Source organism: Zea mays, chromosome 8 (genome assembly GCF_902167145.1).
Source record: "Zea mays cultivar B73 chromosome 8, Zm-B73-REFERENCE-NAM-5.0, whole genome shotgun sequence".
Classification (NCBI taxonomy): domain Eukaryota; kingdom Viridiplantae; phylum Streptophyta; class Magnoliopsida; order Poales; family Poaceae; genus Zea; species Zea mays.
The window spans coordinates 158,057,902-158,129,741 of record NC_050103.1 but is presented as its reverse complement, the minus strand read 5'-3'; the positions used below and the strand labels follow the sequence as shown (position 1 = coordinate 158,129,741).

General features: G+C 47.1%; 2 protein-coding genes across 4 annotated transcripts in view; one reads left to right on the top strand and one right to left on the bottom strand.

Moving 5' to 3' along the window:
- Positions 1-44,849: 44,849 nt before the first annotated feature.
- Positions 44,850-52,235, bottom strand: LOC100192626 (uncharacterized). 3 transcript variants are annotated; one of them, XM_008656081.3, is made up of 6 exons: positions 51,740-52,235; positions 51,569-51,627; positions 51,172-51,360; positions 49,543-49,713; positions 46,475-46,639; positions 44,850-45,182 (listed from the first exon to the last, which is right to left on the bottom strand). In XM_008656081.3, the coding sequence occupies exons 1-5, from the start codon at positions 51,831-51,833 to the stop codon at positions 46,487-46,489; spliced, it is 666 nt and encodes a 221-aa protein (XP_008654303.1). In that variant the 5' UTR covers positions 51,834-52,235; the 3' UTR covers positions 44,850-45,182; positions 46,475-46,486. The 3 variants fall into 3 exon arrangements, with proteins under 3 accessions (XP_008654303.1, NP_001131312.1, XP_008654302.1); NM_001137840.1 differs by lacking the exon at positions 44,850-45,182 and having other exon boundaries at positions 46,173-46,639; positions 51,740-52,152; XM_008656080.3 differs by lacking the exons at positions 44,850-45,182; positions 46,475-46,639 and adding an exon at positions 47,264-47,844.
- A 13,753-nt stretch (positions 52,236-65,988) lies between these two features.
- Positions 65,989-71,840, top strand: part of LOC100285766 (IAA-amino acid hydrolase ILR1-like 4) — a 6,420-nt gene continuing 568 nt past the window's right edge. Inside the window, exons 1-3 of the mRNA NM_001413757.1 lie at positions 65,989-66,575; positions 67,078-67,203; positions 70,712-71,840. The exon at positions 70,712-71,840 is cut by the window's right edge and continues 568 nt beyond it. Coding sequence (NP_001400686.1) covers positions 66,228-66,575; positions 67,078-67,203; positions 70,712-71,569 — 1,332 coding nt within the window. The 5' untranslated portion in view covers positions 65,989-66,227 and the 3' untranslated portion in view covers positions 71,570-71,840. The remainder of the gene's footprint in view (positions 66,576-67,077; positions 67,204-70,711) is intronic.

Genomic DNA, 71,840 nt, shown 5'->3' with positions numbered 1-71,840 from the left:
GAGTTTGGATGGAGGAGTTTTGGATTTTATAATCATAGGGAGAAAAAGAAAAGGAAAGGAATATTCTTGGAATATTCTAGAATTTGAATATTTAGAGATATTTGGAAAATCAAAAATACAAATGTATTTTTGAGCGGGGTGCGAGGAATTATTTTTGGGCCTTTCTTGGGCAGAGGTTTATGTTGGTGAAAACTGTTTCTACCTACTGTGTCACATCAGACAACAGTGAGGCGGGACCCAAATAGCTGGAATGCTGTGGTATTCTGGTCCGAGTGGGCTGTGGTATCTTGGGCCAGGTTTTAAAGGATTGAAGACGTATCCATACAAACATGGTTCGCCTTTCTTTTTGGAAGTCTGGCTTGAAAGAATCCCAAATTTAAGCGTGCTTAACTTGGAGAAATCTGAGATGGGTGACCAGATGGGAAGTTCCCTACTGGAATGAAAATCATAGTCACCGGAGTTCGTATGACTGGAATATGGGTCTGGCTGGTCTTAGGTGGACTGGACAGCATGATGGATGAGTAGTCGAAATTTGGGGTGATCGGATGATCGATGAATAGTAACAATGAATAGTAACGGTGAATAGTTCGTATGAACGAACGATGAACGGTGAATAGTGACGATGAACGAACAATGAACGATGAATAGGAACTATGAACGAACGATGAACGATGGATAGAAACTATGAACGAACGATGAACGATCGAATGATCGAACGAACGAACGATCGAAATTTTGGCAGCATAACAGCAGGAAAAAGATTATTTGGACGAACGAACGGATGAACGATCGAAAGATCGGACGAACGGACGAACGAACCATGAACGATCGGACGAACGAACAAACAAACTAAGAACAAGGGGACGAACGATCGAAGAACGACCGAACGATCCTTGTGCTAGTGGGTGCTTGTGTGGGAGGTGGAGTGGGAGTGGGCGTGTGGGGGGGGGGAGGGAGTTGCCATGAAATGGCTTGGGGTGGGATGAGAGAAGGCCCTTGCCCCTCTATTTATAGCCATGGTGGGGGGATTAGGGGGAGGGATGAGAGGGTTAGTGGGAGGATGAGAGGATTAGTGGGAGATTAGCATGGATTGTTCTTATATGAGTGTAATTAGCTTGTAGAGCTCACCGTATGACACCGGAGGCATACATATACTTGGAGACGTATCAGTGGAATATTTGGGCAGTATTTCTGAAAGAGTTTGAGGGTGATCACCGGGGAAATATTTGTAGGATATTTTGAGGAGGATTTTAGAGAGAATATAGACCACTATATTTTACTTGTTGATATCAACTTGCAAACAAACATTTTGAAACAAAATTTGAAATTCATTTTGAATTTATAGCGAGTTTGAGAAAATTTCAAGATTTGAATTTTTGGGATGCTACACCGGTTCAATCGCAAATCACATGTTCAACTGCGAACTTAAAAGAAACCGCTTGGATCTATAATTAATAAATGCAGCAAAATAATTGAATTAAAATCAACTAGATAGATCACAGATCTAATATGGTGATGAAAAAATCACATCAACAAGAAAGCACACAAGACACACGATTTTTACCGAGGTTCGATCACACCACCAAGGTGAGCTACTCCTCATTGAGGTGCCCACAAAGGGCTAGGTCTTTCTCAACCCTGTTCCTCGATACCAACCACACAGGTCAAGGTGATCCCTTACTCAATTTTGCCCATAAAGAGCCGGTGATACAAAGCGTTCTTGGGGTCGTCCACAAATTTGGAGACTCCAAGGCAAGATCACAAGCACACAAGGAACAACACATTCCAAGAACAAATATCTCGCAAGTAAGAACGATTTGCACCAACAAGATAGAGAGTGATTGAAGAACTTGAATCAAAACACATGTTGGAATTTAGAACTTATCTGACACCGAATAATCTTTGCACCAATCAAAGGGGGGAGGACTTGGGGCGCGAGATCGAAGTCAAAACGCTTTGAATCAGAGGAGAGCAGCCGTCGTAGGGTGTAGGTTCGAGAGTCTTAGGGTTTAGAAGTGGGGAGGAAAGGTTTTCATAGCCTCCACAAATCAGATCTAGTTGATTCTGTGCGGCTGCGTAATTCCCGGTTAAACCAGCCCTGATCTCGGTCGAACCAACATTTCATTAGGAACTCTCTGTAATTTCTCGGTTCAATTGGGAATTGAAATTCTAGTTGAACCTAAAATTTCTAGAGAAAACCTTGATGAATTTCGGTTGAACCGGCATAGGAACCGGTTGAACCAGTATGCACAAGAAAAAGAACTTTTGAAGTAAATGGGAAAGTGTACAAATGGTGGCTGTGTAACTTTTCAAAACAAGGATTTTGAAGTTTATAAACTTAGTTGGTGCATACCATCCTTACCTTGTGAAAAGATTAAGCATGTGAATATCCCTATTACTAAGATAGAACAGTAAAATAGCTTGGGAATCTTCGCTAGAAACCATATGCAGATCTTTATTTTTCACCTCTTGGTTTCGTGTTAGCTAATTGATTTTATGCATGTGCATCCTTTCATGATTTAAAACTAACATACACAAGGAGCAAACTCATTAGTACATATTTATTTGTTTTGTCCATTAATCACCAAAACCCTCAAGAGGTTGATTGCACTTACAATAAGTCCAACCATCCCAATTCTAAGTCAACTGTCCATAATACCATAGATTATTCTAGATAGGAGAAGCTTTTTGGAGAATTCACCTGTACGCGGACCGTCCGGGCCCTTCCGGCGCACCGTCCGCAACACCTTAGTGAGCCTCGAACAGGAACTATGCAAAACTCACATTTCTACTACGGACTGTCCGAAGGAGAGAAGAATACCGTCCAGGACCAAGCTCGAACTGTCTAGCCTCAGACGCGGACGTCCGCTCTTTGGAAATCGAAAAAAAAATCGAAGGTGCCAAGTTCGGTAAAAAGGAATTCTAGTGTCCTCGTGGATCGTCCGGGGTGCACGGCCGGACCATCCGTGACTGCTTTATCTGACATCTGACAACACATTTAATGCACTTATAGCCGTTGATATAGTCGTTACTGTTAACCGTTGCGATTTCAGTCGTTGATGTGCAGGGGTGGACCGTCCGGGCCAGGAGCATGGACGGTCTGCAATTGTTAGAAAGTGGGCAACGACTAGGAAGTAGTTGGTGGCTATAAATACAACCTCAACCACCTTCATTCACTTCATCCAAGCGTCATATTCATTCTCATTCAATAGAAGAGCAAGCACTTCATCCCAAGACGCATTTAAAGCTTCCAAGCTCCTCCAAGTGCCATAATTGTGACGAGTGATCATTAGAGATTAGTGCTTTGGAAAATCTAGAGAGAGTGTGATCTTGTAATATTCTTGTTGCTCTTATTGCTTAGCTTTCTTAATTGTGCTTTCTTCATCTCCTTCTAAACTCTCAAGTGACTTTTCAAGCTAGCAAGAGACACCTAATTGTGTGGTTATCCTTGTAGGGTCTAAGTGACCCTTGAGATTAAGAAGAAGCACTCAACCGATCTAAGTGATCGTTTGAGAGAGAGAGAAAGGGTTGAAAGAGACCTGGCCTACGTAGCCTCCTTAATGGGGAATAAGTTCTTTGGAACCGAACCTCGGGTGTGCTAATCTTGTTTTGTGATTTGATTCATCCTCTCCTCTCTCTAAAGTTCTCTTGCTTGCAATCTCTTTGAGTTAGCTCCCAAAGTTATCCGCATTGATTGAGCAACTCATAATAAGAACTCTATTCCGCACTTTGATTCATTATTACTCATTCTAACTCTAACCTCGGGAAAAGTTCGTGTTCAAACTTTATAATTTTCAGGTTTCACCTATCCACCCCCCTCTAGGCGGCTTTCAGCCGGTGCCCACTTCACCGACTCCTTCGCTGACTTGGGGGGCTGGGCTGGTGCCTGCCTCGCCAACTTCTTCGTCGACTTAGAGGCAGCTCCGTAGCCACGTCGCCATGCCAACATGTCAACTACTCAAGGGTTATGCCACCGCTGAGTCTCGTCGACTCCTTCACCGACTCAAGGGCTGAGCTGCTACTCGCCTCGCCGACTCCTTCAATGACTCCTTCGTCGACTCAGGGGACTAGACTGCTGCTCGCGACGTTGACATGTTTCTTCATCGACTCGGGGGCTAAGATGTTGCTCGCCTCGCTGACTCCTTCATCGACTTAAGGCACCGGGTTGCTGCCTGCCTCACCTACTTCTCTATCGACTTAGAAGCAGCTCCACAGTCGTGTTGCCTAGGCGACTCGTTGACTGCTTAAAGGCTACACCACCGCTGAGTCTCGCTGACTCCTTCGCTGACTTGGGAGGGGGGCTAAGTTGCTGCTCGCCTCGCCAACTCCTTTGCCAATTCGGGGGGCTAGGTTGCTGCCTACCTTACCGACCCGCTTCTTCATCAACTCGGGGGCTAGGCTACTGCTCGCCTCGTCGACTCCTTCGCCGATTTAGGGGGTTGGCCAACTCCTACGTAGACTCGAGGGCTGGGCTGGTGCACACCACACCAACTCCTTCGCTGACTTGGGGGCTAGGTTGTTGCCCGCCTCGCCCACTTCTTTGTCAACTTGGAGGAAGCTCTGTTGCCTGCCGCCTTGCCAACTCGTCGACTACTCAAGGGCTGCGTCACCGATGAGTCTCGTTGACTCAGGGGGTTGAGTCATTGCTCACCTCACCGACTCCTTCGCCGACTCGGGGGTTGGGCTGCTACATGCCTTGCCGACTTGCTTCTTCATCGACTCGGGGGTTGATCTCCTGTTCACCTCGCTAACTCCATCGACTCAAGGCATTGGGCTGCTGTCAACCTCACCTACTTCTCCACCAACTTAGAGGCAGCTCCGAAGCTGCGTCGCCTTGCTGACTCGTTGACTGCATAGAGGCTACGCCATCGCTGAGTCTCGCTGACTCCTTCGCCGACTCGGGGTGGGGTTGAGCTGCTTTTTGCCTCGCCAACTCCTTTGCCGACTCGGGGAGCTGGGTTGCTACCCGCCTTGCTGACTCGCTTCTTCATCGACTCGAGGGCTTGGTTGCTTCTCGCCTCGCCGACTCCTTCACTGATTTGGGGGGCTAGGGTGCTGCCTTCCTTGCCTTGCGGACTCCTACGTCGACTTGAGGGCTGGGATGCTGCTCGCCTTGCCCGACTCCTTTGCCGACTCGGGGGCTGGACCGCTGCTTGCCTCGCTGACCACTTTGTTGCCTTGCCAACTACTACATTGATTTGTGGGGCTACATCTCTCAGAACTTATGAGGACTGCTCAGATTATTTGGCTACTTGACCCTCAACCTGATTATGCTAACCAGCTTGAGGCTCGAGGGCTATAGGGTGGATACTAGTGAAATTTTGACTTCAACAAACAAAGATTCTATTGGACCTTCGAGTCGATTGCTACTCAAGTCAACTCGAAGCTCGGAGGCTATGGAAGAAGGACATCAAAGAAAGCTTTATTCTAGAGTCTCAAGTTGATTACCTTCAGATTAACTCGAGCCTCGTGGGCTTGTGGGGGATAGATATCCCCTAGGGCCTCACGTCGTGGATTCAACACATGGGCTAGTGGTGGGCCCAATCCAAGGCTAGCCGAATGACTCAGACCCAACAACGGCACATCAACTTAGCACGCAAGAAAAGGGCTCTTACTTGTAACCCTAAACTCGTCGTACTATATAAGGGTTAGGGATCCTTTCGTCTCAGATATCATATAGACTATGCCCCTCAGATCCAATCTCCTATGTGTTCCTCGTAACCTAGATAACTCAAAGCAATACCAACCGCCACACACAGGACATAGGGTTTTACACGATTTGGCGGCCCGAACCTGTATAAATTGTGTTCTTTGTCATGTTCTACGCGAACCTGTATAAAAAGCAACTCGTGGTATATCCATGGTGCATTGTTGACACTTAACACCGATAGTCAAAGAGGAAGAAGGCTATGTCTTCTTCCTCTCAGTATAGAGAGTACCTATCCAAAATACATGAGTTACAAATTGCATGCATAAGGCAAAATGAAGACAAGATAGAAAAAAAGGAAGCCCATTACGAGTTTTTCAAAGACCTCGAAATAAAGAAGTTAGAAGTTCGAAAACAGGAATCGGTTGAACGGCAATCCAAACTCATGTTTCAAGAAACAAAGGAAAAACAAGAAGAGTTACAGGAAGTACTTGCAACAAAATTTGAACAAATTCTAGATGACCTGAGGCTTGTTTTCATTGCCAAGAGGAAAGCACTTGTCGACTACTTCCTTAACAATCCATAGTGTGTGTGGACGTTATTGTTGCATTTTAGTTTTTCAAATCGTTCTGGTTTTGTAATAATCAACATTATTGTGTCGTTTCTGTTTGGTTGAAGAGGACATGTTCTTTTTCTAAGTATGTAGTCTGTCAAACTGGGAACCATGAATCATAGGAACCATGAATCATATGATGTAGTTGACGATTGGACAAGAAACTTGCATTGTATTGAACTACATCTATTGTTTCATTGTGTTCCATATTACTTTGCATTGCTCGTGCCTCCAATGAAACCCGACTCACAAGCTTTTTTATTCAATGCTACCAAAGCATGTTTACAAACATTCACGACTCTTACTTGACAAGGAAAAGACAATGAACCAGTTAAAATAAGATGCGATAACCTGACACGAAACATAACTTAGCTGTCGACTATCATGCCATTGAATCACGCCTTGCCCATAGATGTTCAACAAGATTATGCTGCAAAAACAAGTACGTCTCCCTACTAGTATTGTCTGCCTAGGTATGAACACATGTATCCATGTCTAGTTGGTTATTGAGCCATTCATTACGGATCTCGGGAACTACAATAGACAGATCGGTAGGAACACCAACATCAACGAAATCAACATTCGATGTTCCATCCCCTTCATCCTTGGCTATCATGTTATGCATGATGATGCATGCAGTCATCGTTTCGATAAGGTGATTGTGATCCCACCCATAAGTTGGACCTCTTAGAACTGCCTACCTCGCTTGGAGTATACTAAAGGCCCTCTTGATATCTTTACGACAACTCTCTTGGATCCAGTGTACTTTTTTTCCTCCCATGGGTGTCGAATAGCTTTAACAAAACTTGGCCAGTCTAGATAAATGCCATCAGCTAAGTTGTATCTGAAATTGAATGTGGTACCATTAACAGTGTATTGCACTGGTGGCATAGTACCATTTCGTAATGGGTCAAAAATAGGCGACCTATGTGAATCGTTGATGTCGTTACTTCCCAACATTATGAAAAGGCATGTCAAATCCATAGGTCGTACGACACGATAACCTCTAATATCATGTTAGGTCTAGAGTTCTGTCCACAAAACTAACCCTTAAGCAGTCGGACAGTTCCGCCATTCCCAATGCATACTATCGATGGAACCAAGCATGCCCGAAAACCCCTCTCTGCGTTCACACGTAGTAACCGAGATATGCTGTCATTGTTAGGGATACGGAGGAACCATTGGCTAGCTAGAGATCATTGTGCGGCAAAAACATATGAGGCACACCCTCGTCATAGTCTGGCTAATTTGGATGTACTCATCGACCGCATTAGTAGGCCACCCGTACGTAAGGACACGCAAAGCAACACATACTTTTTGTAATGGACTTAGGCCCGTTAACCTAGTAGCATCACAATGTATTGTGAAAAAACTCGTCTTGTTGCTGCACGACTCAAAGAATACGCAAGAACAAAGGGCGATGCATCCAAAACCTATAATTTGTAGGGAAATTAAAACTAATAAAGAACCTCTAACTAAACAATAGACTAATAAATAATAAATGTGCCTTCAACGGAAGACATGGACGGGATACACAAGGTTTGGACTGAAGTAGTGTTGCTTGATGAGATTTGGGTTTAGGGTTTGGACCATGGTCCCTATGGATCACTCATCGAGGCAAGGTTGAGCGCCTACGCCTCCGACTCGAACCTTCCATAGTTATTTGCTCGAGGGCACTTAAAATGAATGCGCTATTGAGCTCGTCATCCGAGTTGTCAGAGGACAAATCGATAAACTCATTGAAATAATCCATAACTAACTGAGGTTGGTGGTTTTGCTTGAGAAGAGAAAGGGAGGATGTGAGTATGCCTTGTCCCCTTGGTTGATTTTATATGTGGCTAGGATGGAGTAGCGTGTTGAGAAAGTCAGATGTGTCTTATAGGAGAAGCCACTATCTTTTCTCATCTATTTAAATTCGTTGTGGTAGAACTCCCAAGTTATTGGGCCCACATGCAGATGTCCTCGTCTTAAAGACCTCAGACGACTATGCATGTGCACCAGACAACTTAACAGGATCCGTCAGAGTACCCCAGAGGACCTCAGATAAACCACTCACAACCAAGATCGCAAGATTAAGTAAACACAAATCACAAACTAAGATTTTTGCAGCAAAATCTTGATTACAAAGTTGACAAGTTTCAATAAGATTACAAAGTACATTATTAGAGTTGATTGCAAAAGTAAATCAAAAGTATTACATTTTGAATGGTTTAAAATCTTTAAAGGTTTGAAATACATGATAGCTCAAGTGACAATCCTCATAAAAGAAACTATTGACGGGGTATACTTATATAAGAAGGTCGAGCCCACTAGCCCTTAGCACCATCCACAGTAGAACAAAACTATAACCTGAAAAACAAGGTGGGGTAAACCGTGAGTAGGCAATTACTCAGGAAGACTTACCTGACTAAAGAAAAGACTCAAAGGGTATGTTGGCTTTTCAGAATCAAGATAAGGCTAAACAAGATTCAAGGACTCTTTTATAGAAAAGCTTACTAATATTGAATCCTTAAGCCATCTTTTAACTATCAAGTTAAGTACTTTCATGCATCTATGTACGCCTAATCTAGATCAGTCACTTGTCCTGATCTAGCTTTCTTTTATTAACCTTTATTTCACTTTTTAACTACGATGAGTGGTGAGAGGGTAGAGTCTCCATAACCGAGGAGCAACGACGATTCGAACCGATTATACTCAACTGGAGACACTTAACCACACAACATATGTAGCACTTAACCCTTGCATATGTCAACCATTCCCATAGATCCTCCAAAACGTGAACCGGTTTGTGCTACTTGGGAGAACAATACTCCCCCATCTAGTCTCTTGCCAGGAGGGTACACGCTACTCTCACCATCTCCCACACCTAGTGTGTGGTTGTCTTTTCACCTATGGAATAGTTGGGTTTAGGCTTACCAGAGCATGTGGCTAGTTGCAAAGTCTCCACCACAATAGGCCTACGTCGAACAGTCCTTAAGCAACATAGACGGGCAAACTTTCCTGCTCAACATGTGGTCTACATTTTAAATTATAACCCAAATCATGGTACCTGAGAGAGATACCCTACTTGAATGATGAATCCATCATGACCATGATGGATTTACCATTGTCGGCGTTTCGACCCCGGGGGTCCCTGGACCGACGAGTAAATTATCGCTGCGTGTCCCAGCCCAGATGGGTTGGCGCGAGACGGAACACAAGGGGGAGTGATAGTCGCCTAGAGGGGGGTGAATAGGGCGAAACTGAAATTTACAAATATAAACACAACTACAAGCCGGGTTAGCGTTAGAAATATAAACGAGTCCGAGAGAGAGGGCGTAAAACAAATCCCAAGCGAATAAGCAAGTGAGACACGGAGATTTGTTTTTACCGAGGTTCGGTTTTTGCAAACCTACTCCCCGTTGAGGAGGCCACAAAGGCCGGGTCTCTTTCAACCCTTCCCTCTCTCAAACGGTCCCTTGGACCGAGTGAGCTTCTCTTCTCAAATCAAAGCCGGGAACAAAACTTCCCCGCAAGGGCCACCACACAATTGGTGCCTCTTGCCTTGATTACAATGGAGTTGTGATCTCAAGAACAAGTGAGAAAGAAAGGAAGCAATCCAAGCGCAAGAGCTCAAATGAACACGGCAAATCACTCTCACTAGTCACTAGGGCTTTGTGTGGAATTGGAGAGGATTTGATCTCTTTAGTGTGTCTAGAATTGAATGCTAGAGCTCTTGTAGTAGTTGAGAAGTGGAAAACTTGGATGCAATGAATGGTGGGGTGGTTGGGGTATTTATAGCCCCAACCACCAAATGTGGCCGTTGGGAATCCTGTCTGTTCGATGGCGCACCGGACAGTCCGGTGCACACCGGACAGTCTGGTGCCCCCTGCCACGTCATCACTGCCGTTGGATTCTGACCGTTGGAGCTTCTGACTTGTGGGCCGCCTGGGTGTCCGGTGCACACCGGACAGGTACTGTTTGCTGTCCGGTGTGCCAGCATGGGCGATTCTGACTTCTGCGCGCGCAGAGGGCGCATTAAATGCGCGGCAGAGAGCCGTTGGCGCGGAGATGACCGTTGCTTCGGAGGCGCACCGGACAGTCCGGTGCACACCGGACAGTCCGGTGAATTTTAGCGGGCTATCCGTTGGCGTTTCCCGAAGCTGGCGAGTTCCTGAGGCCGACCTCCTTTGGCGCACCGGACACTGTCCGGTGTACACCGGACAGTCCGGTGAATTATAGCCGAGTCGCCCTGGAAATTCCCGAAGGTGGCGAGTTTGAGTCTGAGTCCCCTGGTGCACCAGACAGGTACTGTTCACTGTCCGGTGGCACACCGGACAGTCCGGTGCGCCAGACCAGGGGTGCCTTCGGTTGCCCCTTTGCTCCTTTATTGAATCCAAAACTTGGTCTTTTTATTGGCTGAGGGTGAACCTTTTACACCTGTATAATCTACACACTTGGGCAAACTAGTTAGTCCAATTATTTGTGTTGGGCAATTTAACCACCAAAATTATTTAGGAACTAGGTGTAAGCCTAATTCCCTTTCAATCTCCCCCTTTTTGGTGATTGATGCCAACACAAACCAAAGCAAACAGAGATGTGCATAATTGAACTAGTTTGCATAATGTAAGTGTAAAGGTTGCTTGGAATTTAGCCAATATAACTAATTACAAGATATGCATTGTTGGGGACCTTCGGCGTCCGAAGGTCCTCAAAAACAGGATTTAACAGTATTTCTGTAGTACAATGTGTGAACAGGTATCTTCGGACTAAAGTTGGCATTGCAGTAGACCGGAATAATACGAAGGTTGATACAGAGCCGAAGGTGCGAGCAGGAAAGCTTCGGCGTAACAGCAAAGAGTGGAACCGACTTAAAGATGAAAAGGCTATTCAGACCTCAATAGACTACTATAGAGTTATTATCAAATGTAAAGGGCATGAATGTAATTTTGTAAGGGCTGTGTCCCGTGTCTATAAATAGGTGAACAGTATCCCCGTACTGTTCACGCTGACTTGGCATTCGCTTTTTGCGTCACGCTTGTACTGTCATTTCCTTCCGATTGAAGGTACACTTGTAGTTCAATAATATTTTTGTTTATGCTCAATAATAATAAATGGTTGTTCACGTTTTCTTTTACATTCTTTATATTTCATCCTTCGTCGTTGTTTGATGAATTGATGAAGGTATGACTTTCATCACCTTCGTCCGCAAGTCATTATATCCTAAGGGAAATAATGCTTCGGAGGATGAAGGATATTAACGATTAACATTTTCTATGTTGCCTTGTTCTTAACTCTTAGCATTTGAGAACAAGTCCCCAACATTGGCGCCCACCTCCGGTGAACTCACTTCCATTTCTTGAGCTTTTCAACACCTTGGTCATGCCGCCAAAGAAGACTTCAGCACCAGGGGCTGGCACGCTGCAGCCGCTGGACCCCAATCAAGACGTCCTTTCTCTTCGAGAGGCACGAAGCCAGAAGAGGAAGGCTACCAGTCCAACACCTCCGGAGGATGATCTAGATCAGGAAATTCAAAATCTGGAAATCCTTCAGCAGCAGGTTCAACGCAAGAAGGAGAAGATGGCCAGGCTAGTTGAACTGCAGAGGCAGATAGACGAAGCCTCTGAAGAAGTTCGTCATCTTGCTCAAGATGAACAACACCGAAGGCCTCAACATCAAGATCTTCATCAGGAGGGCTTTCCCAACGAAGATGACTGGTATGACAATTTCCATCATGGGAATTTTGTTTTTGATGATGCTTCTCCCCTGTCCGCTGAGCTGCAGGCTACACCTTGGCCTCCGTCTTACAAGCCGCCTCAGCTCCCTGTATTTGATGGCCACTCAGACCCGAAGCAGTTTTTGATGAGCTACGAAGCAACAGTGTCTTCGTACGGTGGCAATGCTTCAGTCATGGCCAAATCTTTTGTTATGGCTGTCAGAAGTGTTGCTCAAACCTGGTATTCCTCCCTTCGACCAGGAACGATCACTTCATGGCAGAAGCTGAAGGACTTGTTGTTAACTAGCTTTCAAGGGTTTCAGACGAAGCCGGTCACTGCTCAGGCTCTCTTCCAATGTACCCAGGACCATGAAGAGTACCTTCAGGCATATGTCCGAAGGTTTCTACGATTGAGGGCACAAGCGCCAACAGTGCCCAATGAGATTGTCATTGAGGCTATGATCAAGGGGCTTCGGCCAGGGCCGTCAGCACAGTATTTTGCCAGGAAGCCACCACAAACACTGGAAAAGCTGCTCCAGAAGATGGACGAATACATTCGAGCTGACAATGACTTTCGTCAAAGAAGGGAGGAGGCTTTCAGGTTTTCTGAAATGACCAGGGGCTTCGGAGGGAGGTTTTACCCGAGGCATGTGAGATCAATTCACAATTCTACACAAAATGATGACAGAGGAAGCCAACAGCAAAGGCCACAATGCTCCTCACAGGCTTCTGGACAACAGCAAAACTCCTTCCGACCACCAGCTCCAAGAGGCAGAGGCGCCAGGGGCTTCGGAGGAAGATTTGGCGATCAACCGAGAAGAATCTTTTGCTTATTCTGTGGTGAGAACAAAGGCCATACTACCAGGATGTGCCATGTTACTATTCAGAAGCAAAAGGAAATAGCTGAAGCAGCAGCACAGCAAGCCCAGCCGAAGCAGGTCATGCATACAGCTTCGTATCATTCGCCCTACATCCCAGAATATGTGGGCAACCATCCTGCAGTCTCTGCTGCTTCGGCGAGTCAGCCTCAAGCTTCCTGGCAACAGCCTCCGCCTCCACCTCCGTTGCAACAAGGCCAGCAGCCAGAAGGGAGCCAATATGCTCCGCATCAAAGGGACTTCAGAGAACAGTCCGAAGCTCGCACGGTCAACAGCACTGTGCCAGAGTCAAAGCACATCTATTGACAAATATCCTACCTTACTAAGCAATCTTTTCATTCAGTTTTATTTTCTGAAATAAAGGACATTGTTTAGGTTACATGTAATTAGTTTCGTTCATTCCTACAAGAGAAATATGTTTTCTTCACAGGCTTGTGATAATAAAAAGGACCTTCGGACTATCGAAAGTTCTTCGAAGCAACAAAAAGTCGTTCTAAGGAACGCAGAGTAAGTTTGACGAAGTCACAAAAGTCGTTCCGAAGGGAGCGCAGTGTAAGTTTTCTGCTCCAAAGTCGTTCCAAAAGGAATGCAGAGCATACAGCGAAAAGTCAACGCTGATACCGCCTAAGTAAAAGGCGAAGAAGCTCCAAAGACGTTCCTAAGGGAATGCAGAGCTTACAGCGAAAAGTCAACGCTGATTCCGCCTAAGTAAAAGGCGAAGAAGCTCCAAAGACGTTCCTAAGGGAATGCAGAGCTTATAGCGAAAAGTCAACAACGCTGATTTACAAAAAAAATTATGTGTTTTATCGCGCAGATATGTGTGTATCTTCGGAACATCGCCTTACATAGCATAACATCATCACATCATCTTTGCATAACATAAGCATCATACATCATACTGCATGTGGCATAAGAAAGAAGTATGATACCAATCTTCGGGAAAACGCTTTGAAAAAGGGGCAAATCATGCCGTCACAAGGAGAAACAATATTGATCTCTCAAGTATAGCCTTGAAGCATGTTTCTACGAAGCTTCAACACTCTTTCAGGATACTTCGGATATTGTTGTGATAAATGGTAATTCTTCTTCACGAAGCATGAAAAGAAGGGAAGGTGTTTTTTCGCCAAAGACTCAAAAATGGTACGTGTGAAAAGTTTCATGCATCGTAAAGAATTGAGTAGCAAAAATAGATATATTACATTCGGGGTTACAAAATGTTACACTATATTACATTTCAGAAGTTTTTTACAAAAATGTTTAATCCTCTCTCAAAACGACTTCTGCAGCCTCATTCAGGAGCCGATTGACGACTTCGTCCATAATATCTTCGGCCATCTTTTTAATTTCGTCGTCCCCCTTCGGCTGGGGGTCCGAAGGCGCTTTAGTCGGATCTGAAGCAGGACACGGCTACATTGCTATTACAAATCGTAAACAAATCTTAAAGCCTAAGATTACAATACGATAAAAACTACTAGTTAATACCTAATTGACCTTCGGCCTCTGCGCTCTTTTTAGCAGCCTCAGCTACTTCTCTAGCATCGTGAATGCCCTTTTCACTTCTTCGAATAATTTCTCCGGCCATCTCTCGGCCACCATTATCCCAGATATCAGTAAAAAATTTTCCACCAATTATGCTAGCTTCGGCCGAAGGATCTTTTGTATCTTCAAAGGACAAAGCAGCTTCGGACTGTGCCAAAATTTTTATATGTTCACAGCCCTTTTTCTCTAAGATGGTGGCAATCCCTCTGGCGCCAGAGAAGGCACATATATCTCCTCGGCTACTTAAAATTTCTTCGAAAGCTTCAGCTTCGTGGCCAATCCATTCAATAACACCTTCGGGATTGCCTCTCGAAAAGTTTTCCTCACTTGAGAACGCGCCAACCTTGGTGAAGCTAGCCTTTAATTTCTTAACACAATCTATAGACTTGTTGTAGCATCGCTTTTTGGACGAACGAAGCTCTTCAACAGTCACTTCTAGGTGATCCGCCCATTGGTCGCTGAGTTCACGTTTTGTCTTCAAGAATGCGCTCTTCCTTGGCTCTGGCCAGTTGCTTCCGAAGGTCTTCAATTTCGCGTTTCTGAACTTCAGCTTGACTTTTAAAAGCAGCTTCGTCTTCCTTTATTTTATTTATCAATGAGTATAATATTTTATCTTTTTCGAGACCTTCGTTCCTCAGTTCAATTACTTCAGAACGAAGGTTGCTCAGGGCTATAGTACACCCTTCGTCCTCAGCATCTTTCTGCGCCCTGAGGGCATTGCTGAGTATCAGGCCCTGCAAAGAAGAGTATGTTTGTATCCTTAGATTTAAACAAACGAAAAATTTTGAAAAAATACAAGAATTTCATTTCTCGCACCTTTAAGCTATTGTAAGCTAGGCTGTCAGCCAGATCATTCTTTGACAGCACCGAAAGTCCGTCTTCTAAAGTTGGAAATCCGAAGCTCCTGCTCATCTCCCGACAGACAGAAATTTCCTTGCTGTCGGGGAGACAATACAAGAAGTCTTCTTCTCCACTGCCATTGAATATTAATGCCCCCTTTGGATATTTCAGTCTTTGGGCATAGTGCTGGGCCTCTTGTTCTTCTTTTTCTGATAGTTTTTTCCCCGAAGCATGACGAATAATATAGTCACGAATTTTGGAGGATGCTTTGGGGGCAATAACACCGGTTTCTTCAGCAAATGTTGGCTTTGTTATTTTTTCTGCCTCACTTTCCAAGGGTTTTATCTTTGCGGGATCTGAAGGCCTAGCTTCGGTTTCAGTCTCTTGACTTGGAGCTTTAGAATCAGAAATTTCAGTTGTTTCGGGAGTAGCAGCAGCCTTCTTCGGAGGTGTGCTTGAAGATTTAATCGTTTCCAGTACATCTAGCACATTCGCCATTCTCTTTCTTTTCGGAGTTACGGCTGGCACTTTTTCATTTTTTGCCCTCCCAATGCTTGCTGCAGGACTAAAAACTTCTGATGTTTTGGAACTCCCAGTTACTTCCTTTACCTCCTCCATTTTTTCTGTGGATGGCGCTTCGGCCTTCTCTTTCGTTTCTGATATCAAAATCTTTGATTGCTCCAATTTTGTCTCTGTTGGCACTTTGGCCGCTTCTGCGACTTCTGGCAGCAAAGTTGGCTCGGTTGGTTTTTCAGCTTCGGTGGCCGAAGGAATTTCTCCAGTAAACTCAGGCACCGAAGCTGGTTCAATATAGCGCGGCCGATGTGTGAGAACCTTTATTTTCTTTCTTTTTGGTTCTGGCTCGTCAAAAGCAATTGTAGCTTCTTCTTTTGCAGAGGTTGTGTTTTTTCTCTTCTGCCTTTGAATGGGATAGCAATAGTCAGGGTAGACAAACCCGATTGCATCGAATACCCGATTCAGCCTCTTCTTCTTTCGGCCTCCGAAGGCTGCCGACATTGCAGTATCTTCGGCCTTCGAATAAGCCCCAAGCAGTTCATCACTTAAATTTTCAATACTTTTTAACCAGTCGTCATCTGGCTCGACGAATTTATCTCCAAATTTAAAAGTGTACTTCAACCTGATAAGACCACCTTCGTCGGCCTCTTTTACGGTTTCTTGAGGCATTTCCCATTTCTCCGCAAGTGGCCATACCCTGAAGGCAATATGTTCTTGAACTAAATCTCTTGTTCCAATGAAAGAGCACACTGCGCCGAAGGCCCTCTGGCATTCTTCGGCAGCTTCATTCATTTCAACCTTCGGCCTCCGAAGGCCGAAGCTTTGCCAAATAGGGCGCATAATTATGCCTTTGATATCTTCTCGCGCGCTTAGGTCATTTTTCACATAGAACCATTCTGTCATCCAGTCTCCGGGCCATCTTTTCCGAAAGGTCGGCACGGGGCAGCTTGACCCAGACCGAGAAACAAAACTGTAGCAGCCAAAATTGTTGTGATACTGTTCCTTACCCCAAGGTTTTGTTTCATATGATAGTTCATGTATATTGCAGAAGCTTTTTGCGTCAGGCTTCAGACCTTGGCTTCTCACGGCCCACACGAAGACATTCAGCTTTATAATTGCCTCGGGCGTAAGTTGGTGGAGATAAACTTCGAATATTTTCAGTACCTCCACAACGAAGCTGCTCAAAGGAAATCGCAGTCCAGCTTTCAGAAAGCTTCGGTACACTACGACTTCATTCTCTTCAGGGTGTGGGCAAGTTTTTTCGCCTTCATCGGCCCTCACAATGGACAAATCCCGGAAATACCTTCCTCTCATGTTGACAAGATGATTCTTTTTGATAGTTGATTTACCATAAACTGAATGGCTTGGTCGCCATGGACGATCTTCGGAGTCCTCGCCACCACTGTCCGCATCATAGCTGTCACTGTCACCAGTATCTTCGGACAAACCTTCCAGAATCTCCTTAGTAATCTTTTCTGTATTGGTCTTTGACATCGCTATAAGAAACCCCAGGTTTTTCTCTTCGTCAAGGCTCAGCTTCATCTCAGCAACAGCCTTCTTATCTCCAGACATCTTCGGACACGCTAAAAAACTATTTTCAAAGCCGAAGCTTCAAAGCTAAAAGCTTAGCAAATCACAGTGCACAAGAGCTAAAAATTGAGTGAGCATGAGTGGTTCGCCAGAAAGCGTGCAAAATGAGTTTGCGGTATGGCCGTATTTATACGCTTGGTGTGTTGAAAGCTGAAAGACCCCACTTGTCATTGAATGTTGCTATTCTAGCAAAGGGAAGGTGTTTTTTCGGACCTTCGGCGTAAAGCCTTCGTCCATATCGCAATCTAAATTTATTATTTCAAACAAATTAAAATTGCGAGGGGCTACTGTTGGGGACCTTCGGCGTCCGAAGGTCCTCAAAAACAGGATTTAACAGTATTTCTGTAGTACAATGTGTGAACAGGTATCTTCGGACTAAAGTTGACATTGCAGTAGACCGGAATAATACGAAGGTTGATACAGAGCCGAAGGTGCGAGCAGGAAAGCTTCGGCGTAACAGCAAAGAGTGGAACCGACTTAAAGATGAAAAGGCTATTCAGACCTCAATAGACTACTATAGAGTTATTATCAAATGTAAAGGGCATGAATGTAATTTTGTAAGGGCTGTGTCCCGTGTCTATAAATAGGTGAACAGTATCCCCGTACTGTTCACGCTGACTTGGCATTCGCTTTTTGCGTCACGCTTGTACTGTCATTTCCTTCCGATTGAAGGTACACTTGTAGTTCAATAATATTTTTGTTTATGCTCAATAATAATAAATGGTTGTTCACGTTTTCTTTTACATTCTTTATATTTCATCCTTCGTCGTTGTTTGATGAATTGATGAAGGTATGACTTTCATCACCTTCGTCCGCAAGTCATTATATCCTAAGGGAAATAATGCTTCAGAGGACGAAGGATATTAACGATTAACATTTTCTATGTTGCCTTGTTCTTAACTCTTAGCATTTGAGAACAAGTCCCCAACATGCATGGAATGTTTCTTTCTTATTTAGTATTTTGGACCACGTTTGCACCACATGTTTTGTTTTTGCAAATCCTTTTGTAAATCCATTTCAAAGATCTTTTGCAAATAGTCAACGGTGAATGAATAAGAGTTTGCAAAGCATTTTCAAGATTTGAAATTTTCTCCCCTTGTTTCAAATGCTTTTCCTTTGACTTAACAAAACTCCCCCTAAACGAGATACTCCTCTTAGTGTTCAAGAGGGTTTTGATATATCATTTTTGAAATACTACTTTCTCCCCCTTTTGAACACAATAGGATACCAATTGAAAAATACTTTTGGAAAGTACTAAGAAATTGGTGGTGGTGCGGTCCTTTTGCTTTGGGCTCATTTCTCCCCCTTTTTGGCATTAATCGCCAAAAACGGAATCATTAGAGCCCTCTAAGAACTATCTTCCTCTTTGGTCATAAGGAAATGAGTTAAGATTATACCAAAGACGAAGTCCGGTCCTTTTGCTTGGGGCTTTTTACTCTCTCCCAAAGACGAAGTCCTTTTCTTTGATGCTCATTTCTCCCCAAAGAATAGAGACTTGCTTGGAATGATGGCGAAGTATGAGTTACGGAGTGGAAGCCTTTGTCTTTGCCGAAGACTCCAATTCCCTTTCAATATACCTATGACTTGGTTTGAAATAGACTTGAAAACACATTAGTCATAGCATATAAAAGAGATATAATCAAAGGTATTCAAATGAGCTATGTGTGCAAGCTAGCAAAAGAAATTTCTAGAATCAAGAATATTGAGCTCATGCCTAAGTTTGTTAAAAGATTGTTCATCAAGAGGCTTGGTAAAGATATCGGCTAATTGATCTTTAGTGTTAATGTAAGAAATCTCGATATCTCCCTTTTGCTGGTGATCCCTAAGAAAATGATACCGGATGGCTATGTGTTTAGTGCGGCTATGCTCGACGGGATTGTCGGCCATTTTGATTGCACTCTCATTATCACATAGCAAGGGAACTTTGGTCAATTTGTAACCGTAGTCCCGCAGGGTTTGCCTCATCCAAAGCAATTGCGCGCAACAATGGCCTGCGGCAATGTACTCGGCTTCGGCGGTGGAAAGAGCAACCGAATTTTGCTTCTTTGAAGCCCAAGACACCAAGGATCTTCCCAAGAACTGGCAAGTCCCCGATGTGCTCTTCCTATTGATTTTGCACCCCGCCCAATCGGCATCCGAATAACCAATCAAATCAAATGTGGATCCCCTAGGATACCAAAGCCCAAACTTAGGAGTATAAGCCAAATATCTCAAGATTCGTTTCACGGCCGTAAGGTGAGCTTCCTTAGGGTCGGCTTGGAATCTTGCACACATGCATACGGAAAGCATAATATCCGGTCGAGATGCACATAAGTAGAGTAAAGAACCTATCATCGACCGGTATACCTTTTGATCTACGGACTTACCTCCCGTGTCGAGGTCGAGATGCCCATTGGTTCCCATGGGTGTTTTGATGGGCTTGGCATCCTTCATCCCAAACTTGTTTAGAATGTCTTGAGTATACTTCGTTTGGCTAATGAAGGTGCCCTCTTGGAGTTGCTTCACTTGGAATCCTAAGAAATACTTCAACTCCCCCATCATAGACATCTCGAATTTCTGTGTCATAATCCTACTAAACTCTTCACAAGTAGACTCGTTAGTAGACCCAAATATAATATCATCAACATAAATTTGGCATACAAACAAGTCATTTTCAAGAGTTTTAGTAAAGAGTGTAGGATCGGCTTTACCGACTTTGAAGCCATTATCAATAAGGAAATCTCTAAGGCATTCATACCATGCTCTTGGGGCTTGCTTGAGCCCATAAAGCGCCTTAGAGAGCTTATAAACATGGTTAGGATACTCACTGTCTTCAAAGCCGGGAGGTTGCTCAACATAGACCTCTTCCTTGATTGGTCCATTGAGAAAGGCACTTTTCACGTCCATTTGATAAAGCTTAAAGCCATGGTAAGTAGCATAGGCCAATAATATGCGAATTGACTCAAGCCTAGCTACGGGTGCATAGGTTTCACCGAAATCCAAACCTTCGACTTGGGAGTATCCCTTGGCCACAAGTCGAGCTTTGTTCCTTGTCACCACACCATGCTCGTCTTGCTTGTTGCGGAAGACCCATTTGGTTCCTACAACATTTTGATTAGGACGTGGGACTAAATGCCATACCTCATTTCTAGTGAAGTTGTTGAGCTCCTCTTGCATTGCCACCACCCAATCCGAATCTTGGAGTGCTTCCTCTATCCTGTGTGGCTCAATAGAGGAAACAAACGAGTAATGTTCACAAAAATGTGCAACCCGAGATCTTGTAGTTACCCCCTTATGAATGTCGCCGAGGATGGTGTCGACGGGGTGATCTCGTTGGATTGCTTGGTGGACTCTTGGGTGTGGCGGCCTTGGTTCTTGCTTATCCTCCTTTTCTTGATTATTTGCATCTCCCCCTTGATCATTGCCATCATCTTGAGGTGGCTCATTTGATTGATCTTCTTCTTCATCAACTTGAGCTTCATTCTCATTTTGAGTTGGTGGAGATGCTAGCGTGGAGGAGGATGGTTGATCTTGTGTATGTGGAGGCTCTTCGGATTCCTTAGGACACACATCCCCAATGGACATGTTCCTTAGCGCTATGCATGGAGCCTGTTTTTCACCTATCTCATCAAGATCAACTTGCTCTACTTGAGAGCCGTTAGTCTCATCAAACACAACGTCACAAGAAACTTCAACTAGTCCTGAGGACTTGTTAAAGACTCTATATGCCCTTGTGTTTGAGTCATAACCAAGTAAAAAGCCTTCTACAGTTTTAGGAGCAAATTTAGATTTTCTACCCCGTTTAACAAGAATAAAGCATTTGCTACCAAAAACTCTAAAGTATGAAATGTTGGGCTTTTTACCGGTTAGGAGTTCATATGATGTCTTCTTGAGGATTCGGTGAAGATATAACCGGTTGATGGCGTAGCAGGCGGTGTTGACCGCTTCGGCCCAAAACCGGTCCGGTGTCTTGTACTCATCAAGCATGGTTCTTGCCATGTCCAATAGAGTTCGATTCTTCCTCTCCACTACACCATTTTGTTGTGGAGTGTAGGGAGAAGAGAACTCATGCTTGATGCCCTCCTCCTCAAGGAAGCCTTCAATTTGAGAGTTCTTGAACTCCGTCCCGTTGTCGCTTCTTATTTTCTTGATCCTTAAGCCGAACTCATTTTGAGCCCGTCTCAAGAATCCCTTTAAGGTCTCTTGGGTTTGAGATTTTTCCTGCAAAAAGAATACCCAAGTGAAGCGAGAATAATCATCCACAATAACTAGATAGTACTTACTCCCGCCGATGCTTATGCAAGCGATCGGGCCGAATAGATCCATGTGTAGGAGCTCCAGTGGCCTGTCGGTCGTCATTATGTTCTTATGTGGATGATGAGAGCCAACTTGCTTTCCTGCTTGGCATGCGCTACAAATCCTGTCTTTCTCAAAATGAACATTGGTTAGTCCTAAAATGTGCTCTCCCTTTAGAAGCTTATGAAGATTCTTCATTCCAACATGGGCTAGTCGGCGGTGCCAGAGCCAACCCATGTTAGTCTTAGCAATTAAGCAAGTGTCGAGTTCAGCTCTATCAAAAACTACCAAGTATAGCTGACCCTCTAACACTCCCTTAAATGCTATTGAATCATCACTTCTTCTAAAGACAGTGACACCTATATCAGTGAATAGACAGTTGTAGCCCATTTGACATAATTGAGAAACAGAAAGCAAGTTGTAATCTAAAGAATCAACAAGAAAAACATTGGAAATAGAATGGTCAGGAGATATAGCAATTTTACCCAAACCTTTGACCAAACCTTGATTTCCATCCCCGAATGTGATCGCTCTTTGGGGATCTTGGTTTTTCTCATATGAGGAGAACATCTTCTTCTCCCCTGTCATGTGGTTTGTGCACCCGCTGTCGAGTATCCAACTTGAGCCCCCGGATGCATAAACCTACAAAACAAATTTAGTTCTTGATTTTAGGTACCCAAATGGTTTTGGGTCCTTTGGCATTAGACACAAGAACTTTGGGTACCCAAACACAAGTCTTGGAGCCCTTGTGCTTGCCCCCAACATATTTGGCAACTACCTTGCCGGATTTGTTAGTCAAAACATAAGATGCATCAAAAGTTTTGAATGAAATGTTATGATCATTTGATGCATTAGGAATTTTCTTTCTAGGCAACTTAGCATAGGTTGGTTGCCTAGAGCTAGATGTCTCACCCTTATACATAAAAGCATGATTAGGGCCAGAGTGAGACTTCCTAGAATGAATTCTCCTAATTTTGCTCTCAGGATAACCGGCAGGGTACAAAATGTAACCCTCGTTATCCTGAGGCATGGGAGCCTTGCCCTTAACAAAGTTGGACAATCTTTTAGGAGGGGCATTATTTTTGACATTGTCTCCCTTTTGGAAGCCAATGCCATCCTTGATGCCCGGGCGTCTCCCATTATAAAGCATGCTACGAGCAAATTTAAATTTCTCATTTTCTAAGTTGTGCTCGGCAATTTTAGCATCTAGTTTTGCTATATGATCGTTTTGTTGTTTAATTAAAGCCATATGATCATGAATAGCATTAATATCAACATCTCTACATCTAGTACAAATAGATACATGCTCAACAATAGATGTAGAGGGTTTGCAAGAATTAAGTTCAACAATCTTAGCATGAAGAATATCATTTTTATCTCTAAGATCGGAAATTGCAACTTTGCAAACATCAAAATCTTTAGCCTTAGCAATTAAATTTTCATTTTCTATTCTAAGGCTAGCAAGAGATATGTTCAATTCTTCAATCCTAGCAAGCAAATCATCATTATTATCTTTAGGATTTGAAGTTGAAACATTGCAAACATGAGAATTAACCTTAGTATTTAAACTAGCATTTTCATTCCTAAGGTTGTCAATCATCTCACGGCAAGTGCTTAGCTCACTAGATAATTTTTCACATTTCTCAATTTCTAGAGCATAAGCATTTTTAACCTTAACATGCTTCTTATTTTCCTTAATAAGGAGGTCCTCTTGGGAATCCAAAAGGTCATCCTTTTCATGAATAGCACTAACTAATTCATTCAATTTTTCCTTTTGAGCTATGTTAAGGTTGGCAAAAAGAGTACGCAAGTTATCCTCCTCATCACTAGCGTTTTCATCACTAGAGGTTTCATATTTAGTGGAGGATCTTGATTTTACCTTCTTCCTTTTGCCGTCCTTTGCCATGAGGCACTTGTGGCCGACGTTGGGGAAGAGAAGTCCCTTGGTGACGGCGATGTTGGCGGCGTCCTCGTCGTCGGAGGAGTCGCTTGAGCTTTCGTCGGAGTCCCACTCGCGACAAACATGGGCATCGCCGCCCTTCTTCTTGTAGTACCTCTTCTTCTCCTTTCTTCTTCCCTTCTTGTCGTCGCCTCGGTCACTGTCACTAGATATGGGACATTTAGCAATAAAATGACCGGGCTTACCACACTTGTAGCAAACCTTCTTGGAGCGGGATTTGTAGTCTTTCCCTCTCCTTTGCTTGAGGATTTGGCGGAAGCTCTTGATGACGAGCGCCATTTCCTCATTGTCGAGCTTGGAGGCGTCTATTGGTTGTCGACTTGGTGTAGACTCCTCCTTCTTGTCCTCCGTCGCCTTGAATGCGACGGGTTGAGCTTCGGATGTGGAGGGATCATCAAGCTCGTTGATCTTCCTCGAGCCCTCGATCATGCACTCAAAACTTACAAAATGCCCGATTACTTCCTCGGGGGTCATTTTAGTATATCTAGGATTTCCACGAATTAATTGAACTTGAGTAGGGTTAAGGAAAATAAGAGATCTTAGAATAACCTTAACCATTTCATGGTCATCCCACTTTACGCTCCCGAGGTTGCGCACTTGGTTCACCAAAGTCTTGAGCCGGTTGTACATGTGTTGTGGCTCTTCCCCTTTGCGAAGCCGGAACCGACCGAGCTCCCCCTCGATCGTTTCCCGCTTGGTGATCTTGGTGAGCTCGTCTCCCTCGTGTGCGGTTTTGAGCACATCCCAAACCTCCTTGGCACTCTTCAACCCTTGTACTTTGTTATACTCCTCTCTACTTAAAGAGGCAAGGAGTATCGTTGTTGCTTGAGAGTTGAAGTGCTCGATTTGGGCCACCTCATCCTCATCATAATCCTTATCCCCTACGGACGGTACCTGTGCACCAAACTCAACAACATCCCATATACTTTTGTGGAATGAGGTTAGATGAAATCGCATTAAATCACTCCACATAGCATAATCTTCACCATCAAAAGTTGGTGGTTTGCCTAATGGGACGGAAAGTAAAGGTGCATGTTTAGAAATGCGAGGATAGTGTAGGGGGATCTTACTAAACTTCTTACGCTCTTGGCGTTTAGAAGTTATGGAGGGCGCATCGGAGTCGGAGGTAGATGTTGATGAAGTGTCGGTCTCGTAGTAGACTACTTTCCTCATCCTCTTTTGCTTGTCCCCACTCCGGTGCGGCTTGTGGGAGGAAGATCTTTCCTTCTTCTCTTTGTGGTGAGAAGAAGATTTCTTCTCCTTCCCTTTGTTGGAGGAGCTCTTCTTCTTCTCCCTCCTTTTGGTGCGGGACTCTTCCGATGAAGTGCTCCCGTGGCTTGTAGTGGGCTTTTCGCCGGTCTCCATCTCCTTCTTGGCGTGATCTCCCGACATCACTTCGAGCGGTTAGGCTCTAATGAAGCACCGGGCTCTGATACCAATTGATAGTCGCCTAGAGGGGGGGGGGTGAATAGGGCGAAACTGAAATTTACAAATATAAACACAACTACAAGCCGGGTTAGCGTTAGAAATATAAACGAGTCCGAGAGAGAGGGCGTAAAACAAATCCCAAGCGAATAAGCAAGTGAGACACGGAGATTTGTTTTACCGAGGTTCGGTTTTTGCAAACCTACTCCCCGTTGAGGAGGCCACAAAGGCCGGGTCTCTTTCAACCCTTCCCTCTCTCAAACGGTCCCTTGGACCGAGTGAGCTTCTCTTCTCAAATCAAAGCCGGGAACAAAACTTCCCCGCAAGGGCCACCACACAATTGGTGCCTCTTGCCTTGATTACAATGGAGTTGTGATCTCAAGAACAAGTGAGAAAGAAAGGAAGCAATCCAAGCGCAAGAGCTCAAATGAACACGGCAAATCCCTCTCACTAGTCACTAGGGCTTTGTGTGGAATTGGAGAGGATTTGATCTCTTTAGTGTGTCTAGAATTGAATGCTAGAGCTCTTGTAGTAGTTGAGAAGTGGAAAACTTGGATGCAATGAATGGTGGGGTGGTTGGGGTATTTATAGCCCCAACCACCAAATGTGGCCGTTGGGAATCCTGTCTGTTCGATGGCGCACCGGACAGTCCGGTGCACACCGGACAGTCCGGTGCCCCCTGCCACGTCATCACTGCCGTTGGATTCTGACCGTTGGAGCTTCTGACTTGTGGGCCCGCCTGGGTGTCCGGTGCACACCGGACAGGTACTGTTTGCTGTCCGGTGTGCCAGCATGGGCGATTCTGACTTCTGCGCGCGCAGAGGGCGCATTAAATGCGCGGCAGAGAGCCGTTGGCGCGGAGATGACCGTTGCTTCAGAGGCGCACCGGACAGTCCGGTGCACACCGGACAGTCCGGTGAATTTTAGCGGGCTATCCGTTGGCGTTTCCCGAAGCTGGCGAGTTCCTGAGGCCGACCTCCTTTGGCGCACCGGACACTGTCCGGTGTACACCGGACAGTCCGGTGAATTATAGCCGAGTCGCCCTGGAAATTCCCGAAGGTGGCGAGTTTGAGTCTGAGTCCCCTGGTGCACCGGACAGGTACTGTTCACTGTCCGGTGGCACACCGGACAGTCCGGTGCGCCAGACCAGGGGTGCCTTCGGTTGCCCCTTTGCTCCTTTATTGAATCCAAAACTTGGTCTTTTTATTGGCTGAGGGTGAACCTTTTACACCTATATAATCTACACACTTGGGCAAACTAGTTAGTCCAATTATTTGTGTTGGGCAATTTAACCACCAAAATTATTTAGGAACTAGGTGTAAGCCTAATTCCCTTTTAGGGAGCAAAAGAGGGAATCGCAGCTCGTTTTGTCCTGCGCCCAGGGCAGATGCGCTTGCAGTAGGGGGTTACAAGCGTTCGCAAGGGAGAGAGAGAGCTTGTGCGTCAGCCCGTTCTCCCGCGCGGCCACCTTCCCGTACGAGGGCCCTGGACCTTCCTTTTATAGACGTAAGGAGAAGGCCCAGGTGTACAATGGGGAGCGTAGCAATGTGCTAATGTGTCTAGCAGAGAGGGGCCAGAGCCCTATGTACATGCCGACGTGGCTATTGGAGAGGTGTTGGTGCCCTGTTCATGTGATGTCGTGGCCGTCGGAGGAGCGCTTGAGCCCTGTGGAAGCACAGCTGTCGGGGCTGTCGGGTCCTTGCTGACGTCTCCTTGCTTCTGTAAGGGGCTGAGAACCGCCGTCGTCATGGAGCACGCGGGGTGCCATCATTACTTGTTTACCAGGGTGAGCCAGATGGGACGCCGGTCTTGTTCCCCGTAGCCTGAGCTAGCTAGGGGTAGGGTAATGATGGGCCCTCCTGTAACGTGGTCGGTCCGAGCCCAAGGTCGAGCGAGGCGGTGATTCCTCCGAGGTTGAGGCTGAGTCCGAGCCCTGGGGTCGGGCGAGGCGGAGACCGTCGTCCGAGGTCGAGGCTGAGTCCAAGCCCTGGGGTCGGGCGAGGCGGAGGATGTCTTCCGAGGTCGAGGCTGAGTCCGAGCCCTAGGGTCGGGCGAGGCAGAGACCGTCTTCCGAGCTCGAGGCTGAGTCCGAGCCCTGGGGTCGGGCGAGGCGGAGACCGTCTTCCGAGGCCGAGGCGGGGGCCAAGCCCTGGGGTCGGGCGAGGCGGAGCTTCCTATGGTGCCTGAGGCTGGACTTGGCTGCTGTCAGCCTCACCCTGGCGGGTGGCACAACAGTCGGGGCAGGGCAGGCGGCGCTGTTTTCCTGTCAGGTCAGTCAGTGGAGGGGCGAAGTGACTGTGGTCACTTCGGCCCTGTCGACTGAGGAACGTGTGTCAGGATAAGGTGTCAGACGATCCTTGCATTGAATGCTCCTGCGATACGATCGGTTGGCGAGGCGATCTGGCCAAGGTTGCTTCTCCGCGAAGCCTGCCCGAGCTGGGCCTCGGGCGAGTCGAAGGTGCGCCCGTTGCTTGAGGAGACCCTCGGGCGAGACGTGAATCCACCTGGGTCTGCTGTTCTTGCCCGAAGCTGGGCTCGGGCGAGGCGAGATCGTGTCCCTTGAGTGGACGGAGCTTTGACCTGTATTGCGCCCATCAGGCCTTTGCAGCTTTGTGCTGATGGTGGTTACCAGCCGAGTTTTAGGAGCCTTGGGGGTACCCCTAATTATGGTCCCCGAAGGGAGTGTTGGTACTCGCTTGGAGGCTTTGTCGCACTTTTTTGTAAGGGGGCCGGCCTTTCTCGGTTGCATTTCGTTCCGGTGGGTGCACGCGAGCGCACCCGCCGGGTGTAGCCCCCGAGGCCTCGGAGGAGTGATTTGACTCCTCTGAGGTCTTAGCGCTTTTCGTGACGCCTCGGCCGGTCTGGTTGTTCCCTCATACGAACTGGTCGTAGCCCGGGTGCATGGTCAGGTTCCAAGTCCTCGGGCTGGTATGTTGACGTTGTCAACGGTTTGGCCGGAGCCGGGTTTGCGAGAGCAGTCCCCGAGCCTCTGCACAGAGCGAGGGGATGGTCAAGGACTGACTCGGCTTTTATCATACGCCCCTTCATCGCCTTTCCGCAAGGAGGAGGGGGGAAGCGCCATGTTGCCCTCGGAGGGCGCCGAACATGGTGTCTCCAGTGAGTTGCTAACGGGTGATCCGAGTGGACGCCCGTGCCCCGTTCGATAAGGGTCGGCTAGTGGCCCAGAGGCGCACTCCAAAAGTACCTGCAGGTGATTTGTCGGACCTGGTCCCGTTTGATCGGGTCCGAGGGCTCGATGCCTCCCTCTGATGGGATTCTTTTACAGAATCGCTCCTGCCGGTCTCGGAAATGTCCTAGGGTACCTCAGGAGCATAGCTCGAGCCTCGGCCATGTATCGGACGTACCCAGAGTCATCCCTTGCTCTGCGTGTTCTGAGGCGGCCGTTGAACCCTTCGGGGGGGCCAGCCTTCGAACCCCTGATCAGTAGTGGGCGCGGAACCCGAGTGGCCTGAGGTGGCTGTCGAACCCTTCCGAGGGGCTAGCCTTCGAACCTCTGACCAGTAGTGGGCGTGGAGCCCGAGTGCTCTGAGGCGGCTGTCGAACCCTTCCGAGGGGCCAGCCTTTGAACCTCTGATCAGTAGGAGGGCTCGGGGCCCGCTTCCTTCGTGGAGAAGGATCCCTTTCGGAGTATCCCCTTTCCCGGTCCTTGTAGCAAGAGAGAGAAAGGGGAAGAGGAAAAGGATACGGAATTGAACGACGTGGCACACCTTTTTTGACGCGGTCATTATGGCGGAGGTGAAGTGTCGCCCGCTTCGCCTGCCAAAGGTGTCGCCTGCCCTGCCGCGGAGTTAATACGACGGGACGAGTGGTTCGCGGGGCAGCCGTTGCGTGAGCCATTCTAGGAACGGGCATTTCACCTTCGAGTTTTGAATTTCGCGGCGGGTTCGGGCGAAGTGTTGAATGGGTCTTGCCCGGGCCTTTATATATTCGGAAGAGGGACCGGTGGTGGTTCTTTACTCTGCTGCTCGCCTCCCGCTTAGGTTTCCGCAACCTGAGGGAATAGCCAGAGAAAGAAAACCGCGCACCTTGTCCGCTCTGCCACCACCTCCTTCGCTTGGTGATGGCCGACCGGGTAACCGTCGTTCCGCCGCGCGACCCGTGGCCTTTCTCCACCGTCACGGTGGACGATCTGGAGGCCCTTGTTGCCGATGGCTTGCTTCGTCCCCTCTTTGGTGACCCACAGCTGGAGTGGATGGCTCCTCCGAGTGGAGCCGCCCCGTCCCCGCCGTCGGGGTATGTGCTGAGTTTCGTCTCTTTCCATGAGCGGGGGTTCGGAGTGCCAGCAAGCCGTTTCATGCGGGCGATTCTGCATTTCTACGGGGTGGAGCTGCACAACCTCAACCCCAACTCCATCGCGCAAGCAGCCATCTTCGCAGCGGTTTGCGAATGATTTTTGGGGATTGACCCCCACTGGGATCTGTGGACCCATCTCTTCTCCGCGGAGCCTTTTGCCTCGACGACAGGGGAAAGGAGAGTCCGCATGGCGGTGCGGGCCGGTGGCTGCATCCTCCAGTTGAGGCAGGCGCGCGTGCAACAGTACATCCCCGCCATCCTTGTGTCTTCGAACAAGGGGTGGCAGCGCCGGTGGTTTTACCTCCGGAACGACGATGGGAGACTCCCGTCGTTTTCTCAACGAGTGGTGACTGCCGCCGGCAGCAACTGGCGCTATGGGGCCCCGCACGAGAGATAGAAGAATCTCTAGCCCCTTCTGGAAGCCTTGCAGGAGCTGCGAGACGAAGGGCTTTCCGCCGCGGGGGTGGTCGCCGCCATCCATCGCCGGAGGGTGCTTCCCTTGACGGAGCGGCAGTTGCTGCTTTCGGAGATGACGCCGGGGGTCAACTTGGAGGGCTCGCAGATGTCCTCTGTCCCCCTCTCCGACGATGACCTCCATAGGCGGGTAGCTAGCACGGTAGGGAGGCTAGACGTCGGCGCCCTTACCCAGCTCCCGATGCGTCCCGAGCGCGGGTGCATGTCCCTGGTGAGTGTCCGCTCCTTCTTCTTTCTTGTGTCAGATTGCCCTTGGTTCTCACAGTCGAGACTTTCCGTCCGTCTCCAGGAGTTGGGGTTTCACAAGCCTTCCCTGCCACCGGTCCCGGAGGACGCGGTGGATCGAGCCGCGCGGAGGGTTGCTACGGAAAAGAAGGAGAAGAAGGACACGAAGAAGGCTCGGGCCCGCGAGCGGATGCGGGCTCGGGACGCCTTGGAGAGGCGTCGTCGGAAGCAGGAGAGGGACGGGCTCCCGAGGGAGCCATCGCCGGAGACGCCTGACGACGACGACGATGATGAAGACGACGACATGGCTGCCCGCCTTGGCCTCAGTCCGGATCTGAGGCTGGGCCAGGGGTCGTCGAGCCAGCCCCCGAGTGGGCTGGCGCCGTCGATATCCGGGGCCGGGACATCAGGGTCCTGGTTCGAAGAACAGGGGCAGGTCGAGGGGGTACTTGACCCCTTGGCCGAGGTAGTTGAGGTGATCCCGGGGAGTCAGGCCGACCCGCCTGTCCCCCAAGAGCCGTTGCCCGTGCCGGCTGCACAGGAGGCTGATCCTCAGGTCGTCGTGTCTGCGCCTGGGCGGACCGTCCCTTCGGCGCCCCGGGCGCCCGAGGCAGGGATGGTGCCGAAGCCGGCAGCGGGGCAAACCTTGGTAGTGCCCGCGAGGACCGAGGTTCGAGGGGCCTCCCCGCAGGCACGATTGGCTGTGGTCCGGAGTGGGTAAGTATCTAAGGATACCTTTGTCCCGGCTCCTTCTTCATGTGTCCTGATCCTCCTTTTCCCTTTCTTCCCAGCAAACGGAGGCACGGTTCGACCAGTCTGGCTTCCCGGAAGGTCCTTAAGACGGCGCCGGCTTCTGTAGCCGGTGCCGCACCGGGCCTCGCTGGCCGGCTGGCCTCTACACAAGATGCCCCCAAGCAGGGGGCTCAGGCGGCACAAGTCGCCGTGGGGCGAGCTTCCGAGGCTGACCCCTCCGTCGAGGCGGCCGTCGTGCCGAGGGAGACTACTGGCGTGGCCGCGGCTTTGAGCCCACCTGACGTGTTGCCGACGCCGGCACCGGCTTCTGCCGAGGCCGTTGCCGTTCTGGCTGTGGAGCCACCCGTCGCCGCCGATGCTGAGATGGCCGAGGCGCCGCTACTCAAGGCCGGCGATCGGAAACCTGCCCCCTTGGCCGAGGAGGTACCTGATGCGCCGACTACAGGGGGTGCCGATGCCTTGGAGGAGGGGGGCGCAGAGCCACGGCCCGCCCTGGGGAGCGGCGACCTTGTCCTCGCACGACGCGATCCTAATGAGCAGCGTGGGCAGGCGCTCCGGTTCTGGACCCGTGGCGCTTCGAAACCCCTCTTCGTTCTTGACGATGAGCGGGAGGAGCAGTCTCGGGACGAGCTTCGTGAGTGTGCCAAGGCAACGATGGGGTCGCTTCGGTCGACCATGGAGGTCCTATCCAGGGACGTTCCCAGGATCCTCCAGGTAAGGATTTCAGGCATACCTTTCACGTGATCAAGGCATTCTTTGTGACGCCCTGTTTCCCTTCCTCAGGATCTGACGGATCTAAGCACCGCCAAGTCATCGCTCATCCACCGCGAGGCCGACGTCTGGGGTTCGCTGCGGTTTCTGAGGGCCGCGCTTGCCGAGGCTACCGAGCGCCTCACCCAACGGAGCGCTGAGGTGGCGGACCTTCGGTTGCTCCGCGACGAGCTGGGGGCAGAGGCAGCGGCGGTACGCGCAGAGGCGCAGCGGCGGCAGTTGGAGCTTGGCTAGGTCATCGGTGAGCGGGACCAATCTCGGAGCCAGGCTGCCGAGGCTGAAAGCCAGGCTGAGGCCCTTGGAGGCCAGCTAGCCGAGGCGTCTGCTCGGGCCGGAGCCCTTGCGGCGGACCTGGCCGTGGCCGTCGGGTCTGCTCAGTCCGCCCAAGCCGCAGCCTCGGAGCAGCGTGCCCGGGGCTGAAGGTATGTCTTGGCTGTTTTGAGATTTTGATTCAGCCTCGTTCTTCAACTCGTGTTTGAAGAATTCTGTTTTGGCTGTTTGCAGAGCTCGAGTCTGCCCTCAACGAGTCCGCCAAGGCACTTGCCCAAGCGGCTGAGCAGAAGGAAGCCGACCGCGCGGCCATGTCCGAAGCTATCTCAGCCTTCTGCCAGATCTTTGGTCTTGACGACGTCCCCTCAGGGAGCTCCCCCCAGAGTCGCATGCAGGCCTTGGGTGGCCATATGCGCGGCAAACTCCGCGAGGCGCTGCATCACGGCGTTAGGCGGGCCTTTGCCGTGCTTGCTTCCCACTACGATGTGGATCTGGAGCGGGTCAGCGAGGGGTACTGTCTTTCTGACGAAGATGAAGCTGCCCTGGCCGAAGTTTAGAGGCTTGACGCGGCCACCGTAGGCCCAAGCGCGGTGCTGGCGTCCTCCTTCGAGGTAGAAGTCCTTCCGCTTGCGTCGCCGTCCGAGGCCGGGGCGGATCTCGCCGAGGGTGGGAACGACGCTGAGGGTGGAGACGGAGCCGAGGGTGCAGCTCCTCCCTCGGGCGATGCCTGATTCTGCCGGAGCAGTCTGTTTTGAACATGTATGTGTCTTTCGCGGCCGCCGAGGCCTGAACACTTTGTCGTCGTGTTATAAAGCTGTGTTTCTTTTCCTCCCGTTTCGAGTATCCGGACTTGTTCGTCAGTAGCAGAATCGCTTATCCGAGTAAGAGTTATTTTTTCGTGAAAGGTGACGAGTGAGGTATCCATATCCCGGAGGCGTAGGAGTCCCTCGGCTCGGTCGGCCTTGCCGCTTACATGCGCTCTTATTCGTTTCGCGGGGTTCTGTTACTGATATAGCCGGGAAACACGAAAGTCGTTTTTTGTAGGACTTTTTCTGAGGAAAATTTTGACGCAGAGGGGGTTCCCCCCTTCTAGCCCCCGAGGGAGGGTCGGGCTTTGCTGAGGCAAGGCTGGCCCTTCCTTGATGGTTAGACTTTATTTGTGTATGTAAAGAGAACGAGGTATATGAACGACTTGAAAACATCTTAAGGGTAAAAGCGACGTAGCTGTCGGATGTTCCAAGCGTTGCTGTAGACCTCGCCTTGATTGTTGGCCAGCTTGTATGTTCCGGGCTTCAAAATCTTGGTGATGATGAACGGCCCTTTCTAGGGAGGCGTGAGCTTGTGGCGCCCTCGGGCGTCTTGTCGTAGCCGATGCACCAAGTCCCCCACCTGGAGGTCTCGGGACCGAACCCCACGGACGTGGTAGCGTCGCAGAGACTGCTGATACCTTGCCGAGTGTAGTAAGGCCATGTCCCGAGCCTCTTCCAGCTGGTCCAGTGAGTCTTCTCGGCTGGTCTGGTTGCCTCGGTCGTCGTACGCCCTCGTCCTCGGGGAACCGTATTCTAAGTCTGTGGACAAGATAGCCTCGGCCCCATAGACTAGAAAGAATGGCGTGAAGCCCGTGGCTCGGCTTGGCGTCGTCCTCAGACTCCAGACCACCGAGGGGAGTTCCTTCATCCATCGCCTGCCGAACTTGTTGAGGTCGTTGTAGATCCTCGGCTTGAGTCCCTGCAGAATCATTCCGTTGGCACGCTCTACCTACCCATTCGTCATGGGGTGAGCTACGGCGGCCCAGTCCACCCGGATGTGGTGGTCCTCGCAGAAGTCCAGGAACTTTCGGCCAGTGAACTGGGTGCCGTTGTCGGTGATGATGGAGTTCGGGACCCCAAAGCGATGGATGATGTTGGTGAAGAACGCCACCGCCTGTTCGGACCTAATGCAGTTTAGGGGTCGGATCTCAATCCACTTGGAGAATTTGTCGATAGCGACCAGCAGGTGCGTGAAGCCCCCGGGTGCCTTCTGCAAGAGACCGACGAGGTCCACACCCCACACAGCAAACGGCCAGGTGATGGGTATTGTTTGCAAGGCCTGAGCGGGCAGGTGAGTCTGCCTTGCGTAGAATTGACACCCTTGGCAGGTGCATACAATCCTAGTGGCGTCGGCCACCGCGGTTGGCCAGTAGAAACCTTGTCGGAAGGCGTTTCCAACGAGGGCTCGAGGTGCTGCGTGATGACTGCAAGCCCCCGAGTGTATTTCTTGCAATAGCTCCTAACCTTCGACGATGGATATGCATCGCTGGAGGATGCCTGAGGGGCTGCGGTGGTAGAGCTCCTTTCCGTCACCCAGCAAGACGAACGACTTGGCGCGCCGCGCCAGTCGCCGAGCCTCGGCTCTATCGAGGGGTAGCTCTCCTCGGTGGAGATATTGCAGGTACGGGGTCTGCCAGTTTCGATTAGGCGTGTCCCATTCCGCTCTTCCTCGACGCGCAGTGCCTCACCCTCGGGGGCCGAGGGTGCCTCGGGCTGGGCCGAGGCCTCCTCGGGCTCGGGCGTGTCGTCGGTCTTGACGGAGGGTTGATGTAGGTCTCGGGAGAAGACGTCCGGGGGAACCGTTGTCCGCCCCGAGGCTATTTTAGCCAGCTCGTCCGCAGTCTCGTTGTATCGTCGAGCGACGTGGTTGAGCTCGAGCCCGTAGAACTTGTCCTCCAGGCGCCAAACCTCGTCGCAGTAGGCTTCCATCTTCGGGTCACGGCAATGGGAGTTCTTCATGACTTGGTCGATGACAAGTTGTGAGTCGCCATGAGCGTCGAGGCGCCGGACCCCTAGCTCGATGGCGATGCGCAACCCGTTAACCAGAGCCTCGTACTCGGCCACGTTGTTGGACGCCGGGAAATGGAGGCGCAGCACGTAGCGGAGGTGCTTCCCGAGGGGTGAGATGAAGAGCAGGCCCGCGCCCGTTCCTGTTTTCATCAGCGACCCATCGAAAAACATGGTCCAGAGTTCCGGTTGGATCGGAGCTGCTGGAAGCTGGGTGTCGACCATTCAGCCACAAAGTCCGCCAAGACTTGGGACTTGATGGTCTTCCGAGGAGCGAACGAGATTGTCTCGCCCATGATCTCCACCGCCCACTTTGCAATCCTACCTGAGGCCTCTCGGCACTGGATGATCTCCCCCAGGGGGAAGGATGACACCACAGTCACCGGATGAGACTCGAAGTAGTGTCGCAACTTTCGCCGCGTCAGAATTACCGCGTACAGTAGCTTCTGAATTTGCGGGTAGCGGATTTTGGTCTCGGACAGTACCTCGCTGATGAAGTAGACCGGCCTCTAGACGGGCAATGCATGCCCCTCTTCTCGTCTCTCGACTACGATCACGGCGCTGACCACCTGAGTGGTTGCGGCTACGTAGATCAAGAGGGCTTCTCCAGCAGCGGGGGGCACCAAGATGGGCGCGCTTGAAAGGAGCGCCTTTAAGTTCCCGAGGGCTTCCTCGGCCTCGGGGGTCCAAGTGAAGTGCTCGGTCTTCCTAAAGAGGCGGTACAGGGGTAAGCCTCTTTCGCCGAGGCGCGAGATGAAGCGGCTCAGAGCCACAAGGCATCCCATGACCCTCTGTACTCCTTTCAAGTCCTTGATGGGCCCCATGTTGGTGATGGCCGCGATTTTCTCCGGGTTGGCCTCGATGCCCCGCTCAGAGACGATGAACCCTAGGAGCATGCCTCGGGGGACTCCGAAGACACACTTCTCGGGATTGAGTTTCACGCCTCTCGCCTTGAGACACTTGAATGTCGTTTCAAGGTCAGAGAGGAGGTCGAAGGATTTCCTCGTCTTGACTACGATGTCATCGATGTAAGCCTCGACCGTTCGGCCAATGTGCTCTCCGAACACGTGGTTCATGCACCTTTGGTATGTCGCGCCTGCATTCCTCAAACCAAATGGCATAGTGATGTAGCAGTACATGCTAAAAGGTGTGATGAAAGAAGTCGCGAACTGGTCGGACTCTTTCATCCTGATTTGGTGATATCCGGAGTAGGCATCGAGGAACGACAGGGTTTCGCACCCAGCAGTGGAATCCACGATTTGATCGATGCGAGGCAGAGGGTAGGGAACCTTCGGACATGCTTTGTTTAGACCAGTGTAGTCTACACACATCCACCATTTCCCACCTTTCTTTTTCATAAGCACAGGGTTGGCTAACCATTCCAGATGGAATACCTCTTTGATGAACCCTGCAGCCATCAGCTTGTGGATCTCCTCGCCTATGGCTCTGCGCTTTTCTTCGTCGAATCGGCGCAGAGGCTGCTTCACGGGTCGGGCTCTAGCTCGGATATCCAGTGAGTGCTCGGCGACATCCCTCGGTATGCCAGGCATGTCCGAGGGACTCCAAGCAAAAACCTCGGTGTTCGCGCGGAGAAAGTCGACGAGCACTGCTTCCTATTTGGGGTCGAGCTCGGAGCCGATCCGGACCTGCTTGGAGGCGTCGTTGCTGGGGTCGAGAGGGATGGACTTAACCGCCTCTGCTGGCTCGAAGTTGCCGGCGTGGCGCTTCGCATCTGGCACTTCCTTGGAGAGGTTCTCCAGGTCGGCGATGAGGGCCTCAGCGTACTCCACGCACACCACGTCGCATTCGTACGCGTGTCGTTACGTGGATCCGACGGTGATGACCCCGTTGGGTCCCGACATCTTGAGCTTGAGGTAGGTGTAGTTGGGGACGACCATGAACTTGGCGTAGCATGGTCTCCCCAACACTGCATGGTAGGTTCCTCGGAACCCGACCACCTCGAACGTGAGGGTTTCCTTTCGGAAATTGGAGGGAGTCGCGAAGCAGACGGACAGATCGAGTTGCCCAAGGGGTTGGACGCGTTTCCCGTGGATGATCCCGTGAAAGGGCGCCGCGCCGGCCCGGATCGAGGACAGATCGATCTACAAGAGCCCGAGGGTCTCGGCGTAGATGATGTTGAGGCTGCTGCCTCCATCCATGAGGACCTTGGTAAGCCTGACGTTGCCGATGACGGGATCGACAACGAGCGGGTACTTCCCCAGGCTCGGCACGCGGTCGGGGTGGTCACCTTGGTCGAAGGTGATGGGCTTGTCGGACCAGTCTAGGTAGACTGGCGCCGCCACCTTCACCGAGCAGACCTCCCAGCGCTCTTGCTTGCGGTGCAGAGCCGAGGCGTTCGCCACTTGCCCACCGTAGATCATGAAGCAGTCGTGGACCTCGGGGAACTCCTCTGCCTTGTGGCCCTCCTTCTTGTCGTTGGCGTGGGCTCTGCCACCTTCCGCCGGGGGCCCGACCTTGTGGAAGTAGCGCCGAAGCATGACGCACTCCTCAAGGGTGTGCTTGACGGGACCCTGATGATAGGGGCACGACTCCTTGAGCATCTTATCAAACAGGTTGGCGCCTCCGGGGGGCTTCCGAGGGTTCCTATGCTCGGCGGCGGCGACAAGGTCTGCGTCGGCGGCGTCGCGTTTCGCTTGCGACTTCTTCTTGCCCTTCTTCTTGGTGCCGCGCTGAGCGGACGCCTCGGGGACGTCTTCCTGCTGGCGCCCCTGGGGCTGCTTGTCCTTCCGGAAGATGGCCTCGACCGCCTCCTGACTAGAGGCGAACTTGGTGGCAATGTCCATCAGCTCGCTCACCCTGGTGGGAGTCTTGCGACCCAGCTTGCTCACCAGGTCGCAGCAAGTGGTGCCGGCGAGGAACACGCCGATGACATCTGAGTCGGTGATGTTGGACAGCTCGGTGCGCTGCTTCGAAAATCGCCGGATGTCATCGGCGCGTTCCTCGCAGCTTCGGAGATCCCAGGAGTTCCCAGGGCGCACGTATGTGCCCTGGAAGTTGCCGGCGAAGGCTTTGACCAGGTCGTCCCAGTTGGAGATCTGCGCAGGAGGCAGATGCTCCAGTCAGGCTCAGGCGGCGTCGGAGAGGAACAGGGGGAGGTTGCGGATGATGAGGTTGTCATCGTCCGTTCCACCCAGCTGGCAGGCCAGCCGGTAGTCCGCGAGCCACAGTTCCGGCCTTGTTTCCCCCGAGTACTTGGTGATGGTAGTCGGGGTTCGGAACTGGGTCGGGAACGGCGCCTGTCGTATGGCCTGGCTGAAAGCTTGCGGACCGGGTGGTTCGGGTGAAGGGCTCCGATCCTCCCCGCTGTCGTAGCGTCCCCCACGCCTGGGGTGGTAGCCTCGGCGCACCTTCTCGTCGAGGTGGGCTCGACGATCGCGGCGGTGGTGCTCGTTGCCGAGGCGACCCAGGGCCGCAGGCGCTGTGTTCCGCGTGCGCCCGGTGTGGACCGAGGCTTCCCGCATGAATCGAAAAGTCGCGGCGCGATGCTCCGGGGGGTACCCCTGCCTTCGGGAGGCAGAGCTTTCGGCCCGTCGGACCGCGGCATCCTCTAGGAGATTCTTGAGCTCTCCTTGGATACACCGTCCCTCGGTGGTGGATGGTTTCGGCATCGCTCGGAGTAGTATTGCTGCTGCAGCCAGGTTCTAGCCGACCCCACTGGAAGCCGGGGGCAGCCTCGCCCTGGCATCGTCGGCGATGCGGTGCTGGACGTCCTGGGCCAGATGACGCGCTTCTCCGGCCGGTGCTCGGCCTGCCCACTCCTACCCGATATTCTGCCGGAGCTGCACAAGATGTCCTGCTTCCTCGTCGAGCCTGGCCTGCATCTCGCGGATTTGCTCGAGCTGTGTGTCCTGACCCCGCGCAGGGACTGGGACCACAGCTAGCTCCCGAAGGATGTCAACGCGAGGCGCAGGCCTAGGGGGATCGTCGCCCTCCGGCATACCAAGGTGGTTGCCTTCGTCGAGACCCCCTAGATCGACGTGGAAACATTCGCGACTTGGGCCACGGTCCTCGTCATCAAGGCTGTGGCCATCATCGGAGCAATCGAAGAGGCAGTAGTCACATGCGGTCATGAAGTCCCGCATGGCACTAGGGTTACCGAGCCTGGAGAAATCCCAACCAGAGTCGGGCTCGTCATCTTCCTCGGAACCCGGGGGCCCATAGGTCGAGACGGCCGTCAATCGGTCCCAGGTTGACCACATATGGTACCCTGGAAGGTTAGGATATGCCTTTATGAAAGCGTCCACCGAAGCGTGCTGGCGTCGTCCGTCGGCTTGGGGTTGGCGTGTTGCGGGGAAATGACGCTCGTCTTCGTCTCAGACGCGAGGTCAACGCCCGACGTGTCCCCCGCTGGGGCGCCGGCGCCGTCGACTCGCTCGACAGCCGACGAGGTGCCGCCTCCTGCTTGGCCATGGTTGCCCCGCCTCCTCCTCCGTCGGCGGGGAAGGTGATGGGACAGACCCGGATGCTGCTCTTCCGTCAGGCGGGGAAGACGTCGTCGATTCCGCCGCCAGCGGGCGGGCTGACAGCCGCCATTGCCGTTGTCGCGCGACGGAGGAAGGAGTACCATGTCGTAGCTGCCGTCGAGGGACATGAACTCGAGACTCCCGAAATGGAGCAGCGTCCCGGGCTGGAGAGGTTGCTGAAGACTACCCATCCGGAGCTTGACGGGAAGCTGTTCGTCAACACGCAGCAGGCCCCTACCTGGCGCGCCAACTATCGGCGTTTCGACCCCGGGGGGTCCCTGGACCGACGAGTAAATTGTCGCTGCGTGTCCCAGCCCAGATGGGTCGGCGCGAGACGAAACACAAGGGGGAGCAAAAGAGGGAACCGCAGCTTGTGTTGTCCTGCGCCCAGGGCAGATGCGCTTGCAGTAGGGGGTTACAAGCGTTCGCGAGGGAGAGAGAGAGCCTGTGCGTCAGCCCATTCTCCCGTGCGGCCACCTTCCCGTACGAGGGCCCTGGACCTTCCTTTTATAGACGTAAGGAGAAGGCCCAGGTGTACAATGGGGAGCGTAGCAATGTGCTAACGTGTCTAGCAGAGAGGGGCCAAAGCCCTATGTACATGCCGACGTGGCTATTGGAGAGGTGTTGGTGTCCTGTTCATGTGATGTCGTGGCCGTCGGAGGAGCGCTTCAGCCCTGTAGAAGCACAGCTGTCGGGGTTGTCGGGTCCTTGTTGACGTCTCCTTGCTTCCGTAAGGGGCTAAGAACCGCCATCGTCATGGAGCACGCGGGGTGCCATCATTACTTGTTTACCAGGGCGAGCCAGATGGGACGCCGGTCTTGTTCCCCGTAGCCTGAGCTAGCTAGGGGTAGGGTAATGATGGGCCCTCCTGTAATGTGGTCGGTCCGAGCCCAAGGTCGGGCGAGGCGGTGATTCCTCCGAGGTCGAGGCTGAGTCCGAGCCCTGGAGCGGGCGAGGCGGAGACTGTCGTCCGAGGTCGAGGCTGAGTCCGAGCCCTGGGGTCGGGCGAGGCGGAGGCCATCTTCCGAGGTCAAGGCTGAGTCCGAGCCCTGGGGTCGGGCGAGGCGGAGACCGTCTTTCGAGGTCGAGGCTGAGTCCGAGCCCTGGGGTCGGGCGAGGCGGAGACCATCTTCCGAGGCCGAGGCGGGGGCCGAGCCCTAGGGTCGGGCGAGGCGGAGCTTCCTATGGCGCCTGAGGCTGGACTTGGCTGCTGTCAGCCTCACCCTGGCGGGTGGCACAGCAGTCGGAGCAGGGCAGGCGGCGCTGTTTTCCTGTCAGGTCAGTCAGTGGAGGGGCAAAGTGACTGCGGTCACTTCGGCCCTGTCGACTGAGGAACGTGCGTCAGGATAAGGTGTCAGACGATCCTTGCATTGAATGCTCCTACGATACGGTCGGTTGGCAAGGCGATCTGGCCAAGGTTGCTTCTCCGCGAAGCCTGCCCGAGCTAGGCCTCGGGCGAGTCGAAGGTGCACCCGTTGCTTGAGGAGACCCTCGTGCGAGACGTGAATCCACCTGGGTCTGCTGTTCTTGCCCGAAGCTGGGCTCGGGCGAGGCGAGATCGTGTCCCTTGAGTGGACGGAGCTTTGACCTGTATTGCGCCCATCAGGCCTTTGCAGCTTTGTGCTGATGGTGGTTACCAGCCGAGTTTTAGGAGCCTTGGGGTACCCCTAATTATGGTCCCCGACAACCATCACAAGTTCCTTTTTTCACAAAAATTCCCATACCCAGTACTACGCATCATCTTTTTTAAAAACAAACCCTAATTTCATAAGAAGGGCTAAGAATCACTAACTTTTCATAAAAGGGTATTAAGGATGGTAATGCATCAATTGTTTATTCACACAACTCCTATCACCTAATGCATCATATAAGGTGATAAAATTTTGTAAACAACAAGGGATGAATGCACCGATGATTGTCTCAATTCTAATATTAAGTTAGTGTTGCTTTGATGATGTCCACTTGACGAGCATCAAATACCCTAGCACACGATTAATCCATCCACCTTGATCTATTGACATTGTTCTGAAATCTACTCTAAGCCATGTCCTTCATTTCACACGATCATTAGCGTACCTATATGATATATGAGATGCATATGAATGAATATGAGCAGGAATAGCATAAGATTAATATTGCTACACCGAAGAGGATTAAACACTTATAGCAAGACATCGCATACATTCAAAAGCATACACTAAATATCTACACATCACCAAGTGCAACAATTAAGTTCTTCCAATTTAATCGAATCTAGTTCAAACATCAGCAAAATAGCACACTAAACATAAGTTTTATATCTTCCTTAGCCAGAGCATGCATCAAACGCTTACCAAAACTTAACTCACTAACCTTGGACATTTAAAGCTCCGTACATGAATAGAAACATTATAACTAGCTTTCTAAACCATTTCATCGGATTAACTTGCATAACCTATGGGTTAAATACAATATCACACTACTCGATATAACATGAAGAACATCATCAACATCAAAGACTTTCATAAGTGCACAACTTTAAATCTAAAGACCTAAAGCACTTCTATGCATCTTCATCATGGGGTTCTTAGATTTCAATTGAAATAACATATTGATGTTATTTGCTCCTAATTCAATTTGGGAAATAACCAAATTTCACTTAGAACATTTACCAATCAATATAAGAGAATGTAACGATACTAAGGCAGGGCCTTGACTTTACTAAATAAATACATTCAACAAAATCAACAATGTCAGACTTATCGGTTAGTCGATTGAAAAACTAACCTATCCTTCACCTCATCAAATCGACCAAACATCACATACAGGTCTACCAATACACTTTGCTAGGAGATGAAAGCCTAATAGCTAAATGCAAGTAAGCAGGAAAGACAATGTTAGTAACATAAATTGCATCACTAATGAACTATATTCTAGAAACATAGGACCTATTCAAACATGTCATGTTTAGCTCATATATCCACTTAAACACTTTTCAAATGATCTACATCTTAACCCTAGGTTTCATATGACACGACTACTCCACAACTGTGAACACAAACACATCACAAACATCGAATCAATTCAGTTACACTAGACCTACATATCCACCGAGGCACTCCTTACCTAAAGTGTATCACCACCTAAACTTCAGCATACACATAAGTTACGTCTATCAAACCACGATGAAAGCATGAACCGAGGCATTTCAACAAGCATTTTACACAATATTAACCCCACCACTTACTAGAGTGGTATGTTCTTTTGATCGAACAGTGATGGCATATGTGGCTTGATCTTTTCGACAGATGGCACAGAGATCCTCGTCTATCACTTCTTATAGTAGGCTAAGGTTGAGGTTAGTATCCCGCTTTGCAAAGAACATATTCCTTGTGATTTTTGAAGGGAGTCCTACCACACTTACCTGGACATATACATATCCCTTAACAGGATGTGGAAGGCAAATTTGGACAAAACACCACAGTAGATTGAAATAAAAATACAGAGATCGTTTCGAGGGAGAGGTCCACGGAAGATAACATATCAGTGTAGTTCCATAATGGATCATGGCAAGAGACCTTGATACGAGCGTGTGCCGAACAGCACAACCTTGTGTGTGCATTCACAATAGACTCTCAGTTTCGTCGCGACACCATAAGTCATTAATCATGACACCATTACCAAACATCACCAACAATGAATCCCACGTGGCAAAAACATATTGTGACAAGATAACACATCAATAGTCTCATAATGGATTACAACTAGTAACCGCGATACTAGCCCATGTTGAGCAGCACAATCTTGTGTGCATGTCCACAAGAGGCCCTCGGTGTCGTCGCGACCCTATCAGTTATTAGTTATAACATCATTACCAAACGCAACCAATGAGAAATCCCACATGGCACAAATAATATGAGCAAGGGTGACGATATACACAAGAGCATTGTTCGTAAATTTATTATTTATATTATGTTAATTTATCTACTTACATAGAAATGTATAAATAAAAAGATATAACCATAGAAAAATATATTTTATTTCTAAATGAACTTTTATTATCTTAGATGAAATGTTATTTTACCTATATTTTTTAGAATTGGTACAACTATTCGTTAGTAGATATAATATCAATCCAATCTTAGGCCACGTTCGCTTTAATCTCAATTCACGCGGATTGAGAGAGATTTAATACCTTCAAATTTAAAGTCCTCAATATCCTTTGGTCCCCTCAAATCCACTTGGATCGGGATGCAACGAAGAAGACAGGTCAAACCCTTATTTGCCCTTTTAACTAGACTTTTGTTACTTAGTTAGGATATTATTTTACCTATGTTTTTTAGAACTGGTACAAATAAATAGCAGATATACTATACAATCTTAAAGGTCAGGCCCTTGCCCCTCCCCCTATCTCTTAAAACACGATGGATCAAAACTTAAAATCTAATATATTAATAGAGTAATTATTAGAATAAATAATATATATACATATATATATATATATTTAAACAGTTTTTGCCACAAGATTAAGTGTTGCCACAGTAGTGAACACTTATCACAGTAGCTCATTCACCAACGGTACACAACTCGTCCCTATGATTAGAGCTGGAACATAACCTTTAGGCTCTCGAGCCAGCTCGAGCTCGGAGCGGCTTGCAAGCCTCGAACGAGTTAAGTCGATCCTGTATTTTGGGGTCGTTGGTCAAGCGAGTCGAGTCGAGACGGCTCGCGAGCTGCGCTAACTATGCTAAATTAATCAATCTGCAAAATCATAATGAATCATTGATTCATTTCTTAGTCATTGATGATGTATATATGACAATTCAAATTTTAGATTACTCATAGTATCAAATAATAATTCTATATTTCATATTTAAATGCTATTAATTTAATATATAATGCAATTATATTTACTAATGAGCGGCTCGTGAGCTAAGCCTCATCTTTGAACTCGTGTAGTAGGCGAGACGAGCTGAATCGACCTAGGTCACCCGCTGAGCCAGACCTAGTCGAACCAGGCTCGTCTCGTTTCTAACCCTACATGTGATGTCCTCTTTCAGTACCAACCATGGTTGTTCCAATTATAGGTGTACATTTGTGTTGTGCCTAATAAGCCGGCCCAAAGCACACAATTTTTGGCACGGCCCAGATCTGGCACGGCCCAACCTAATTGTGGGCTTGGGCCGGCACGACCCAATATGTGGGTCGTGTCTGGGCCTCAAGTCAAGCCCACGGGCCGGCCTGGCACAACCCATTTAACTAAGGTCCATCGAGGCCCACCAAATATAGACTCGGTATTTAACTAAGGCCCGTCAAAGCCTACATGACTAGCACATCTTGGAGAATCTAGAGCTTCAATAAGCCTTCGAGAACCGATACCTAGTTGTGGATAGTGAATAGTGATGATGATCATTGTATATGTATTCTGTATGGTTGTATAGTACTCATTAAACACTGAACAGAGAACTGAATATTATTTCTGGGCTAGTGTAATATTTTTTCTTTCTGACCAAAGGTTTTTAATGTGCATCCACAAAACATCTTAGTTTTATTTTGGTCATATATAAATTCTATACTTTTTGTTTATGTATTACTGTTGTATGTATATGGGCCGATCTGGCACATTAAGACATTTTGTGCTATTTAGGCCGGCCTGGCACATATAACTAATTGTGGGCCGTGCCGTGGGCCGATGACTAGGCACACGTGCTGGCACGGCATGGCCCATAATTAGATATGTGCTTTTGTGAGCCATGTCTTTGTGGGTCGTGCTTTTGTGTGCCTGTGCCGTGCCGGTCCAGGCCGGCCTATATGTACATGTATAGTTCCAATCCATGGCAGTATGGCACCTTACCCTAGTCGCGGTTCATTATTGTCTATATCGACAATTCACCATGCATCACATCAAGCCCTAAATGCCCATGTACCCCATCCAAAATTTAGATGGGGATCAAGCACAGGATGCACCGGCCTCATCGCGTATCCCACTTGCTAGTTGCCAACCAAGCTCTGTAACTGAAGTTACTGCAGTACTGATAGACCTGCACCTTCTGCGCATACACACTAGATGCCAAGGCCCACCTATCAGTCTAGTACCACTCATTCATTCAGGAAGCATCTGCACAAACCATAGAAAAAAACAAAAATAAAAAAAGTTGCACATGGCAGGAGTTGAACTTATGATTAGGGCGGAACAAAATAATCTTGGCTTGTAAGCTAGCTCGACTCGGCTTATTTTAATTTTGTCACAAATTGAGCTAACATCTTAGCTCGGTTTATTAACGATCTAGCTCGTGAGCTCATTCGAGCTAACATTTATCAGCAAAACAAAGCCTACACTTATATAAATGAACTAATAAGTGATGAACTATGTTGATTTGGGTTTAATTGACGTGATATATGAAATTATGAGTATCATTACTCTTTTCTAAGGTTAAATTATTATAAAATTAAATAGTAATTGATTATAATATATATATATATATATCATTTTTGGCTCACGAGCTAAACGAGTCGAGCCAGAGCTAGAGCCGATTCTCTGGCTCAATTGCTTAACAAGCTAAGACCCTGTTTGGTTTGGGGTGACTAAAGTTTAGTCACTTTTAGTCCCTAAAGAAGCAAACATAGTGACTAAAGTAGGATGACTAAACTTTAGTTCTTTAGTCACCAAGAGGGTGACTAAAAGGGACTAAAATATAATTTTTACCTTATTTATCCTCTCTATTTTTTTTGTTGCACCAAACATCCACTAATTAATAGAGATAATATAGCCATTATTCACAGCAATTAATGTTCTTTAGTCCGGTTTAGTCACTGAAACCTAACGAGATACTTTGGCGACTAAACTTTGGTCTAGTGACTAAAGAAACCAAACAAGACCTAAGCCATGCTAGCTCGTTACCTTAGCGAGCCAACTCGAGCCAAACTTGCTCGATATCCCGCCCTACTTATGATGCACTGGATAGAAGGATCAGAAACACTGCACCGCACATACCTTAAGATTAAAAATGTTTAGATCTTTTAAAAATCAAGGTATGACAGCTGCTATAGTGCGTCGTAATAGGTGCTCCGTCGCTGGCCACAACAATAACAGACTAGCCATAGAGCTGCCTAATCACAATAAATTCCAAGGCCCACAGCCACAGCAGTTCGAATAGACCGATGCACACACAACAGTTACATACGAAGTACTGCTTTACTAACCTCTCTAGTTTAGTTAGCACGACAGAACAACGTGCGTTAGGTTTACATAGTTGGACGTATCTGACTGTACACAACATGAACCACGTTAAGTTTACAGGTTTGGGAGGGAATAAATGATGCTTCAAGAGCCGTGTGTCGCTCAATACACAGCATTCAGACAACTCTTATCACACAATTACTGAGCACAGATATGTGGAAGGAACCTACCTGCAGGCAAGCTTAATGAGCGAGCTTGAAGTAGAGTATGAAAAGGATGGCCAGAGCGAGAGCCGTGATGATTCCCCCAATGATCCACTTGTTCCTATCCATCCTCTTTGACATTGCAGCCAGGATCTTCTTGCTCTTGCCAATGTTATCATCAACTCCGTGCAACTATGAGCAAGAGGGTATCAATCTCAATAAATAGACACAAATAGGAAAGTGCCAACACACGAGTGCGCGCACATAATACCAAGCAGATTAGTATTTTGCCCATCACAATTTTGTTATCATAGATTAAAATACATCAACAGTCCTCAGATTTGCTCGGCTGTGTCAGCTAAGTTCCTGAACTAATAATTTACATATTTGGGTCGCTAAGGGTGTGTTTGGTCAGGTGGATGTCCATAGATGGAAGATAGCTATCCATGGTTAGATGGCGTTTTGTTTAGTGGATTGACTGAACATAGATATCCACAGCAGGGAATATTTCTACTAGATGCTGGATACAGTGGTCACCACAAAACTGGGGGATGAGCTCATCCATGTTTTCTAAATAAATTAAAGATCATTACTATGTTATATTATTAATTAGTAATTATGATGACAAGATAAGTTTTGATAAGTACAATATAGATTAGCGCATGTTTTGTATGATATTTAGGGTAGTATAGCGCGAATTAACATATTTTATTTTTAATTAGTGATTACATTGACAAGATTCAGTGTCAGTGCATACTTACTAGTGTATAATTAGTTGTTATTTTAAACTAATATGTAATTAGTCAACTATTCTCATCCATCCAACCAAATAAAAAACAGCTCACCCCATTCGTCCAACCAAACAGACAACATGGATATTCTATTCATATCCTGAAATCTATGGATGGACATATCACATCCACCCTTGTCCTCAAACCAAACACACCAAAAACTTACTAGGTGGTTCATGGGGGCAAGAAACCTCTCTAAGCGATGTTTATCTGTTTACAGGGGTGGAGGGCCCAATATTGCTCAGTGTTGCTTGGGCAATACCTCGATTCAGCCCAACAAACATACCAAAATTTAGAAAATCCTATTAATCCCAGCCTCCCACGAACTGACGAACAAGTTCATCTCCGCTCTCCTCAGCGCCGCCAGAACCGCCCAAGACCAGCTCCGCCGTCCTATCCCCTTGGGGGCTCTGCCGCTCTAGGCATCGGCGAGTCGGTCCGCCCCTGCCCTACGTGCTCCGCTCCTGCCCTCCACGCTCCGCGGTCCACCACCGCTTCGCCTTCTGCCCGCAGCGCGGCCCCGACCCCGGTAGCCCAGCAGCCAGCATGGCAGCTTTTGGCGTTGTTTGGGTCTGGATGGTTAGCAAGCGGCACAGTTCTTTCAACCTGCATAGCATTCATACCATCACGAGTGCCGCACACCCTCTAGATAAATTGGTAAAACTCATAAGACAAATATTTCATCAGGTTGTGTCGTCCCAACTGTCTGTACTGGATACATCTCCTCTTTAATGAGCTCTTGTTTTGTTCGCTGCTCATAATTTCTAAATTCTTGTCGCTGTAAGCTTGCCCCTTTTGTTTATTGATGGCCTGAAGTTTCACAATTTGCAACTTTGATACACGCTCAATTAGAGATATATTCTCATTTTACTTGTTTAACGGTTTTTAGTTTAATTTGTTATTATTAACTTATTTTCTCTTTTTTCAAATTTTATCTGCTATATGACATTTGGTTGTAAATATATTATTATCACGATAACTCTCGAATAAGATATTTTTTAATATTTATAGCTTATTTTATAGCTATGAATTATTTTAGATTACGTCGTGATCTTTTTCGATGCTACATTAGCAATACCTTGGTTTTAGCGCGTCCTCCGCCACTGTCTGTTTACTTAGCATCTACGCAGCATCCATGTCAGCGCATTTTTTACAATTCATCATTCAAACATGATAGCTGTTGACAACAATAAAAGATCCAGTGGGACCCACATGTCATCCCCTAACATCATTTTATCTCAGATGTCCATGCTGGCCAGCCACATCGGCAATCAGAATGGCAAAATTAAGACCAAGATATGCAAGTCAATAGTTTAGGGATCTAGATGACACTGCCAAACAAGTTTGAGGGCCACTGGTCGTCTCTACTCTTTACATTACCTATATTGAATTCGTTACAGCTGCCGGAGTATAATTCTGATATTCAATTTCAACAACAGGTTACTACATGTGTTGCATGCACCTTTTTTTTTACTAAGGGTCTTTCCCTTTTTAATGCAATCACCAATCCTTTGCACTAAAATTCCATAGCAATCCAAACAGTAAAGGCATCACACAATGCAGAACAAATGCATGCTCACCCACACGAAATGTTCTATAAGCTCTACAGGTGTTCAAGAAAATACAACACCAGTCTAAACTTACTGAAGTACAATATAATCTTTACCCTTTTTTTGATTAAATGAAACCTTTAACGTGTGCATAGAAACAAAGACAGTCTATATTCCTGAAGAAGTACAATATAATATTTACTCCAATTAATGTAGCAAAACAATATTAAGTATCATACGGAGTGATGAGATAGTCACTTAGGTCACATAAAAAAATCTAATCTGGATCGTCAAAAAAAAAGGAGAATGGTGACGAGTCATTTGGGAGAGAGGCTTAGAGATTGTAGCCCAGCAAGCTTAACAAAATATGTGAACTTCTTTCTAAAACGCACAGGAAGATGCACATCATTCTATTAAGGAGAAAAGGGTCCAGCGCCAACACGCAAAACCAGCAAACAGAATAAGGAACAAAAAAACATAAAGGAAAAAAGAAACACGCATTCAACACCATAATACAAATAACTAAGATTTCATCAGAGAACCACAGAAAGAAACCAGTGGATAACTAACATTTTATTTTCATAAAAAAGTTCTGCACAAAACAAAATTGTAGAGTCCTGAACTAAACTAGTGCTTTTATACAGGTATTGTTGGCAAGAATTATTGCATCTTTCAACCTGTAAAATCAGAAAATGGCCAGAAAATAAATCTATATAATAGGTAGAGCTGTTCAGGCAGTCATACAGGTACGTACAGTAGTATGAGCATGTAGTAGTGACTGCCTCTGTTGGTGAAGGTCCTGAAGAATCGAGACACCAAGTTCTTCTGTCTCCAACATAGTTCTTCGGCTCTCTTTAATTCTGTCAGTGGACTGATTCAGTCTTTCAGTTGTCATCATCAATCTTCCCCTCTGATCAGTAGACACCTGAGCCATGGGAGAGTCCCCCAAATATGACATGAGTAAAACAACTGTAATTAGCCTGAGACAAAAGGCCTCAATAAAGCAAATCAAGATAACCCAAATAAATGCAACAGGAATGTAGAGGCAGCAGTCCTATTGTACAATGACATTGAGGAATATGAAATATAGGTAACTCAATCACTTCACTAGATATAAAACATTCCAAAACAAAAAATGAACTTAGAGTTCCTTAAGTTCAGCTAGTGCCAGAACTATTATATTACTTGAGGAACATTTCTTATGTAAATAGATATTGACAAATAACTTACGATAGAGCAATATTATCGTGTGATTTACTTTTGTCAGACCACAGAAGTATGTTCTGGAGATAAGAACAGAAAACTCATCCATCACATGTAAGTTTATTTTTATAAATATAACGGTTCTATCTTATTTAGTGACAAACAGAATATTACAGATATATAGAATGAGACAAAAAAAATTTCTTGCTTCTATCACGTCTTCCACAGTTCTCGTTCATCCATTAATAATATGAAGATGATCGCAGTAAGGGTAACCCTATGCTACCAACATCATTAAACTTAAGTGAAGCACAAAGGGCCATATGGGAGGTAAAGGTGATCAGCCACACAGATGCCAATCGGTGGTGTAGTATAAGGTACAGTATTAAGAATTTGAATCAAAATTTTAAAATATAGTATATCAGGATGAAAAGGTGAAACTATCTGATATCGAGAAAGTTTCGTTCATAATAGCATAAAAGTAGAAATAGTGGCTGCGGCGCATCAAGGGTCAACCTTGATAAGGAACTATGTTTGAATACATAGCATATATTTCATACAGAACAAAAGTTGTAATCATACCATCTAAGCAGTAAGACAAGGAAAGTCATAGATTAAACTTGATGGTCAGATATGCTTGAGTGAGAACTGAGAGCATATATAAACATGATGGCAAGATCTTGCCAGAGTTGTACTGCTAAAACTTGGATATCCAAAATTGAAAAAAAAAAGAAGTGAAAGCCCAAAATGTAATGTAGTAATCCAGCTGGATTCACTGACATGCACATGTAAACCATTCATTGAACAAATTCCTAGTACACACGGCCCATTGTTACAATGATGCACAATGTTGCAAGCAAAATGCAACTAAATAACAGATATTGCACCATCAATCATTTAGACTGTATAACTAGTATTCCACTTATATGGGTATGATAATACCCAAGGCAAAAAAGATAAATTCTGATCATTTCAGTGCAAACCAAATCACCTGATATGAAATACCACATCCACATTTAAAAAGTACAAGCACATTTATTTTTCAGTTATTTCTAGCTCATAGACATTGGACCTATGACGTTTTTGCTCTGATGCAATCTACAATAATTGACCTGATGTGATATGTTATGCATTGAAGTGAATACTTTGTAGACACAGTCAAGTCCTAGCATTAGCTCACCGCGAGAGTATCAGCCATTCCAGACTCCAGGAGCTCCTCCCGGGTAGCCTGCCTGGCATTGGGCGCAGATATCCTCTTGAGCTCACTCTTGACGTTGTTGAGGTCAGATTTATACTCCCTCAGCTTTGCAAGCAAACCAGCCTTAATGCTAGGCTGTAGGCTCCTTGCCTCCAGGTCCATCTTCCGAATCTGCAGACACAAAACAAAAACATAAAATTACTTTCCCCCAACCCCCAAATTGAAGACTAAGGCACATAAACATCTCGCAACTCCGTCGGAACACCAAAACTGCACCGACGGAAACGAAAAATCCCTAATCTCTGCTTTTCTACCCATTCCCCAAATGTCCTATATCCCGGGGATCCCCAAAACAGAACGCGTCGCGGCATCTATTTACCAGCGATTCAGCTTCCTCAACGCCGGACTGGATCTCGGAGAGCTTCTGCTTCTTCCTCTCTGCGGATAGACCCACCGAAATCAGACCAAAAACAAACGATCAACAAAAGCAGGTGCTCCCCCAGCGGAATCACAGAGGAGGAATCGTATTAACCATGGGAATCATGCTCACCTCCATCGAGGGCGGATGCAGCCGTGCACTTGCGGGAGAGCGAGGCGGAGGCCTCGCAGTACTGCCGCTCGTAGCCCTCGAACACCTCGCTCATGGCTGATGGCTGCTGCCCGCGGCTGGCCTAGATCTCCTCAAATCCCGTTAGCTTGATCGCCCCAAGCGAGAACGATCCGACAGCGGCGAGTTCGACGGGTACTCGATCCGACAGCGGCGAGTTCGACGGGTACTCGATCCGCGTGGCTCGGCGACGGGAAATCTGGAGGGTCGGGTCAGGATTGCCGTGCCCAAATGCAGAAGAGATTAGCACATTGCCGCTGTTTGTTTGTTTCTAGAGACTGCTTGGTAGGCCCGGGAGGTGAGTTGCTGTCGTGGGAGGCCTATCTACTATCTGGTCTTGCTGGACGTATATGTTCATATGCACTTGTGCTAGAGGTACCAACCACGTAGCAGGGAAAAATATATTATCATCATGTGCACGGTGATTGCAGCATCAAGTTGCTCGCACGTCCTTTTGCTGCCGCTCAATTTACATCAACTGATCGCTGAGACCAGACACCCCAAATGGCCACTGCAAACAATGCCTGCGCTCCTCGTGTTTCTCGCAGACGCTGACGCAGCCGCAACTGGACGCAATTTGATGCGCCAGGACCAGGGTACGTCCTCTGAAGGAACGCTCCTGAATTATTGGTGCCGACATGATGCAAGAGTCTGCAAGCAAAAAAAAAACAAGGGGGAGATCACGTCCTGAGCTGGACTGATGCATGCGCTGTTTCTGTTTGCACGCGCGCAGGGCTCACGTGGAAAACGAAGGCGGAATGGGACTTCCTGCACTCCTACTGCGCCATTGCTCCTTTGATGCAGGCCAGGCCGGGCCGGGCAGAGCAGCTGGCAGCGAGATGGAGTGGAGTGGGCGCCTGGTGCCCTTGCTGTCCCTTCATGTGCTAAAACGTTGCTAGCCTGAAGTAGTTTATTGACCCAACTACCCAAGGCTACTTTTGTCCTATAGTTATTGACCCAATGCTATCTATGTACGTGCATACATACTACTGTCTTCAATGTGATCTCCATGGTGAAACTTGTTTGCAGTCTTTATAAACAATTCAAGGTGCGCTATTTAGTGTTTACTACTCATGCCAGTCTTATGGTGAGTTGTCTATTACTGTCTTCAACACTGCACGTTGTATAGAATGAAATAAAACATAGATGAAACACTGGGTTTAAATAGAAAGTTTTATTCCGTAACTTTATAGTAAATACTTAATTCTATAACACGGAGAGCTGGTACATCATGTCAAAAGAATTTCATCTCCATAGAACTCACTTCTCTCTATCTTACTAAACCTTTGTCAAATTATTAAAAGCACTTATATATATGACAGCTTATTTAATACAAATGGGACGCTAATGGAACTCTACTAAAGGCGCACTGCATATGAACCGACTTTCTGTTGGAGCATATTGTCCCATGTTTCATGAGTGGCTAATTCTTGTAGGCTAACCGTTTTGTTTATGATGTATCAAACTATAACATCATGGCATTAAGATTTAAGTTGTTTGTTCGAGAATTGGTTGAAGTGATTTAAGACGTTGACAACCACGAGCATAGGGAGGATCTCAAGGGGGGCTCCAGACCCCCTACGTGCATGAAACTTCATTAGATATATGGGTGGAGTATAAACGAGAAAGGAGAAGAAGGAAGAAAAATAAGTCTCTGTTCCATTGGAGGAAGAGGTAGATGGTAGAGTAGAAGAGAGAAGGAAGAAGAAGAGAGAAAATTAATCCTACTAGCTTGTGATGTCTTCATCACTGATCACCATGAAATTAGCCTCCCTCCCTAGTCCATTCCAGGAAATTAGCTTGTTGAACGACGACAGATGATGATGGAAACTCTAGTTCTCCTCATTTTCTCTCCTCCCCCTTTCTTCCACCCCTTCTTTCCAGGCGGTGTGTAGGATAGAGCCTTGCTCCTTAATAAGAGAAGGCATGGAGAAAGGAGAAGATTGCACCTATAAATTTAATTAACATAAAATATACGACATAACAGTAAGAAAACTAAAATTTAGACACTTGAAATTTAGCGAGACTTATACTTAATGGCACAAATTTGATTATTGGTATTCACTATTTAATGACGAACTCTAGTTTATGTATAGCTAATTAGGTCGTGTCCAGTAGTTTACCCACATAGTCATTAAAACACTATTTTATATTGTTTTTGCACTGTTTGTAGGCTGAAGTTTAAATATTGTTATAAAAATGGGTAGAGTGCTTGAGATAGTCTTAGTCGTCTTATTATTACTAATGAGGTTGCTTCCATTTCATTGCCACATTTCCCGATGCTAGTTTGACTCATGCAGCAATTACCAACTTGGTTACGACTTTCTACTTCCTCTACTTCATAATTTCCTCCGTGCTAGTTTTGCCATTCAATCACATGGAAACATGAATGAAGCCATGGTGCAAATAATTCCACGGGCGCGAGATCAAAATAAGCACGTTTTCCCTTACCTGGTGGTGCACAATAGGGTTAGAAAAAACTCAAGGCTCGCTCAGAGTCGGCTCGGTTTAGAGAAGCTCGCGAGCTTGAGCCGAGCCTAATTTCATGGCTCACTCAAATAGCGAGTCAAGAGGTTACGAGATCATGAAATGTTATGTTGTGACACTATTACATTACTAAATTATTGATTTGTTTTTTTATGAATATATTGTTAGATATAGTTTAAAAATATGTTCATGATTTTTTTAGTGTAATTTTTAATTTTTTTATTTTATATATAACAAAAATATATAATTTATATCTTAAATTAGATTTAATGTGGCGACGAGCAAGCTCGAGCCAAGCCTAATTTTAGAACTTACAATATAATAAGGTCTTGTTCGTTTGTGCCGGATTGGTGGATCGGAACGATTCCTAACCGGATTGTTTTTCTAATTTATATAAACTTTGATTAGCTGGAACGATTCTGGGTGCAACACTAGTACAAATAAGCTCAAAGCCTGCGGCACGTTCAACTTTTCACTGGCGGTTTCCGTTATCAAACGTCAGTGAAAGAAACAGGTGGGCCCGGCTTTAAAAACCGCCAGTGGAAACCTATTTCCACTGGCGGTTATCTTAACACAACCGCCAGTGGAAATAGGATGTTTCCACTGGCGGTTGTGTTACACAAACCGCCAGTGAAAATTGATTTCCACTGGCGGTTATCTTAACTTAACCGCCAGTGGAAACATCCTATTTCCACTGGCGGTTTTTAAAGATAACCGCCAGTGGAAATCAATTTTCACTGGCGGTTTTTAAAGACAACCGCCAGTGAAGTGTCTGTTATAAATACCCCTCTTCCCCCGACAGTGAACTGTATGCTCGCAGCCAACTTCCATTGGAGGCGATTTTGGAGGTCCAGAATTCACAAAATACATGGGGAGAGGTTTTGATCTTCATTTTTTGGAAGAAGATTGCTAAGAAAGGTTGGTTTATGTTGCTAATGTCAATTTTTATTCATTTTTGCTCAATTTTAGCCACATTTTGGATCTAGGGTTTCACCATTGGAGAGAGAGTGTATCCTCTCTCAATTTTAGCCACATTTTAGCCACATTTTTGCTCTATTCGCTCAAATAAAGTTGTTTAATATGGTTAGATTTTGTCTATCCTCTCTCCTTTTTCATGTTTAGTTCTCAAATCAGTTTATCCATGAGATATTAAGTTGTTTAATGAATGGTTCATGTGTTGTGTGGAGAGAGAAGAAGATAGGTTTGGTAATTAAGATTGTTTTTATTAATTGCTATGAAAGTTGGTTTAATTATGTTTTAATTGCCAATTATTGTTCATCTTTGCTCAATTTTGGAACTAGGCCTTCACCATGTGTTAAAGAGAAGAGTATGGCTAGGAAAGTTTAGTTTTATGTTCCTCTTGCCAATTTTTGTTCATTTTCCTTAAATTTAGCCACATTTTGGATATAGGGTTTCACCCCTTCATCCTTCCCGACAGGTGGTGATGGAGAGGACATCCTGGATGTATAACTTATCAAGGCTAGATCCATCATACATATCCGAGGTCCATAGGTTTATTGATGTCGCTACGAACCATGCTTGGAGAACAAAGACAAAACACATATATTGTCCATGCATGGACTGCAAAAATGCTGCTGTATTTAATAACACAGAACAAATCATATCTCATCTGGTATGCCGAGGATTTATGAAGGATTACACAATTTGGACAAAGCATGGAGAGGGTAGCTCTTCGCCTTATACGACTGGAAACCCTGAGAACATCGACGACAGATTTCAGTTCGTTCACGAGACACACCAACCTCTTCCACAGAGCGAACATGTAGTGCAAAATGTTACTGATCATGGTTACGCTCGAGGAAATGAACATGATAGACCTCATGTTCTGCCAAGTGTTATGGATGAGGAAGATGCAGAGTTGCTAGAGGCAATGTTGCGTCGTCATACAGATCAATCGATGTTCTTAATGAAAGGTATGGAGTCCCTGAAGAAGGCAGCAGAAGAGCCTTTGTACGACGAGTCTAAGGGTTGTACCAAAGAGTTCACGACGCTCCGGTCTGTGCTAAAGCTGTTGATGTTAAAAGCTAAATATGGTGTGTCTGATGCTGGCTTCGATGCGTTCTTGAGTATTATCGCAGACATGCTTCCAAAGGAGAACAATGTGCCTGCTAACACGTACTATGCAAAGAAACTAATCAGTCCGCTCACTATGGGTGTGGAGAAGATCCACGCGTGTAGAAATCACTGTATCCTTTATCGAGGTGATGATTATAAAGACTTGGAGAGCTGCCCAAAGTGCGGTGCAAGTAGGTACAAGACGAATAAAGACTATCGAGAGGACGAAGAGTGTGTTGCATCCGTGTATAAAGGGAAGAAGCGAAAGAAAGCCCAAAAAAAGACTTCAAAATCCACGAGCAAAGAAAAAGAAGTAGACTATTATGCGCTCAAAAAGATTCCTGCTTTGGTGATGTGGTACCTCCCCGTCGTCGATCGATTGAGGTGTTTGTTCGCTAATCCTGAGGATGCCAGACTTATGAGCTGGCATGCTTCTGATGAGCACAAAAACGATGGGAAGCTTCGACATCCAGCCGATGGGAAGCAGTGGCAAGATTTCAATGACAACCACCAAGACTTTGCCGATGAACCGAGAAATGTTAGGTTCGCACTGAGTACTGATGGAATGAACCCATTTGCTGAGAGGAGCAGCAAGCATAGCACATGGCCGGTGATCCTCACCATATACAACCTTCCTCCATGGTTGATGCAGAAATGGAAGTACATTTTGCTAACCATCCTTATTTCTGGACCTACACAACCTGGAGTTGACATGGATGTATTTTTGGAGCCCTTAATGGAGGATATGAAAATATTGTGGGAAACAGGTGTTCAAATGTTGGATGAGTATCGTAAAGGTTCATTCACGCTGAGAGCAATTCTTTTTGTTACGATCAACGATTACCCTGCTCTCTTCACATTATCAGGCCAGTTTAAGGGAAAGGTTGGTTGCACAGTATGCATTGATGGAACTGCTTACGTATCCCTTGCTGCATCTAGGAAGATAGTTTACATGAGGCACAGACGCTTTTTATTGGAAGGACACAGGTACCGCATGCGAAAGATGGATAAGTACTTCGACAATAATGGTGAACTACATTCTACTGCTCCATCGGGTAACAATAGAGGTCATAGAGTTTTTGAAATAGTCAGGAATATCAAGTTTGTTTTCGGGAAGAAGACAAAAGACGGAAAAACAAGGAAGGATGTCAAACCAGCTTCGGGGGCTATATTCAAGAAGAAGTCTATTTTCTTCGAGTACTTGCCTTACTGGAAAGAGTTAGATGTGCGGCATGCGATCGATGGTATGCACGTTCAGAAGAACGTGTTTGAAAGCATAATGGGCACCTTGCTAGACATAAAGGGCAAAACAAAAGAAGGGCTCAATTCACGCATGGACTTGGTAGATTTAGGCATAAAAAAGGAACTACATCCCGTTCTTCAAGAAAATGGGAAGTACCATCTCCCAGCAGCAAGCTACAATCTCAATGTAGATGAGAAACATGCGATGTGTGTTTGGCTTAAGAATTTGAAAGTCCCATCCGGATTCTGCTCTAGCATACGGAGTATTGTGTCAATGAAAGACCTGACAATTACCAACTACAACTCACATGATTGCCATGTCATGCTGACTACATTCCTACCTATTGCCATCAGGGCTATAAATCCTTTGTTTTTAAAGATGGCAATCACACGGTTGTGCTACTTTTTCAACAGGATTTCACAAAAGGTAATTGGCCGTGATGAGTTGGCATCTCTTCAGGAATTCGCAGTGGAGACAATATCACAGTTTGAGATGTGTTTCCCTCCATCGTTCTTTGATATTATGGTGCACCTTGTGGTGCACTTGGTGCCACAAATAGAGGCATTGGGTCCTATGTACTTGCATGAAATGTGGACGTATGAGCGTTTCATGTCAATACTGAATGGCTATGTATCAACCCGTGCTCGTCCTGAGGCATCCATGATAGAGGGGTACTGTACCGAAGAGGCCATTGAGTCCGGAGGTCCATTCTGCAATAGTATCCTAAAAGACCAGGTTGCAATAGGTCTGCCTCCGTCACGACACGAGGGTAGACTGTATGGAAGCGGGAGGATGTGACGGAAATCTTTCATCCCACCGGATTACGATATAGTACTTGAGGCACATCAGAGCATCCTACATCAGCTAACGATAATGGAGCCATTTATCCAACAACACATCAATGAGCTTCGCGAGCAAAATCCTGGGCATACGGATGATTGGGTAATGAAGCAACATAAGCAGCGGTTCAACACATGGCTAATGGTGAAGGACATTCCACGTGGAGAAACAATAGAAGAACAAACCATCAAGGGCTTGGCATCTGGACCATCACGCCAGGTCACAACATGGCAAACCTATGACATTAGTGGATTCACATTTTGTACCAAGTCCAAGGACAAAAAGAGCATGTCACAAAACAGTGGTGTTCGATGCGAGGCCATAGATGATGAAACTGGTGAGATTATTACATATTTTGGCTTTATTGAGGACATATGGGAACTAGACTATGGTACATTTCAGATCTCGATTTTCCGATGTCAATGGGTTGAAGACAAACATGTCACGGTAGACAACTATGGGGTCAGAGTTCTTGATCTAAGTAAGGTAGGTTACAAAGATGACCCATGGATCCTTGCTAATCGTGCTGCACAGGTCTTCTATGCTGAACAGATCATTTCTAACAATGAGAAGAAAAGCACCGACAAACCGAAGCATGTAGTTTTTCCTGGAAAACAACAAGCTATAGGAGTTGATGGTGTATCTGATTTAGAGAATTTTAACCAGTTCAACGACATGTCTCTTTTCATAGACCATCCAACCAAGATAAGGAACGTTGAGCGAAGCATCCCACGCAATTCGTTGCCCTGGGTACGCCACGATGGACAAGGCAGAACAATAGCTTCCTAGATTATATACTTGTCATGTAATTGATTATTGTTAGGAACTTGTCATGTAATTGATTATTGTTAGCGACAAACCGAAGCATGTAATTGTCTTCATTCAATTTTCGTGGCTACCATTTACAATTTTACATGACTTTCTATTGACTTTATAGAGAGAGAGGAGAGGGAGAGAGAGAGAGGAGAGAGAGGAGAGGGAGAGGAGAGAGAGGATGGAGAGAGAGGAGAGGGAGAGGAGAGAGAGGATGGAGAGAGAGGAGAGAGAGAGGATGGAGACAGAGGAGAGAGAGAGGGGATGGAGAGAGAGGATGGAGAGGGAGGAGAGAGAGAGGATGGAAAGAGAGGAGAGAGAGAGGATGGAAAGAGAGGAGAGGATGGAGAGGGAGAGGGGAGAGAGAGGGGATGGAGAGAGAGGATGGAGAGGGAGAGGGGAGAGAGAGGAGAGGGAGAGGAGAGAGAGAGGGAGAGGGGAGAGAGAGGGGATGGAGAGAGGTAAAAGTATACTAAACAATATATAAAAGTATACTTAATATAATATATAAAAAGTGAAGTAAAACAATATATAAAAAACTATGTTAAATAATAATAAAAAACAATTTCTACTGGCGGTTGTCATAGAGAACCGCCAGTAGAAATGGCTTCCACAGACTGTAGAAGCCATTTCTACTGGCGGTTCTCTATGACAACCGCCAGTAGAAATGGTTTCTACTGGCGGTTCTCGTTGTCAACCGCCAGTAGAAATGGCTTCTACAGTCTGTGGAAGCCATTTCTACTGGCGGTTCTCGTTGTCAACCGCCAGTAGAAATGGCGCCTATATAAAGGGTGGCGCGCGGGAGCCGAAAATTTTACAAGTCCCTGGCGCCAGTTCACTTGAAGACGACGCCGTCAGGCTGCTGGATTTCGACCCCGAGGGTTTTCGCCGGCGATCGTCCCCGCGCCCGTCCCCACGCCGCCATTCCCCCGCCCCCGCACCGCCGTCTCCAGGTTTCTTTCTCTTTCCCCTAATCTGTACCGCCGCCGCCGCGTTTTAGTAAACCCTAGGGCACGCGCCGCCGCCGAGAGGGAGGAAGAGAGATGAAGGAGAGGGAGAGGGAAGAGAGAGGAGGGAGAGGGAGAGGGAGGAGAGAGGAGGGCGCACGCGCCGCCCGCCACCGAGAGGGAGGAAGAGAGAGGAAGGAGAGGGAGAGAGATAGAGGGAGGGAGAGGAGGGTGAGAGAGAGAGAGGAGGGAGAGGAGAGAGATAGAGAGAGCGAGGGAGAGAGATAGAGGGAGAGGAGAGAGATAGAGGGCTCATACAAATGTATTCAAATGTGTTCAAATGTATTCAAATGTAGAGAGAGGGAGAGAGATAGAGAGAGAGGGAGAGAGATAGAGGGCTCATACAAATGTATTCAAATGTGTTCAAATGTATTCAAATGTAGAGAGAGGGAGAGAGATAGAGAGAGAGGGAGAGAGATAGATGGCTCATACAAAAGAAGGGCTCATACATACAATACTTATTTTTATTCATATGTGTGTTATATATGTGTTCAAATGTATGTGTTCAATATATATATGTGTTCAATATATATATGTGTTCATATGTGTTCAAATGTATGTGTTCAATATATATGTGTGTTCATATGTGTTCAAATGTATGTGTTCAATATATATATGTGTGTTCATATGTGTTCAAATGTATGTTGAATATATACATTGTAATTTTATCCGTCACAACTCGATAATATACGTATCCGATCCGATCCGAATTCGATCTGAACTCGATAATTTCCGTACGACTCTCCCTCTCTCCCTCTCTATACGTCCTATGCGACTCTCCCTCTCTCCCTCTCCTCGTCCTATACGACTCTCCTTCTCTCCCTCTCTATACGTAACTCGATAATATCCATACGATTCTCCGTCTCTCCCTCTTTATACGTCCTATGCGACTCTCTCCCCGTCCTACACGATACTATACGACTATACGATACTATATGGTTAGGGTTTAGGGTTATGGTTAGGGTTAAGGTTAGGGTTAAGGGTTATAGTTAGGGTTAGGGTTAAGGGTTAGGGTTTAGGGTTAGGGTTAGGGTTTAGGGTTAGGGTTAGGGTTCAGGGTTATAGTTAGGGTTAGGGTTAAGGGTTAGGGTTTAGGGTTAGGGTTTAGGGTTAGGGTTAGGGTTTAGGGTTTAGGGTTAGGGTTTGTTAATATGAATTTAATTATTGCTTACGTTAATATGTGTTAATATGTATTTAATTATTGCTTATGTATTTGTATATATATAGCTCAATGAGTTCTCCGATCAAGGACCAAGGATTAGTGCCCGAGCACATGGACAAGAGTGTTGCTCAAGAACAATCCAGCAGTGAAGGATATGAAACGCCTAGCGACCCTTTTCCTACCACTAGCATAGATAGGGCCGCTCTCCGTGAGTTGCAACGTGACCCTACTTATGATCCACGAGAAGCTGAGGTAAAAGTACGCATCTTTAGCTTCGTATGTGTACCCTACTGATTTCACATGCATGATCTCTTGTGCATTTTATTACATGAATAGGAGGTCGTGTCTGAATTTCGTGCGATACTCGAAGAAGTCGTGGCACGATACGAAGACGTACCAGAGCCGACCCAAGACGCACCGGAACAGACCAAGACAACAACCGAGACATCAAGGAAAAGGAAGCAGAGCGATCGAAAAAGAGGTGACAGGGGGCTGAACAAATTTCCCGACAAAACATACAAAATCTCAGACGTGAGCCCGAAAGGTCAGCCCCTAGCTCCAGAAGAGGCACTACCTAAGTTCCGGAATGCACTTGGGTTTTTAGTTAGAGATAATCTTGACATAACAATACGACAGTGGAGAGATGTGTCAGATGATGTCAAGAATCAAATATGGAATAAGCTATTAATGAGGTTCGTTCTGCCTCGGGGTTCAGAAGAACTCGTGAAGGAATACACGATGAAGCAGCTTGCAATAAATTTCCGAAACTGGAGGTCTGAGATGAACACAAAGTTTGCAAAGAAAGGTCTGGACCCGACCAAAAAATATAAAATCTCAGCAGGTCAGTGGGCAGTATTTCTAGAGCAGAGGAGCAGCCCTGATTTCATATCTCTAAGTGAGGCAAATTCAGAACTATCAAAGAAGAACAAGTACCGCCACCACCTAGGCACAGGTGGTTACAAGCGTCAGGTTCCTAAATGGACACAAGAAGACGCCGAGAAGAAGGCCGCAGGGTTGCCGACGCTGTCCGAGCAACTTGGTGAAAGGGCGGCAAATTGGCTCCGTGCTAGAAAACCAAGGGAAACCGAGACCGGTGTATCTTTTGATGATCCCATTGTCGAAGAAGCGGCAAAAAACATATATACAATGGCAGCTAAGCAGAGCGAAGGAACTTTTAAGCCACAAAGGGAAAGAGACATCCTAACGGCTGGTCTCGGTAACCCTGAGCATCCTGGTCATGTACGAGGAATCTCGTCTAAGGAAGGATGGAAGGAAGGATTCGGACCACAGTGGGAAGGTCTGTACAAGAAACATGATCGATACAAGGAAGAGATCGCAGATTATTTTAAGGAGGAGGCCAAGAAAGAGTTCAAAGCCATGATGTCTCAAATGCTATCGAATCCTCCTCCAGAATTGATGCAACAGTTGGCGAGTGCGATGTCTGTTCAACAGATGACCACTCCACAGATACAAATAATTCCAGCAGCTCAACCGCCGGCTTCCACAGATTGTACGACATTACCAAGCTCTGTTGCTTCAACGGGAAATAAGGACCGTTATCCAGTTGATGACATCACAAGGCCTGTGGCGTGCACACTGGTTATAAGATATGGTATTAACAATAAACGTACAAAGATAGTAGCCACAGGCCTTGCGATCCCAGGACGCAAGTTCCATGGAAACGATATTCCAGATGATTATTGCAAAGTAGAAGTGACGACGGTCGTCCAAGGATCCGAGGACGACATGCTAGACATCCCTGGGCCTGAAGGTATCGAGAAACTTGGACAAGCTATCAAGAATTTTATCCTTTGGCCTCGAAGGGATGTCGAATTGCTTGATTGGTCGAATTCGTCGCAGGCGTCGCAGGCCCAACCGTCTCCGCCTTCTCAAATTGCTGTTCCTATTGTACATCCATCCTCACCTCCTCAAACTTCACATGCTGCTCCTCATCCTTTTTCTGACCCACCGTCTCCGCCACAAGCATCACCATTCAGGGCTCCACCACCTTCTCCTCCCCATCCTCTTGGTGACCCACTGTCTACGCCACCATCAAGGGATCCACCTTCTCCACAGCCATCAAACGATCCACGGCCATCAAAGAAATCTAAACTTCCTATACCAAAATTGGTGTTCCCGTATCAGAAAAAGAAGAGTAAAGCTACTACTGCTGGCACAGTTCGGTTTTTGAAAGGGATTGGACGGAGCCTCACGTCACAAACTGTTGATTTGGCCGAGCACGAGGAGTCTGCAAAAAAGGCTGAGGCAACGGCCGCAAAGATAAAGAAGCCAACTAAGGCAGATTACAAAAACGTGCCTAAAAAATATGTGCCGGGCAGACCTCTGCTACCTCTTGACAAACTAAGAAAGGTCCCGGCTGGTGTTAAAAGGTTGCATGACTGGTACATGCGGGCATCATCGGTTGGCATCGACACCATCAGTGTGCATATACCAGACCATGCTTTTATTGGTTCGAACCAAAAGGCCGTTGTTACATTCGAGGACATGTGGTTAATGATGAACCTTCAGAGACTCGACGTGCAACTTGTAACGATGTTTGCATTGTAAGTGTCGCTCATACTTCCACATATGTGTGTTATTATTAGTGAGCTGTATAAAATTTCAATATCTGACATGCACATGTGACTTGCAGAATGCAACATGATCAGCAGGAGATTCTTTACGGTACCAAGCCCAATGCTAGTGCCAGTAAAAGGGTTGGGTATCTCAACCCAATACTTATATCCGAGGAAAGCCACACTTTTAGAATCGGGAAAGACAACGATGAAATACGGGGAAAGACGGACGAAGAAGTTGAGAAGCGTATAAAGGATATGAAGGATTTTGAAGCTCGATACGCCACATACATAGGACATGCAATGCTTCAATTTCAAGACAGGGAAGCCATAATGGCCCCGTACAACTTTAAGTAAGTGTGATTTTGCATAAATAAAATTAATAATTTCAATACACATGCATCACAAATTTGATTCGTACAGGGACCACTGGATATGCTTCCTCATTTATCCTAAGGTTGGAAAGGTGCTGGTGCTCGACTCCTTGAACTTCGACCCTTCGACATATGCAACATTCCTCAGCATCTTAGAGCTGTAAGCCTTTTCTATGCATGCATACTTTTATCGATTAAAATTTGAGAATAACATGGTGATTCTATTTGAGATCACAGTGCTTATAGATTCTATAAGATGAGAGGTGGAAAGTACGACCTGTCGAAAAAACTCGTGCCACTAGACATCCATCATCACTGGCCGGTAAGTATGTGATTTTATGAATACATATCATACACAATGTTGCAACTAAATAACCAATCTCCCGTTATGTAGTGCCACAAGCAACCACAAGGATCGGTCCTATGTGGATTCTATGCGTGCGAGTTCATGAGAGTGAACGGACGATACATCACGAACCCTGACAAGGTATTATTAGTAATAGTTAAGTATGTATTTATGTCATTAAAGATGCAAATGTGTTATTATTGAGTATAAATAGATGATGTTTATAAAATTCCTTTACAGCAATTTCAACGAGGAAACCCGGAGAACTTGACCGAAGCTGCATTGTATGGCATAGTCGAGGACCTCTGCACATTCATATTGAAAGAGGTCATTCCCGCAGAAGGAAAATATCACGATGCTTCCGGGACATTAGCTTTGCCAGAGTTCAGAATACTAACAGAAATTAGTAGATTATCTCTTAGCCGAGATAGTTATTAGAGCTTAGGTGAAAACTTATGATGTATATAATGCATGAAGCATATATGGTTGTAAACAGAATACTTATTGATGTATATAAATGTATGATAAAATTTAATTTCATGTTGCTTTCAATATCAATATAGATATATATATATATATGTTTGTGTGTGTAAATAAATATATATATAATTCAGTATTGTTTGAAATTTTGAAAAAAGGCGGGAAAACTTCCACTGGCGGTTTTATAAAGAAAACCGCCAGTGAAAAGTGCATTTCCACTGGCGGTTTGCTTTATAAAACCGCCAGTGGAAATGCATTTCCACTGGCGGTTTTCTTTATTCAGCCGCCAGTGGAAATGCACTTTTCACTGGCGGTTCGTTAAGAAAACCGCCAGTGAAAATGCACTTTTCACTGGCGGTTCCAAAATAACCGTCAGTGGAAATGCTGATTTCCACTGACCCCTAGCACTGGCGGTACTGAAAAACGCCAGTGTAAATATGTTTAGAACCGCCACTATAGAGCTTCTGTGTACTAGTGCAATCCGACACAAACTAATAAGACCTAAGTCGAGCCAAGTCCAACGGTTCGGCTCTTTTCCACCTATAGTGCACAAGTGACAAGTCCCACTCAGAACTACTAGAGCAGTGTCGGATGATCGATGAGCCATAAAACACAAAAACTAGCGGCGCCATGGTGTCGGCCGGTGTACGACTCGTGAGTCGTGATCGGTGAGGCCGTGGCCAGGTTCCCTCGCCAGGCCGCAACGACTGGCCTGTCTGGCCATACCGACGGGCGACGTCTCAGTCTCACGACGCGACGGCCGTATCGGCCTCCGCCTTTACTTTCCTCAGCAGCACGTGGTCTGAAATCCAGCGCGGCGGGGGCGCTGCCCAGCCCAGGGCACGTTGGTCACGTGCGCCGACGATGATGCCACGGCCCGGAGACAAGGAACGGATCGAAGGCAGCGCAACGAACAGGACCATATACACAGACGACGCAGCGCAGACGTTGCGCGCGGCGCGGACGCCACCCCCGCCACAATCCCGCCCCCTCCCCCAGTGCCCGTCCGGCCTCTTGTCCGTCGCCGATGGCCGCGCCCGCGCCGAGGCCAGCGCGCGCAGCCACCCTCGCCCTGCTCGCCCTCGTCGCCGCGTGGCTCGGGGCCTCCGCGGGCGCGGGCAGCGACGACGTGCTGCGCCGGGCGCAGCGCGATGAGTTCGCGGCGTGGATGGCCGGCGTCCGGCGGGCCATCCACGAGCGGCCCGAGCTGGCGTTCGAGGAGCACGAGACGAGCGCGCTGGTCCGGAGGGAGCTCGACGCCATGGGCGTCGCGTACAGGCACCCGGTCGCCGGGACGGGCGTCGTCGCGGCCGTCGGCACCGGGGGTCCGCCGTTCGTCGCGCTGCGCGCCGACATGGACGCGCTCCCGCTGCAGGTACGACGAGCAGTGCCGCGCTCCCGTACGCTCTTTCGACGTTCTCGAAAATTCGATTCGGGGATGGGCAGCCGAGGGTTCGTCTTCGTTTTCGTCTTCGTCCCGGCCCATCCCATTCCCACAGATTGAATTAGCCTTTCCGCAGCAAATTGGACGATAGATTAAGGCGCCTATCTAGTGTCATTGGAAAAGCGAGGAATGACACTGGCGTTATAGAAATAATAATAAATAAAAAACCTTGCACTATTAGCAGGAGCCATGCGTACGGGTCGAAGTGTTCTCCGTCGTGTAAAGTGCAAAGTCAAGCTGGCTAGCACCTTGACTCGTAGCAGCCAGTACATGTGGTAACCACGCACATCAAGTTGACTCCGAACTCCTCGATGAGCTGCTTGCTTTCGCTCCGATCGATGTTGCAGATATCATACAGTACTCTCACTGATCAGACTTTACTTTCCATGGCCTCCAACTCCAAATCAACCTGTTTTCAATTTCTGTGGATCAGGAGGAAGTGGAGTGGGACCACAAGAGCAAGGAGACCCGGAAGATGCACGCCTGCGGCCACGACGCCCACACCGCGATGCTGCTCGGCGCCGCCAGGATCCTCCATGAGCGCCGCCACGACCTGCAGGTTGGTCGCAGCTTAGAACCTCGCTCGCCTTCTTCCTTCCCTCCCTTCATTGTCGTCGCACAAAGCGCGCTTGCATATTTGTTGCAAATTGTGTGTGCAGGTTTCATCTCAGTTAGTGGTTAGCGCTGGTATGTGCTTTGGTTTGTTGCGAAGTCATTTTCCTGCTTGATGCTTGAGATCTCTGTGCTCACCTTTAGACTTTGTTCAGTTACGTATGGATTGGAGAAGATTAAATCTCCTTCCATTCGTTTTTAACTAGCAAGGGATTTAATCATCTTCAATCTTCTTCAATTCATTTCTAACTGAACAAACCCTTAAAGTGACAATGAACCTTATAGCAAAGTCCCTCGATATCTTTCTTTGCAGTGTCTTAGCTTTTTGTTAAATATAAAACTAGTAGAAGGTAATTTAGCGCCTGGATTTGCTTTGTCTCCTCGGTTGCAGTGATTGTTTGGCCACAAAACTTGTAATAAACAAGTATTCTCTATGTTCTTTTCTATTTATCGTGGTTTATTTCAAAAATAAACTAATCGAACGACAAATATTCAAGAACATATGTAGCAGTTGGAGGTAGTAATTGACTAAATTTTAATCCACAAAAATCTAAATAGACAGACTAATTATTCGTCCATTAATCTACAAATAAGAATCAATATGACTAGTTGCTACTACCACAGATTATCAAAAGCTATAACGTTTCAAGTTCCTGGTTCCACCTGAATCCACATTTATATCTAGGACGTTTCCAAGCGTGTCACTGTCATCACCAAAGCTCTCGTGCGTGAAGACATAGTTCCACTGAAGTTGAACTACGGCGTCTAGATGAAGTGTTCTTAGAGTTTAAGTAGCTTAATTAGTTTTCACACGAGTATGGGTCAGTAACTGAACGTAATGTTTAGCCACCATGGATGTGAATGGGTGTTCATGTTAGAGCTGTGGGACAAGTTTAGTTTGTGACATTTGCATTCATTTCATACCTTGAAACTCGACTGGATGAAGATATTAAGGTTAGGAATTGGAAACTGGAATCATGATTTTCAAATTTTGATGTTTGGTTGTCTAATAAATTTAGAGTTGAAACTAAAGTTCAAATTCTCGGTATTAAACTATAACTACACAATTACCTTTCACAATTCAGAATCTAGACCCTCGCTCTGTATTAGCTATAAATGCAATTCCAATTATATCCAAACAACATATCTGTATTGTAACCCATTTTCAATACTAGACAGATTTAGTATTAAATCTAATTCAATTTTAACATCTCTAATATCTATATACACAAACCCTGAGTGATCTACTTTTAATTTGTAGGGATGGGTTAGTCTATTTCTTTAGTTCAGTGACCTATATTCATATGTATAGGTAATGCAGTATTTTTTAGCGCTGTTAATTTTGATCGAGACAAATATTCATTCTTTGCACTATAATTTATATATCTCCAGTGTCTTGTACATAATGAACCATTAAATAATTATTGATCGGTATATTGATTAATTCTAATTGATTATCAACAAAGTACCCGTTTGGTAGGCATGAGATTTTAGCTTCGGGTAACGTCCCCTATCTCGTATTATCAAGGTGTAGCTGGATACTCAGATTTTGAGTCTAGAATCTACATAAAAATGAGACATGTTTGGTATAATATGAGATTTCTGTACTAGATTTTAAGAATCTGAACAAACCAAACAAGCCATAGGAAGTACTGGACCTATATATATGAATAAACATGTTCCAAAATAGCTCATAAAATACAATCTCTTAGTTCGGTACTTTTGTGCAATTGATAAAGAGATTTTACCTTATTGCACAAGTAATAAACGAATACTAGATGATATTATATGCTCTGTAGCTTTTTTTAGATTATCAAGAGTGCCGCCGCCAAATAAAATTACCCTCCTATTTAAAATCTTGAGTGCAGGACACCATTACAGTTAGCAGTAAGCACACACGTGGCCTAGTTTGACCTTTTGTGCTAAAACGTGCACATCAAAAGGAATTTCTCCTCGCAACAAGAAACTAAAGATTCCCGGGGCGCACACGTCGTACGCTAGATGTCTTTTTCTACTATGCCTCTGTCTCACCGGCACGATGTTTGTCAACAAAGACGTGTCACGTGTGGCAGTCCACGAATGAAACTACCGATTCCTGTTATAAGGTATCCTCAGTTGCTATAACATAAACAAAATTTTGCTAGAAACAATTTTTTGTTTTAATCATGTTTATAATTTGACTAGTCGTTAGCCATTCTTATATGGAGAGTTTTGGATCCTAATCTACCATATATTTTAAAATTAAAACGAAGTATTTATATAGACGTTATCCTAGTGTAGACCCCACCCCCCATTTTGATTTGAGAGAATGATCCCCTCTGATGGAAGGATGGAAGAGTACTGGTGGTATCGTTAGTTCTAGCTAGCTCTTCTCATAAAACAACTAAGGACTTGTCAAGCACTCAGTTTTTAATAAACTGGTTTATAGAAATTGAGACGGTTTCAAATATATCAATTTATGACTTAGGGCCTGTTTGGGAGAGCTTCGTTTCAAGAATTTCATGTTTATAGTAGATTCTTCTATCCAAACAGGTCAAACTTCACGAGCTCTAGATTTAAAAAAATTTGAAACTTGAGGCCAATTTCATGAAATCTTCGAAGCTCCTTAAGGGCCTGTTTGGGAGAGCTTCATTTCAAGAATTGTAGCTTTGGTTTCCCAGCTTCACTATAAAACAACTTCAATAAATTATTAGGTGGATCCGATGAGTGTTTGGCTTAATCATAGACTTCAGCTTCTATAATATTAACGATTTATGTGAGTTTCCTTGAATACCCTCAATTATTAGTGCGATGGCTTTGTTTTTTTTTTTTAAAAAAAAGAAGCAGACTTTTGGAGAAGGGAAAGTTGCAAAGCTTGCGTAGCATGTCATAATATAACGTGAGCATTCGAGTTGGACCTGATTTCTTGTATCGCATTGCAAATCATGTACTATGTGCTGATTAGGTGTTGCGATGGTCCGTTAGCTTCTAAAGTATGTACGACACGTCATATACACGGTGATTGTTGTCGCTAATATGCACGGTGATTGTTGTAAACAAGATAGCATTCTAATATAAAATAATACACACCAATATAACGATAACTTGTAATATTGTCAAGTCTTCATGGAAACATTTACAATGTATATGAATGTATGTAAAATTTGAATATGGTACAAATTAGATTCTCAGTTTTTTAAAAATCAAGAAGTTGAACTCTCCTAACTAAAAAATAAAAAGTGGTTTATTAAAAACTAGGTTGCTTTCAAACATATCTTAACACTTGTACTCTCCATGTTAAAATAGCCCCTTCCATTTCCAACGAAAACTAGGTATATAAACTAGTAATGGATGCACGAAGAAGTTACAAGTATTGTAGAGACGTTCTTGCGTTGTTCTATGCAATTTTCGCGGTGTGCAAGGAAAGCAAGAAGTTGATATAGCCAAAGGTTTGAATATTTTTCTCTCTCTCTCAGGGCACAGTAGTCCTCCTTTTCCAGCCGGGAGAGGAGGTCGGCATTGGCGCCAAGAAGATGGTGGAGGCGGGCGCCGTGGAGAACGTCGAGGCCATATTCGGGTTCCACGTCACCGTAATGCTCCCTACCGGCGTGGTGGGCTCTAGGGCCGGCCCGTTGCTGGCCGGGTGCGGGTTCTTCGAGGCGGTGATCACCGGGGCCGGTGGCCACGCCGCCACCCCCCACAACATCGTCGACCCCGTGGTGGCAGCCTCCAGCGTCGTCCTCAGCTTGCAGAGCCTCGTCTCGCGGGAGGCGGACCCGCTGGACTCGCAGGTGGTAACAGTGACGAGGTTCCAGGGCGGCGGCGCGTTCAACGTGATCCCGGACTCCGTGGCGATCGGCGGCACGTTTCGGTGCTTCTCCAGCGATGGCTTCATGCGGCTGAAGCGTCGCATCGAGGAGGTGATCGTTTCGCAATCCGCGGTGCACCGATGCGCCGCGTCCGTGGACTTCGGCGCCGGTGGGAGCCCCCTGCTGCCCCCGACCGTGAACGCCGCCTCGCTGCACGCGCACTTCGAGGCCGTCGCCGCCGAGACGGTGGGCGCGAGCGCCGTCCGGGCCGCCATGGCGCCGTGCATGGGTAGCGAGGACTTTGCGTCCTTCTCGGAGGCCGTCCCAGCCTCGCACTTCTACTTTGTTGGGATACGGAACGAGGGGATCGGGGCCGTGCACGCCGCACACTCCCCGCACTTCCTCGTCGACGACGACGCGCTTCCGTACGGCGCCGCAATGCACGCCAACCTCGCCATCGGGTACCTGCGGAACCGCGCGGCAGCCAACGACGGGCCCGTCGTCGCCCCCCACGACGAGCTTTAGGTTCACTGCAGCTTTTTCACGAGCGACCTACGATTGTGCGGCGGCTTGCAGTCACACACGTCGGGATCCCATCGTTGGACTGATCTTGCCGTCCAATGCGCATAACGATTGCGTGGCTGAGTGGCTCTGATCACGAAACAAGTGAAACTGCACGCATTTAATTCTAAGGGGCATAACAAAATCAAATAATTATAATTAGAGTCCGTTTGGCACAACTTTAGCTCCTGATTCTAGACGAGGATTCGGAGGAGCCGTGCCAAACGGATGTTTC

Coding starts and splice junctions, on each gene's coding strand:
- LOC100192626 (XM_008656080.3), bottom strand. CDS start 51,833: ATGAGCGAGGTGTTCGAGGGCTACGAGCGGCAGTACTGCGAGGCCTCC. Junction 51,628..51,739: donor TGCATCCGCCCTCGATGGAG/GTGAGCATGATT, acceptor GTCTATCCGCAG/AGAGGAAGAAGCAGAAGCTC. Junction 47,845..49,542: donor TACTACATGCTCATACTACT/GTACGTACCTGT, acceptor AATGCTATGCAG/GTTGAAAGAACTGTGCCGCT.